Genomic DNA, 72,089 nt, shown 5'->3' on the forward strand with positions numbered 1-72,089 from the left:
TATCAATTTATCACCTATCAATCTGTCAACCATCTCTCACCTATTATCTATCTCTATTGCTCTCTTTTGCCTATCTTTATTAATCTAAATCTATCACCTATCTATCTCTATCAGTCTCTTTCAATCTATTAATCTATATCACCCATCTCTATCAGTCTCTATCAATCTTTTGTCCATCTCTCATCTATCACTCTCTCTCTCTCAATCTCTTTTATCTTTATTAATCTTTGTGACCTGTTATTAATCTACATATGTCCTCTCTCTATCACCTATTAGCTATCCATTTCTATGAGCCTATTTCAATCTATCACCTATCAGTCTATCATCTATTACTTATCTATCTCTAAAAGTCTCTATCAATCTATCACCTACCAATCTCTTTATCATCTCTCACCTATTAACTATTTTCTTCAAGTTTTATCAAAATCTATCACTATCAATCTATTATTTTTCACCTATCACTATCTCTATAGATCACTATTACTTATCTTTATTGATCTATATCACCAGTTACTTATCTATATTTATTGCCTATCTATCAACCTCTCACTCATCTTTCCCCTGTCTCTACTAATCTTGTAATCATTTCTCTATCACCTTTCTCTCCATCTGTCCCCAATGCTTAGCAAATCATCTTGCATAGTAGAGGTGCTTAATAAGTGCTCAATGAATTAAGCTGACTTTTACTGATCAACATCACAAATTATTCCATAATTAGGACATGCACTTGGGATATTTTTTTTTTAAACAAGTTGGATATCACTTGTGTCAGTATTGAACACTCAGGTGTGCTTTTTGCTTTCTTCAGGCAATCTAAATTCTAGTCCCACTAGCTATCTTATTGTAGCCCAATCATGAAATCCCAGCTCCCATCTCTCTGGATTTGCACAAACTGTCCCTGATGGTTGGCAAATATACCCATCTCAGCTCTGCCACCTGGAATCTCTGACTTCCTTCAAAGCCTCCATCAATTTTCACTCCCTCCAACAAGGAGCTTAACCTGATTCTCCCAGTTGCTATTTCCCCCTCCTCCTGAATAACTTTGTATACATTTTGTGTCTGATTTTCTACATACATGTTGTTTTTCAGTAATATAATGTAAACTCCTTGAGGACAGGGGCATTTTCTTTTTGTCTTTGTGTCTATATCCAGTGACTTGTACACAGGAGGAGTTTAATAAATGCTTGATCCATTGATTGCTACTCCTGTTATCTAGAAGATCTGGACTTTGGTGATGTGCATATGACCTCTGTTTATATAGTTCAGGCTTCTTAAACTTTGTCCCTGTTGATACCCCTTCCCCCAGAGAAATTTTGACCTCCAGTATATAGACATATAAAATAGGTATACAAAATCAAACATTTACTGATAATAAATCATAATTTCAAGATCCCCACATTCAGTTATGAGACTCCATATGGGATCATGAATCACAGTTTAAGTTGGCTCAATCACATGCCTCTGCACTCCTATGACCAAAGCTCCTAGGAAGCCATAGGCAATCTCTTCTAGCCATCCTTTCAATCCTCTCATTTGTTCATCACATCAACCCTGTAAATTAAAGTGTTATAATTAGGTGATATGACCCTGGGTATTTAAGTTTCTATTTTCTTCAGTTTCCTTATTTATAAAATGGGTATAATTATAACATCTTAACTTATAAGGTTGATGTGATGAACAAATGAAATAACATATTTACCTGTATACAATGTTTTATAAACCTTAAAGCATATTTTACAAATGCAAATCATTGTAATATCCTATTAATAGATATTCCTACCATTACATAGATACCAAATTTAAATTTCTAAAATATAGTTTTATTCACCTCCCCTCCCCTCCATTGCTTGAGAGACTTCTGTGACTACCTATCGCCACTGGGATAAAAATCTAACTTTATCTGTTTGACATTTTAAATCCAACAAGACACCAACTGTATCTTTCTAGACTGATTTCATATTATTCCTCATCAAATACTCTATGCCTCCATGAAGCTCCTTGGGTCTCTCCATGTAGTGGTTCAACTGTCCCCCCATAACTGGAATGTTTTTCTTATTTACTTCTGGAATCTTCATTTTCCCTTGTGACTTAGCTCAAATTCTACTTGCCTATAGAAAGCCTTTGATGAATTTTGCCCTCTATCTCCCACCTCACTAACTCATCTGTTGTTTTCCCATAACAGAATGGGCAGAAGTTTGTTTTTGTCTTTGAATTGCCACTATCCTTAGCTTTAATCATTGATTGGGCTGTTGGCTCAAACTTAAAAAGGTGAAAGTTTCTTATTGCAACCAGGACCATCTCCAGTCATACTGATCTATATCTTGTCATGAGCCCCAAATGGTTCTGGAGGGGCAGGTGATCTTGCCCAGCCCTCCCTCATTTAAATCCAATTCTTTTACAAGTCATGGCGTCACCTTCCTGATATCATGGTCCTCTTCAAGAACGAAGGACAAAGCTCTAACACCAGCTACAGTGCCGGGCTCAGTATGTAATAAATGTAGGTGTTTAGTAAATGCTTATTGAATTAAATGAATTTTCCAATAGCTCTAAACCAGATTTTTTAGCCATATATTCAATGGATAATCTTTTTATGCCGAATACAAGTCGAGTAATTCATCATAAAGAGTTCTGAGCCTGGAGTTAGGAAGTCTTGATCAAATTTGAATCTGGATATTTGCTAGCTGGGTGACCCTGGACAAGCCAATTATCTCTCTTTGCCTCAGTTTCCTCCACTGCAATATAGGGATAAACTGACTTCCCAGTTATTGTGAGAATCAAATATTGGAATATTAAAATAAGCACATGGTACATAGCAGGTGCTTAATAAAGAGGTGTTTCCTTCCTTTAAATAAATTTACTGTGTGACTTATTTACTGATCTAATATCATGTCTAAAACATCATAAGTTCTTAATAAATGCTTGTTGTCTTGTCTAGAATGCTCAAATATAGACGTGTTTTATTAGACACATAGGCTGCATAATACACATCATTGTTTCAGGAGGGGAGGGAGATTAAATTCAGTTAAACTGTTTTTATTTGGAAAACAACCACTTCATTATTGTTTTCACCATAACTGAATGGCTGAATGCATTTGACAGTTTCTGCTTTCTCCCAGATGGGCAGGCACATGCATAGACTGTTTCAATTTTCATTACTGCCTTCCTCATTCTCTTTTTAAACCGTGGTCACATTAATCTTTATCAATACCAATAATAGAGCCCCATGACTGAACGTAAAACTGACACCGGCTCATAAAATTAGACTTTTACTCAAGACATGACAAGCATGGTGGACTTTTTGTTTGTTTCAAAGCAAGAGATGGATGATTTCAGAGTGACTTGTCAGAAAGATAAATCATGCAAAGTCTAAATCATCATAGCTTTTCATTTTTATTTACTCTTTGCTATTCTTTTCACCTTAATGATTCATCTGCAATCAATCCATGAATGCTGAGGAAATGTACTGTTTTCCTCCTGTAAGAAACGAACAGTCTGCATGTAGGTGTAGTGTATCTCCTAAAATAGAGATGTTTTCCCACTCTTTATATCAATATTGATGTTGATGCCTTGCTATTTAAAAAAATAAATTTTCCAATGATACCATACATTACAAGGGATGTTTTAATGCTGTGAAATTAAAAAAAAATCCTTCCATTTGCTGCAATCATGACATAGAGTTGGATTGATTGCCACCCTGTCCAACCCTAGAAGGTATAACTGGAGTTTTACTGTGACCAGAATCCAAATGATAATTTTTTGGGTTGGATTTTATGTCACTGAATTGCCCCTATTGGCACAAGTCATTCAAAAATAATTATAGTTTAATTGGCCTATGGTTTCTTTTTTAAATTTCCAAAAATGATTTGTAATCATCTGTGTACCCAAACCAAAAACAACTTGTTTTAGGGGAAGTATTCCAAATATCATTCCCTCAAATGAATCCAAGGACATCGCTAGTTCAATGAACATTTTTTCTCTTAGTCTAATTTTTTTAAATTTAGGTTGATTCTTCTGTATATTAGAAATACAGCTCTCTAGTCAACCTGTGGGATTTCGTTGTTTAGGAATACATTTTAAAAAATATATCATGCATTTCACAGATGTCAATAGTGAATAGTTACTATTTATAGTGACTAATAATAGTCACAAGTACCCAATCATTGACTTCACTGAGGTCTGATTAGGTCTGAAATGCAGTATTCCTGATAATTTTGTAGTTGCAAAAGATCTCAAATGTTTAAAAGTGGATACTACACAAAAATAATGATTTCATTTCAAAATTGAGGGAAGAGGGAAGGGGAAGGGAATAAACATCCATATTCATATAGGGTCACCAGGTACTGTGCTAAGGACTCTCCAAAGAGTATCCCATTTTACCCTCAGTGGAGAAAACTGAGGTAGAAAGTAGTTAAATTACTTGCCCAGCGTTACACAAGTAGTAAGTTTCAGAGTCTGGATTTGAACTTAGACCCAAGGCTCTATTATTCACTGAACCTTTCCACTTAGGTGTCTCTAGGGAATGGAAAAGAAACTTGGAGTGATAGAAAGATAATTGTCTATGGAGCAAGAGGACCTGAGGCTGTCCAGATCTGTGATTCCATTGTTGTTGGGCATCTTGACCCATCAGTAGCTAAGCCAGTCAAAGTCTCCCTTGGAGAGTTTTCTGTGAGAGAGCTCAGACCCTCAGAGTTGGGAAAATCTGAGTTCAAGTCATCTTCCTCAGACATACTGAATCAAGTTCTTTGGCTCTGAACAAGGCAATCCCCTTCCCAGTGCTGTGGACAAGCAGTGGTCCTTGACTTGCACTGTTAGCAGTGTCTAAAGAGGAAAAAAAAGGTCTAAATATTGCACATTTTAATGTGCTTAAGACAGTTTTCTGAAATGACAACATTTGTTATTTTTAAAGGACTGTTACCCCCTCTTAATGTATGACACAGGCACACTTAAACACTTATATCTAAGAGAAGCAATTCAGGGCAGTGGTTAGAGCACTGAGTTAGGAAGATGCAGCTTTGAGTCTGGTCGCATTCATTTACTACTTTTTTAACCTTGGACAAACCTCCTAATCTCTCTGGGACCACAGCCAGATGTCTTCATCTGTAAAAGGAGTATAGGTGAATAGAGCCCCAGGCCAGAAAGTCCTGAATTAAAATCTGGCCTCAGATACATATTAATTATGACTCTGGGAGCAAGTCACTTAGCCTTATTTTCCTTGGTTTTCTTATCTGTAAAATGGGAATAATTTTATTTATAATAATTGTGATATTATATATCTACCTCTTATAATTGTTGTGAGGATTAAATAAGATAATCATGATAAAAAGCATTTAATGCAGTATTTGCCACATAATAAGTGTCATATAAATGTTAGCTATTATTAAGTGAAAGAATACTTGTAAAGCACTTAACATGGTGCCTTTGACATATAGTAATAGGCATAAAATTATTAGCTGTTATTATTATCATTATTAAAATGAAGGGATTGGGCTTTGTGATCTCTAAGTAAATCTTCTAAATCTATGAGCTTATGACATTTAAATTTCAGATCATGGCTCTTTTATCTTCAAAAGGAACTTTTTATTCAAGATAAAAATGGATTAGTTGGAAGATGACTATTAAAAAAAACCCTCAATATGTACAATAACTTTACTTTCTATTGCAAGGGCATAGCCTGCTTATAGTTGGGATTTAAAAAAATATGATTATGAAAACTAGGGCCCATTTTTACATTGATATATTGTTTGTGAAGTTGTGAATGGGTACAACCATTTGGGAAATTGTATACAAATAGTTATCAATCATTGCACGCCATTTGACCCAGGATGATCAAAGAAAGAAGAAAAGGTCCTTTATGTGCAAAACTATTTATAGTAGTTTTTTCTATGGTAGCAAAAAGCTTGAAATTATGGGGATACCCATTACCTGAAGAACAGCTAAACAAAGTGTGGCATATGAATGTAATGGAATCCTATTGTACTGTAAGAAATGAGGAAAAAATATTTTCAAGGAGCCATGGAAAGACTCATAAAAACTCGTGCTAGGTAGGACAACTTTGACTACTAAGATTAAAATTTAAAAATGAACAAGTTTGAAGACATAAACTAATGAAAAGAGACGAATAGAATACCAAGAGAACAATTTATACACTAATAACAACATTGAAAACACAAGAACTTAAGAACTCTTATCAACACTAATGACCATCCATGAGTATAGAGGATCAGTGATGATGCTCTATGTCCTTCAATTTCAAAGAGGATCAATGATGTTGACAGTGAATTGGCTTTAAGGGAGACAGAGTCACATAAAGTCATCAGATTCACTCTCTCAGTAATTACAGAGTCCAGTGGAAGGAAAAGTAAAAATGACTGGTTGTGGTCTAGGATGCAGTAGATGACCGCGGCTTCTTCCATGTCTGACCAAACTCTAAGCACTCCATAGTGCCCACATTCATGGCAATTGGAGCAAATTGTTCTCATCCGCCCCTTGCACCAGCAGAAGTCTCCTGCTTGGGAGACTCATTGATTTGAGGCTTATAAGTTACCTGGCTTAGCCTGTTGAGATGCTTTAATAGAGTGTGTACATCTTGCATATTATAGTTCTTGAAGTCACAGGTAAGAGTTGGGTGAGTCAGATGTACCCCAAAGGAGGATGCTTTCCCAGAGTGTGTTTACCCTTCATATTATAGCTTTTTGGAGTCAGAGCTAAGAATTGGATGAATCACCAATGGTGGATGAACAGCCCCAAAAGTGTTGTGGCAAGCCCTCATACCAGAGGTGCCAGATCTTCTGAAAACCCCCTATACGCCAAGAGACATACTATCCTTTAACATGATGTTTCCCTTGTCTGATATAGTAAAGACCTTGCCTATTGCTCCTGGTGGTGAAGAGACTGGTCCTTGACTAAATATAAAATCTAGATTCCTTAAAAGAAAAATGAACATTTATGGACTCCATGACCTCAAAAGTCACTGCTAGCTCTCAGTCTATGTTCCTATGATAGAATATTAGGGAATCAGGTCACCTGGGAGTGAATTCTGGCTCTGTCACTTCTTTGATCTTAAATAAGTCTTTTCTCCTCTATGTACCTCAGTTTCCTGTAAAATGAGAGCATTGGACTCCATAGGTATCTAATTGCCAACTTTCAGTCTTTAACCTTAAGACCTTAAGAGATTCCAGCATTACCATACTTGGGAAAGCTGGGAGACAGGCTTCTGAAACCTTATTTTCAAATGTACTTCCTCAAAGTCAGAGGAACTTAATTAAGTTGCCAGGGTTAATTGTTTCTGAAGCGTTAACGTGTCATTTGCCTGTTCCAACTCCCAAGCAAGTGGAAGGTGGGAACGTAATAACCTGTTTATGTGACTAGAAATTTGGGGTGGGGGCGGGTGTGGGAGGAAAAAGGAAGATATCTCATAGGCTTCCACCCAGTGTTCAATGGGGAAGATCAGAACTCTGCCTTTCTTGGAAACAATAGGTGACTCTGAGACCCAGACTTCTTAGGGGGGCAACTCCTTTTCTTTGGGAATCTCAATTGGGATGAGGAGGAAGTTTCAGAACAAAACCCGAGCATTTTTTTAAATACTTTGTTCATTTCATATTTATCAGGAGCTTGTTTGCTAATTTTCATTTGCAAGAGGCAATTCTTCCAGCTAACTGGGTGCCTCAATGGGCCACTGATTTCTTTGAAGTGACAGTCTGTAAATATGCATAAAAAAGGGATGCAATTAGCGTGTGTGTGGTTCAGTGCCGTCTGATTTCATTGGCAAGTTTACCCACAGTGTTGATAAGCTACATTATCTAGAAAATTGGCCGCTGAAAAACAGCACCTCTGATTGCCAGCAAAGGTTCCAGATAACAGGGTGTTGAAGAGAAATATAATTGAGGTTGAATATGTTAACCAAGGTGTCACATGCTCCTTAGAAGCCCTAATTTATCAGCATGTTGGAATTTTTATTAACATTGGGAATGCATTTCTACCAGGCTAATGAAGTGGAATTGGCAGTTCAAGTTTTCTGTTATTGTCATTTCTGAGAAGTTAAATGTAATTTCTCGTTAGACACAGTTATGTAAATATATTTGTTCAGGGGGCTAGGGAAAAAAAAAAGTATACTTTTTTCCCTCTTGCAAAATACAAATATGTTGTTAGGAAGCAATGTGACAAATTTGGCTTGACTGAAGTCAGCCAAGGTTTTCTGTGGTCTCTCCTACCTTTCAAGCTATCCGTGGAGGCAAGGGGAGAGGGGGGACAGATAAATGAAGGAAGCTTAATTTCATTAATACTCCCAGGGACTCCCTTTTGGGGAAAATGAGCCTCTGTTTGTAAATGGAAGAATTTTACAATTAAGTTACTTTGAATGGTAGCTTAAGGTGAATTAAATGATTTTTGAAAGATTTAACACATACATACATATACACACACACACATATATATATGTTTATACAAAACACATGCATGTACATGTGTATACATGTGTTTATATGTATGTATGTATAATATTTATTTATTTCTCAAATCACCTTTGGAAGAAAAAAACTGTGGGTCAAATGATTTAATAAATCCATGGATTAGAAGTCTTTCTAATAGTAGTCATTATTCCTCTATTAATCAGAAATAAATATTAAATCAGAAATTATTAAAATAATTCTCAGTTTTCCAGTTTTAATTCTTATCTCTCTCCACATGGAAGTTTCTTGAGGACAGGGGCCATTTCCTTTTGTCCCAGTAATATCCAGCCCCCTTCTTACACAGTGCTGCAGAGTCCATAGATGGCCTTTAGTAAATGCTTATTGAATTGGCTTGGGAGACAAATTATTGTCAAAATATTTTGTATAACACTTCACATCCGTAAAGTGCCTCATGATTATGGCTGTTAGTTGCACATGCTTCTCAAATCGGGGAATGATGCCTTTCTTTTTTATGCATCACTTAAAATGATCAAGGATAAAGCAGTGGCAAGGAATAGCATCCAGTTGATGATAATGCCATGGGCCCCTGGGATGACAACCTGGAGAGTTCAAAGGGACCTGCTGAAGCCATTCAATTCAGCCTTTCCACTTTACTGTTGAGAAAACTGAGGTCAGTGGTGGTTAAGGGAAATGCCCAAAGTCAAACAACCAGTGAACAATAAAGATGAGATTTAAATCCATGTCCTCTAAAGGATATTAAGGATTTTAAATTATGATGGTTTTTTGTTTTTTAACATCAACTTTTCATGTTACAAGTCCTTTTAGTAGACGTTAAATAACTAATACTTTTTAAGTGCCTACTAATCAATTGATCATCAATAAATCAACCAACATGGCTAGACACTAAGGCAAAACCAGACAATCCCTAATCTTGAAAAACTTATAATCAAATGAGGGAAGACATTTAAGTAGGGTAAGTTAGAATGTTTTAAGGGAAAATGAGAAATTGAGCAAAATATTATCAGGAATTTGAAGAGGGAGAGATCAGAAGGCTTCAGGGAAAGCTTCCTGTAAGAGATGGCTTTTGATTATGTGTTCTAAGGGATGGGATTCTGATAGGTAAAAAAGTGGAGATGATGTATCACAGCTATAAAGTATAAAACATAGAAAAGAAAAAAATATTTATTTTTAAATTAACATAAAAATATTTGAAGAACATAAAAAAGCTTAAGACAATTATATATCACAACATCATAATTCATATATGGCAACAAATACCCTTCAAAACCCACCCTTTTCTTATTGCAACACTAAAGAAATTGAGGCTGTTTAAAATTAATTATTTGTAAAATGTGATTGTTTCTTTTTCACCACAATGTCAAACTTTTGCAATTTTTATGATATCTTGTTTATTTGAAAAATAAGAGAAAATGCTGTGGGAACTATTTTTAAATAACTTGCATTTTTTTGGTAAGTATATACACAAGACCATTTAATGTTTTGTGATTAAATAATAACAAATGTTATATGTATACATACATGTATAATACACACTTCATCAAAATAAAACAGCATTGTGCCCCAAATTCCTAAGTGGTCATTTTATTCATAAAATGCTACATTTTAAAAACAACTCATAATAGTTGTGCTGGCACATAATAATAGGGTACTGAAATGTCATACTGGCATAAGAATCAGAAAAATCAAGAAATGTCTGATTTGTAAGCCATTATTCAGAATTGTACATGTACTGAAGGGAATATGTATAGATATATACATATGTGAGGTTAATAATTAAAATTCAATTAATTTTATAGCATGTAATTAGTAATATCTCCCTTAATTAGAGAAGTCTCTAATTTTTTTGTCATTCTTTTCAGTCCTGTCTGACTCTTCTTGACTGCTTTCAGGGTTTTGTTGACAAGGATACTGGAGTGGTTTTCCATTTCCTTCACCAGTTCATTTTACAGATTAAGAAACTGAGGCATGGAAATATGTTTAGAAGAATTATACATGTTTAACTTGAATCAGATTGCTTGCTGTCTTGGGGAGGAAGAGGGGAAAGGAGAGGGAGAAAAATTTGGAATACGAGGTTTTATAAAAGTAAATGCTGAAAACTATCTTTGCATGTAGTTGGAAAAATAAAATACTATTAAAATCTTAAAAAAAAGAAATGGACAAATACAGTAAAATGACTTGAATAGGCCCTGACAGCTAGTGTTTGAAGTCAGATTTGAACTCAGGAAGACATCTGACTTCTTGCATAGTGCTCCATGCTGTCTCATTTTCTATATTGACCAGAATTTGTACATATTATTTCTTTGATTATTCTCCATTTGACAATGGTCAGAAAAAGCAATCAACTAGTAATCATAGTATAGAGAAAGACAAAATATAAAAGGAGAAAAGCATTTATCAAAACACTACTATGTGTCAGGTATTTTGCTATGCCTTTAAAAAAATATCTAAATCCTCACAATCAATCCTGAGAGACGAGTGCTATTTATTTGCCTCATTTTACAGTGAAGGAAACTGAGGCAAACTGACTTGCTCAGAGTCAGATAGTCAATAAATATTTGCGTCAATAAGTATTTGAATCAATGAATATTCTTGCTTCCAGCCCAGCATTCCTTTGTAGTGTATCACCTAGCTACCCCAGTTACTTCACATGGCTCTTTTCTGGACTTCCATACACCAATGATTTGTACTGACTCTCACTTCTCATCTTCTCTGGCTTTATCTTGGAGGTAAAGGGAAACTAATAAAAGTGTTTGAACAAGGAAGCACCACGAGCAGATTTGAGAATTGTTAAGAAGATTAATTTGGAGGCTATAGGAAAAAAATGTTCAGGGAAAGAAAAGTGACAGGAAGACAAGGTAGAAAACTTATAATCCTTGCAAAAAGTAAAACTTGCATATGGGCATTCACAGAATGGTAGTATGGCATTTCACTAGATGGAAAGTTTCTGGCTGTTTCTCATTGAGGCCAATAGATTGGCTTGAACCATTGTTAAGTCTTTCCCACTCCCCTCAAGGGAGTTGGCTGTCAGCTGTGCCATAGAACATTGGCCTATGTACATTTTTCTGGGTATCAGTAAAGCAAAAATTTGAGCATATGTTACTAATACAAGTAGTATATATAAAAATGTACCACTGGGTATCTCATTCTACACCACTCAAAATGAGAAAAATGGTGGAAAACAGAATTCTTACTCATTGATCACCATTCTGGCTTGTGGAACCACAAGGGCAAAGGGAGAGAATGGAAATTTTCCCAGGTTTAGGTAAGGCTATAAATGCCCTGAGGAGTCACTGGGGGAGGGAGACAGGGAGGAGAATGGTAGTGTATATGGGAGAGAGGAATAATGAAAAAGTATTAGGGATCATGGGACAAGTGTAGGTGTGGTTGTTTTGAGTGTGACCAGGAAGGGCAGGATTTGATTTATGTTCTGGTTGCTTGTTCACTCTTCACAATCCCTTTGGAATCCTTCCTTAGACTTTGCTTTGGAGACCACTCTTTTGGGGTATGGGTTGCTGAGATTAAAAGCTACAAATGGCTCAATGAAAATAAAGACTAACTTCCTAGAGTTGCAACGTCCGAATTCCTTTTCTTATTTGACATCCTGCAAAGGCATTTCCTGGTTTCTTAAGTTTTCTCCCTAAAATCTTCCCCTTGACCCATCGATTTGTTTTAGGCGTCAAAATGATTTATTAAAACTCTACCCTCACTATTGTAAGGATGAGAAAGTCTTTTTTTTTTTTTTTTTTTTTTTTTTTAAGCAGCCTGGAAAAGGGGATAAGATAAAGACCAAGATGCCAGGACCGAGAAAAAAAAATACTGGTTCTGGTGTTAGGAGGTTCTAAGTTCTAACTATCTCTGATACTTCCTGAATGATCTTGAGAAAGTTACCTAAATTTGCCCATCTCACAATATCATAGAATGCAAGATCTAGAGCTAGGAGGATCTCAAGTACAAACTAATCAACTCCCCTTAATTTAAAAGAAGGGAATTGAGGGGTTAGATTAGATCAGGGGTTCTTAAATTGGGAGTTTATGATTTTGTAAAAAAATTTTTTTAGTATTTTGATAATTGAATTCCAACATAATTTGTTTTCTTTGTAAACTTATGCATATTTTATACATTTATAAACTTTTTGTAGGAGCCCTTAGACCTTCACCAGACTGACTGCCAGAGAGGACCAGTGCACATAACAAAATATGGAGAAAGCTCTGAAGCCCTTTGTGGTTTTAAATCTTTGGTTCTACTAGCAAAGAAAAGATTGGCCACCTTTGTGATTTGAGGTGGATGAGATGCTAATGCCATATAATAACATGGCTGAACTGAACTTTTTTCCAACTCTGAGCTTCTGAGAAGCTGGTGCCCCCATTGCTGCAGCAGATATACGCTTGTTTTCAAGGATAAGAACACATTTTTGGTGGGAGAAACCGTCTGCAAAACATTTGGGAGCTTTTTGTTGCTTTCTTGGATTGAGTTCATGAAGGAATCTAAAAAGTATTTGCTTAATTCTGATGCACCTTCAGATAAAACAATTTTATCTAGGAACTCTCTCACAAAGGAATTTAGAGATTAACTATTTCTAACCCTTCTAAAATTTAGAGCAGGAATTCACATCAAGAAAAATGGTTGAAACATAATGGAGTATGAAAAATGTAGGCTTTTTTTTTTTTTTTTGTTTCATAAATTTAATTCTGGAAGGGACTCTCAAAGATCATTTAGTTCAACCTTTTACATAGAAATTGGGACCTGAAGAAGGGTTTTGACCAAGGTTATATAACCTTTACTTGTGAGCTGTAGATTCAAACCCAGGTTTTCTGATTCTAGGTTCTACAATACATTATAATTTTTGCCTGAGTATATGGGTAGCTTGGGGGAAAACAGTTTTGTGGTCAATTAAAATAAAGCAACTCTTAAAGAAACACAAAAATAATATATCTCTTATTCATTGAGTATTTTCTTTACCACGTCATCACGAAGTAGGGTACAAATATTTCTATTGGTATTTTAAAAGGAGAAAGCTGAGGTCACTTAGCTTAGGAAGGTGTGAGGTAAGATTAGAACTCAAGCATTTCTGACTCCAAATCTCAGGGAACTGTAGTGGAAACAAGATAGAACAATGTGAGCCATTGTACTTTGGAACAGCCTAAGGTTTATTGGATGTAATAGAGTAAGGAAAAAAATAGCAAAGAAATCAGGCCTTTCAGGACAGTCTAACATCCATCTAATGTCCAGTGAACTTCTAAAACTGAATTTGAAATGACAAGTCAGAGCTGTGGTGGAAAATGTTCTTCCTCTTGGTGTAACTACTATATCGAAGGATTGCGTTCTCCTGGATGCCTTCATTAACATCCTTCTCTGATGCCTTCCTTTCTTCCTTCCTTCCTTTTTTCTTCCTGTATGAAGTAAAAGAGGTTATAGGTTATGTCAACTGATTTGTTATTTTGACTGATTTCATCAGAACCAAAATCTTTAATATCAAACCTTAATTCTATCCTATCTAGACAGTGCCAGTGTGATGTGAGTGGGAATTCCCATTGTGCCATTAATGATAGTGCCATTGTGTACATCATAATAGTGTAGTATATAATGCGAAAAATATCAAGGGGCATCTTGGATTCAAATCCTGGTTCTGCTGTTTACTTAACTGTTTGATCTTGATCAACTCATTTTAGATCTAGTAAATCTTAGATTTCCTCATCTATGAAATGAGATTGTTAGATTAAAAAATTCTCTAATCCCTTATTTTTAAATCTCATAACTGATATAGCCTCATTGTTTTAATCAACAAGTATTCATTAAGCACTTTGTGTGTCAGGAATTGTGGGAGAAAATACAGAGACACAACCCTGCCCTTAAATTTATATTCTTATCCTATTTATAGATTGGTCTTGGTTGGTATTATAGTGTCTGTCAGTGCCTCAAAAGGGAAAAAGATGCTTTGTCTTTCATTTTTTCTTAGAAACCAAAGTGCCATTATATATTCCATTATTTAGAACACTATGTACTACTGAGATGAATTTTGAAAATGTTTTAAAATCAGCTCCAATACTTGAGCCACAAATCAATACTTAAGTCTCACTATAAAGAGATAATTATTTGTGTTATTTTATTTATATATTATATATCATTTGGATATATTATAGATTATTTGGATATGTCATTTGGATATATTATATATTATTTGGATATATTTTATTATATTTGGATTATTATATTCTTCAAAAGGAAACATGGAAAAGTGAGTTCAGAGATGTGCTCTATCACCTATTCAGTATTGTGCTGGTAAATGTTTCATAACTGGTTCTCCGAGGAAAAAAGAGAATGTACTTAAGGCACATTTTTTGGGTTTAATACATATTAGCAATTTTTCTAACTTTTTTTTTTAGTATAGACAAACAAAAAATCAACCCCTGATTTATAGTGTTGGCTGATTCTTGAGATATAAATGGTCACACTGAAAATTTCACAATTGCTTCTAATTGGCTTGAGCTAGCTCCAATGCCCTTCAGCACATAACACTTATGTGACCCTATGAACATGTCACTTAAACATGCTATAGCTGGCTTTGCGGTTAAGAGGCACTGGATTTAAATCTCATTGTTTCTGTCCACTTCCCTATTGTATATGGAGGGAGCTTCCACACTGGGACCTCCCCAAATGGATCCAGAACAAAAAATGAAAGGTGAAGAAATGTAATAAGTCTATATGAATGGTCTCCTCCTGTCCCAGGAGGGGAGGGAAGGTTGGTCTAGATTCTCTAAAATGATGTCTAGGTAACTAAAACTCAGGTCTAAGGAAATTAGAAAGACTCCAGGAATGAGTATAATTGAATGGACTGTATGTCTATCTTTTTAAGGAGTGTCAAAGTGCTTCATTAAAAATACCCTCACTATTGTAAGGATAATTAAAGTTGTTTTTTTTTTTAAAGCAACCCAAAAAGGGGACAAGAAAAAGACCAAGATGCCAGTATAGAAGAAAAAACTGGTTCTGATACTGAGGTTCTAGGTTCTAACTATCTCTGATACTTACTACCTGAATGATCTTGAGAAAGTTACCTAAATTTTCCCATCTCACAATATCATAGAATGCAAGATCCAGAGCTAGAAGGATCTCAGGGACAAACTAATCAAACCCCCTCAATTTATAGATAAGGAAGTTGAAGGGTTGAATTGGATCAGAGGTTGTTAAATTGATCTTGTAAAAAATATTTTTAGTATTTTGATAATTAAATTCTAACATTATTTGTTTTCCTTGTAAAGAAGATACAAGGAGGATGCTCTCACAGATTTGTGGTTGAGGGAGAATACTTTGTATCCCAAGATGGTAAAGGGAGAACTCACCTCTGCAAAATCTGAGATCCTCCAATTCCTACCAGTTAATAAACATTTATTAAGTGCCTCACCGTGATATCCCGAAGAAAGTCACAGCCCTTGCTCTCAAGAAGCTCGCAGTCAAGTGAGGGAGACACAGACTAACAATTCTGTACTAAGAGCTATAGGCAAGAGGAATTGGAAATGTAAAAGTAGTTCTGTTTTCAACTTGGGGGAAGAAAAAGGTATTCTAAATTAATTGAAAAAGAATTTTGATAGGGAAAAAATCCCCAAAGTAAAAGCTGTACTAATACTCTACTGGTGCCAAGTGAAAGTATGTTGGAACCTAGGGACTTTGCCATAGGTGAGAATATGGCAACAAAGACTTGGGAGTATTTCCAGTAAGAGAAGCCCTTGGAGGTGATCCAGGAGAAATGTACCTTATGTTGAAATCTATGCTTTCAATAGCGAGCCAGACCCTGTCTAGATAGTCTAGGGAGGCTTGCCAGCTATGTGAAGCTGAGCCAGCAGGTGGTACTGTCATGCTACTTACCGGTTATTGGGGAGGAAAGACCGTGGATTGATTGCAAGCTCCGAGTCCAGTCTTGAGGGCCGTAGTTTGAATTCACCAGAGCGACGATGGGGTATGGCTTAAGACAATCAGATCACAGTAACAACAAACAAAAGGTAGAGGTGGTAGGTAGATTAGTGGAGATTGGGGAATATCAATTTGGGAAGGCCTGGAGAAGACTTTTTAGGGGGTTTCTATAGTTGACATTTGCTTAATTAGAGATTTCTGAGAGCCGAAAGATTTTTGGAACTCCTTGGAATACTTGGGTTGATGTGGCTTTGAATGAGTCTCTTTATGTCGGGGTTGAGTTTTGACCCTTCCTTTGCTTGGAGAATGTCCTCTATGTAAAGGTATCTGCGGTCTGGATCCATTCTGTGGAACTGACTTTGAGGGTTTGGGGGCCCCTCTGTCATCCTTGAGCTGTTTTTGATGTTTGGATTTAGGAGAAGTAGTATGTCCCTTACTGTGTACAGAACGATGACCTGGCAATTTGGTTTTTTTCTCTAAGACGTATTTATGGGTGCCCTCCATCTCTGTAGCATGCTGCACCATATGAAGGGGAGGTAAGGGGAAATCCTCTTTTCATATGAAAATTCATAATCGGCATTGTTATATCATATGACATCATACTTGGCATAGTGATAACCTATGACATCAACCAGCTCAGCTTGAGAGGATTTTCAAACTAGGACGAGGAGACAGACTGGTTGCATTGCTGTGGGCACATATATATATATTTACATATATCTATAGATATAGATAAAAAGGGAGATTAGAACCAAGAGAACATTTTACAGCTATCGACAAAATTGTGTAAATTGACTCATCTTTTCTGAATAGACTTAAGTCAACTGCAAAGGACTTAGAAAGGAAGATGCTATCCACCTCCAGAGGAAGAACTGCATAGTATGGTTTATATATGTATCATATATTTTATAATATAATATTTATATATTATATATATACTTACATATAAATACATATATGTATATACATGCATACATACATATATCTATATCTCTATATATTTCTGTATCAAGTGATGGCTTTCTCAGTGCCAAGTGGAAAGGGAGGCAGTTTGGAACTTAAATTGTATCAAAAAATAAATAAAACAGGTTATATTTGACAATGAAAGTTAATATGTCCTCTGCTAATTATATTAGAGAATTTCCAAATGATCCATCCATATGTCAGAGGTAAAGTCTGAATCCAAGTTTTCCTGATCAGAAGCCACTTCTTTATTTACTTTTAATGATTAAAATGTTTGCTTGTTTTACAAGAATGGAAGCTAGTCCCAGAGGATTTGTATAAGGAGAAAGAAAGTAGTACAGTATCGAGGGAAAAGAGCCCAAAGGGGAATCTTTGACTGCTTATGATCATTTTCAAAATGGTGGCAAACAGGATATTGGAAAAAGACAAGAGCAGATCATATCTTATATATTGGGCTTGTTTGCTGATTGCTGTGTGTGGGAGACTGGAAGGAGCAGTATGTAAAGGAATAGGTTATAAGTGTGCTGGTGCTTACCTGAGATTCTTCCAATTATTCTTCTTTATTTATGAATGTGATTAAGAAACCAAGATCTCAAGTAGTGTGAATATCCCTAAGATTTCCTAGATGATCATGTTCTTCCACAGGGTTCCAATAGAGATCATTTTGCTGAGGGAAATGACTGAGGAAGGTCTATTTTCTAGATTCAGCCTGAAGCTATATATCTAATTGCATTCGTTACATACACTACCCTGATCAGAATGGGGTGTTCTACTGGAACATAAGACAGAGAGTTTGTTTACACATTCTAGATTACAGTTAATGTGAAAGCCTGGGCTAGAACCTCTATCTCCTGATTTCTCATCCCTCACACCATATTCTTTGTCAGCATGTACCAGCCTAATGAGGATATCAGATTTGACTGATTTGCCCCATGAGATTAGTGATGAATCTATCAGTCTGTCTAACTATCTGAAGTATGTGCGGATAGGATAGACTGTATGCACATTTGCTCTGAAGGCTGAGTCAGAGGGCTAGAATTTGTCTATCCTTGTATGCTTCTTAGAAGCCAAGAGGAAAGTCTGCTTTCTGAGCACATGACCTCACTCTACTTGTTCAATGTTTTGTATTCATGAACGACTCTCAAAATAAATATCTTTAACTAAAATACACACACATACAACTTCTCTACTTAATACTGAAGTCATGTTTAGTAAATACTTTATGTGACCTTAATTTGTTCTTTGAAGACATTTGCAATTCCAATTTTTACTTCATAAACTCTTTTTGATGTCATTGGAAAGTTATTCCAGTGTGTTCACACAGCATTTTATACCTTAGCATGGTCTTCACCTTCTACTTCCTGGTCACCTACCATTCAACCGAATAAGCTAAGTAAGAACTATTATTTGCAAGTTAGAAATTAGATGATGAAAGGCTTTAAATGGTTGCATTTTATTCTCAAGGCAAAAGGAAGCTCCTGAGAATCCTTGAGCACAGAAGTCACAGTATCCTATCTGTGTTTTAGGAATGTCAATTTGACAGTTGAATAGAGGATAGATTAAAAAAAGGAGGCTGGGATAAAGCAAAAGAAAGAAATATACATTTATTAAGTACCTACTATGTGTCATGTAATTATTTCATTCAATTCTTCAAAGATTATTATTCCTAGTTTATGGTTGAGGAAATTGAGGCAAGTAGAGATTAAATCATTTTTATGATACCTGTAAGATCTAATTTCCTAAACATAAACCTCCCTGTCTTTCTTACAATATTCCTCCAGGGACAATTTCTTATTGGAACTTTTATTTGACTGTTGATCCCTTTTTAACTCCTCCACACCCCTATATTTATCACTGGCTAGCTGACAGTGTCTTTTCAATCTTGAGAACTCTCACTTGGAGGTGGGTCCCTAATGGGGCAGGTTCCAACCCAAGGGGGGAAAAACCCAAAAAGGAAAAAAAAACAATTTTCTCTTACTAAGGAACAAAAGCATCTCTTCCCTTCAGGGATAAAAGAGTTGACTTGTAAGGATTTTGAGCTTTTCCATTTGTTTTTCATTTGGAGACCACATGTGGTCTAAGACATAAATAGCTGTGAAAGGATCTCATTACTCTGGGGCGTAACGTTTATATGTTAGCTCCCTGTCTTTGCAGTGACTTCTGCCTGTCCCTCCTTGAGTTTTCTAGCTTCAGTTCAGTCCAGTTCTTCATTAAAGTGGTCAGTTCCTTCTTTCATTGAAGTCCATTAATTGGAATAACATAGATCCATGTCCCTCCTCCCCGTACCTTCTTTAGCTCAGATTTTTTAATATTCCTCTATCTTTCCTACATTTATTGAAATATATTTTTCCTTTCTCTTTAAAAAGATTTGTCAGTCTTCATACGTATTCGAATGAACAAAGGGGAAAAGGGATGCATGATATTTTTGGGAGGGAGGGCTGTAAACAAACAGCAGAGATCTGTCCCTCTATATGGCCCTTTGAGTGTGAAGGTCCAGAAGCTTTGAGTAGCCCATCCAGTATTTTGGTAATAAATGATATTTGTATAGCCCTTTAAAATTTGCCAAACATCTTATATTTCTGTCATTGAGTTCTTTTATAATCATGTCTAACTCTTTGTAATCTGGTTTAGGATTTTCTTGGCAAAGTAGCTTGCTACTTCCTTCTCCAGCTCATTTTACAGATGAGGCAATTTAGGCAAACAGGATTGAGTGAGGTGTACCCAGTGTCACAAGCCAATAGATGGCTAAAGGTTGATTTGAACTCACGAAGATGAATCTTCCTGAAACCAGCCCCGGTGCTCTGGGCACTATGGCGCCACTTAGCTCCCCTGTAATGTAATGTAATACATACATTATCTTATTTAAGCTTTAGATCAGCTTTGTGCAGGTAGATGTTATAATCTTATTTTAGGGGCCAGAAACTGAATCTTTGATGAGTTAAATGGCTTACTATGGAGCACACAGCTAGCAAGTATTTAAGGAAGAGCTTCCTACAGTTGATGATGTTGTGAACAAGTAAGTAAGCTGACTCCAGTACCATTGACTGAGTTTTCTACTATATCTTCACTAATTATTTTAAATCAAAAGACAAATATTTCCCAGTTCTTAGGATAAGAAGAACCATAAGTAAAGGGACAATTAGGATGTAAGCTTCTTGAAGGCAGGAAATGTTTTAGAAGTTATTTGTCTTTGTGTCTCCAGGGCTTAATATGGTGCTTGTTAGAAAATAGGAAATTCTTGATCGACTGATGGAAGTTTATTGTACCTAAAGGTTTGAAACTCCTTTTTTAAAGAAAAAAAGTTATAAAGTTAACAATTGTCAACAAAGAACAAAATATTCAAAGAAGAAAAAAAAGGTGGCCTCTGAAACTATAAACTTCTGTTTTATAGATTTTTTTCAAAAGTTTTTTATTAAATTTGACATGGTTCTAACAATTTGTCTTATGGCCATTTTATTAGAGCTACTTTTCATTGCCTCCACCTCAGCCAATCATCCTTTTCCTCCAATGGGGACCACTAAGCACACAAATGTCCTTGTTTTTTGCTCCTCGATTTTGTCCTTGTCAACCTTAATGAAGTCATCAGAAACGCGTCCAAATAATCTAGGTTAGGGATTATTTATTAGTGTTTGCCTCTTTGGTGAAGAGCTCACTAGAATCCTGTGTGGGAAGAGTGAAGTAACAAATTGGAATTAATTTGAAACAGAAATCACCATTGCAATTGACACTAATTAACAGAGCTGAGAAAATCTTTCATTAAGAGTCTTTAAATCATGCAAGCTGGTTTTACTTAGAAGGGGAAAAAATGGCCTATGAACCTTCTGATGAAATATCAAGTGATTGTTTTCTTTGCTCTTCTCTTGGTGGAAACACTTGAATACAGAGAGGAAGAATTGATGTAGGCTCTAACCTTTACTGACCAACAGGACAAGGAGATCTTGGCGTGGCCACTAGTGGACTCAAGGGTCCATGGGTCAGAGAAAAGCTCAGGTGAAGAAGGTTCATTGGTGCGATCTCAGAGGTGGAGTTTTTCAAGAGGTGGCCAATGTCAGACAAATAGTCATTTTGCTGATAATTCCCGTAGCATGCCTCCTGCTCTTCATGTAGATCTCCTTGACTGGAGATCTTTTGCTCCAGCTTTTGGATTCTAATTCCTATCTCCATTTTTTTGGCTTGGTTTTGGGGAACTCTTCCTTCTGAGTTGGCCTGGTGTTTGCTTTATACTGACTGGAACTTTGGATGCTGACTTTCTTTCCCCAGAAGGTGATTTCCCTCCAGCCAGGAGTTATTGCCATGGTCATCATCATGGGTCAGCCCCCCACGGGAGAGATGACATTTTAATGGGTCTTTTTTTGTGCTTAAGTAATTAGAAAAGGGGTTCAAAACATAGAGTTGAATGGATGAATGCCGTAGACCGCTTTTTTCCAAACTAATTTGGCTGTGGAATACTCTGCAGTTTGAAATGCATTGATGGAAATTGTTAAATGCTAGTCTGTGGTGGCAGTAAGGGATGGTAGTGGTCCTAAAAGCATAAATGTTTTCAGGATAAATGGAGGCTGGAGAAATTTTGGGAGAAATAGAGGAAACAAATGTTATTTTCATATAAAAAATTTTACAAAGTTTCTGGAACATTAATTATTTCACATTTAATATTTTAGCAGGAAAAATATCCCCAGTATTGAAATTTTCTCATGGTCCCTGGGAGGCAGCCTCTTATTAGAGAGAGGGGTCAGAGGATCAATTCTTAGCTCTTCCACTTACCACCTGCATGTGCCTGAGCTAGTGACTTGAACTCTCTGAGCCTCAGTTTTTTCATCTATAAAATGAATGGTTGGATTGAATGATTCCTACTGTCTCTTCTAGTTTTAAATTGATGAGATTTATTCATATTGCGCAGAAATACACCTACCTTAGAACTTAGTCTGAGAACTGTTGTTTTAGACTAAAGAATAATATCATAATCAGCCTTGGGAAAAATACCAAAAATGTAAAAAAATTATCTCTGGCACAACTCCCACTTTTACATACTTCTTCCTGATATTCCCAGGTGCCAAATGCCTTCAGGTTTTTCCCTTGCTTAAAATCATGAGTTCATAGATTATAACTGAAAGGAACTTTAAAATTATTTATTCTAATGCCTTTCTTTTAGAGATAAAAAGGTTGAGTTCCTTAGAAAGTAACATGCAGGGTCACTTAGGTAGTGTGCACCAAAGTGCAGATTCAGACCAAGATCCTTTGTCACCAAATCCCACATCCTTTCTACAGTGACACGCTCCTCCAGGGCTTCACTATAGTATCCTAGTTAAGCAACAATTCAGGTGTTAATGGCGTCCCTTTGCTCCCCATCAAAATATATTTTCCTTTTTCCTGACATATCTTCTAGGCTTTCCTGATCCTTCCTTAATGCAAATACCTTCACTTCTGTTGATTGCATCTCTTTCTTATATGTATGTAGCTTTTGTGTATATTTGGTCTCTTACAACAGACTGTGAGATCCTTGAGAACAGAGACATCTTTTTTTAATCTTTATTTCTACTTTTAGTACTTAGCACAGTTCCTGGAACATAGTAGGTGCTCAATAAATATTTAACAAGCATTTATTAACAGACAGGCCTTTTGTTTTGATGGATGAAAATAAGACTTACTGCTAAACCCCAAGAAAATGTTTTTACCTTAACCAATGTCAGTTGAAGTCATGAATACCTTCCATTCAAGCTCAGTTTCCATGACTCTTCTCAAACAAGTAGGATGTGAATAAAGTGGCTGGAAACAATTGAAGTTTGTGTTGGAGTTTGGGTAGCACTGACACCAGAATGTTTCTGACTTTCTTGTTGTGTTGCTAATATTTATCTGGAACTAATCTCCTCAAGTGACATTGTGCCTACAAAACAGTGAACCACTTTGGGAGGGGCAGCTCTGAAACTGAGGGTCTTGTATTGGTAGCCTAAGAGCTTAAGGAAGAGCAGTATGGTACAATGGATAGAGTTCTAAACTTCTCATCCAGAAGTTCTGAGTTCAAATCATGATTCTGATACTATGATACTACATAAGAGATTTGCTTAACCTCTCTAAAACTCAGATTTCTTTTCTATGAAAAAGGAAAAGTAATGTGCTACTTGACTCACAAAGAGGCAGCATGATGTAGGGGATGGAGAGCTGACCTTGAAGACAGGAAGATTTGATGCAAATCTCACTTCGGATGTTTCCTTTCTGTAGGATCGTGGTCAGGTAATTTTACCTGTCATGCTCTAGTAGTTCTTAATGAAATCTTGTGTAGCTTTTGCCTATGAACTTGGATGGGAAAAATAAAACAATACGATTTTATTTTCACTAAGATCTCACTGGAATTTAGTTTTCCCTTCACTTCTGAATGCAGGTAATAAACTACAGCAAAAGAGTTCCATTTTTTACTTTGTCCCCAATAGGAATCATAGACATTTCCAATTTTCATATTCAATTACCAATGCAGAGCTCTTAAAATAATATTTATTATCATTACTACTTTGAAATCACTATAGTTGCTAGACCTTCTACTATATATATTATTATGCTACAAATTTGTTTTTTTAATATTTGGGGACTTATATTTTAACATAACTGGTTTCTGTTGTAATCCTATGTATTTTATTTTGTGCATTTAGAGACACCATTCTAAAAAGGGCTCCTTAAGCTTCACTAGAGAGCCACAGGGGTTCATGACACAAAACAGCTTAAGAATTCCTGCTCTCTCACTGTATATCTATAGAATATATTTGGGTACCCATTCTGCATGTCTGGGAATTGCACAATCCAGTGAAATGAGAGATGTAGTCCCTGTGTTTACTTTCCTGTCTAGTCATACATTCTAAACCATGCTACCTCTGCTCTGCTAGAACCTAGGATCCTGACCCGGGAATTGTACATTCTATGTTTTATGGAACCAGACCTCTATATTACTTCTAGGTTTTTTTCCAAATCATGTTGCAATCCACTTAGATTCTCACTTCCATTGTTTCTGCCTCTCTTTATAATTTAATAAATCTATCTATCCATCCATTCCACTTCTCCCTCTTGTCTCTCTCTCATCATCTATTATATAATCTATCTAACCATCTTTCTATTATCTATCTATCTTTTTTTCTTTCTTTCTATCTCAGTATCCTCCTCAGTCTGCTTGTAGCTCAAATGAGAACATATATGTAAGTTGCTTTGCAAACTTAAAAGCACTATACAAAGGTCAATTATCATTAATCATGTGTTGTCCATCCTAAATAATATATTTGCATTTTAATCAGTTCCTTCTGAGGATAATGAGAAGTCCATAGGAATGAGACATTGATTCACACACAGGCATGCATAGAACAGCTATCTGGACATTGGTAACCCATTTAGCATTCAATTCCATATCCAGATAACCATCCTATTTCACTGATGATGGTCTATGCTGTATTCAAGAAAATGATCATGTTTTTCACTGACCTTCCTAATTTCATTTTCAGAGGCAAATCCTAGCCCATAGACCCGAGATGTCTATTATACCTTGATAAATAATAAATATTTGCTCTCCAATGAGCAACCTATGACTCATTTTTAGTTTTGTCACTCTTCTATGTAACTGATCTGATATTTAAACATATTTATTTATTGCCGCTAATGATACCAAAAAGTGTGAGAAAGATAAGGTTTGTAAATTTTCAGAGGAGCTTAATTTTCTTAGAGAATCTGGTGAGGAGTTTAATTGGCTTCCAAATTAGTCTTTAGTAGCTTATTGTCAGAGCTTTTCTGTTAAATCTGAATTCTAGAATCTAAAAATTGGAAAGGATTTCAAAAGTCATTTAAGCCAACCTCTATCTAAATGAAAATGACTGATAAAATCCCCACTAAGAGATTATACTCAATAAATTTCAATGGTTCTATATCTAGAATTGAATGTCAACTCTAATGTTTGGCATTTAAAATTCTTCACATATGTGGTCTAACCTACTTTTCTTGTTTTATTATAATTCCTCCCCTTCCATTCCTCTATCCATCCATCTAATTATCTTTCAATCTATCTCTCTATCTACCTATTATTATGAGTATGTATCTGTGATACATGCTCATAGAATATGTATATATATTTACATATATACACACATATATGCATATGTTATATATATGTATATATGTATATATATGTATATACACATGCATATGTAAATATCTCATCTTTAATCCTGAGAAATGAGTTATCTCTATTAGAGAAAAAATGGAGATTTCTCTCTCCCCTCTCCCCTCTATTTCACTCTTTCTTTCTTTCTTCATATGCATATATACATGTATAGACAAAGATATACATATATGCATACACATATAAACATTTTCATATGCATGTCTCATTTTTGATCTCTAGACACAATGACCACTTTTAGGAAAAAATGAAGGATAGACATTTATGTATACACACAGATATCTTATTAATGAGAGACATGGAATTAAGAGAACAAGTATTTTATCTCCAAATAAATATCTAAAATAAAAAAAATGCCTTTAAAAATCTGATGATCAAGAGAAAAGTCATATAAATATATATATCATATAATCACAAACTAGCAAGAATTCTCCTTTTCCAATTAGGAAAAGGCCAATCTGGAAATCTCTAGCATTTATTATTACAGCTGGATTTTCAGAGGTTTTATGCCTTTTCCCCCAGTTAAATAATAAAAAGAACTTATAAGAATTTATGTAGTATAGTTTTCCATCAAATTATACAAGACTTTTCTCCCATCCACAGAAGAATGTTCTCAGGCTTAAGTCTCTGTAGGGCCATTGTTATTCATCCTTTATTTTCGAAGTGGACCAATGACATCACAATGTGACATCTAGATTTGCTTGTAAATGAGATTTAAGTGAAGCAGAGGAACAAAAAGTTGGCAGTCTCACTCTTCAGAGACATATAAATTCAATGGCAAGACAAGTCAACATGACAGAGGATGGCCTGGGATGCAGTAGATGACCTTGGGGTCTTTATTGTCTGACCAAGCTCTAAGAGCTCTAGAGCACCTGCTTCAATCATGGTTATGCTATTGGAACAAATTGTTCTCATCTGGACATTGCACTGGGGGATGTCTCCACACCCTCGGGGTAGACATACCCCTAACTTAAAGATGAGTTTGAGACCTATTTGTTAGCTTCTCCTGGTTTAGCCTGTCTGCCATGATGATTTTACTGAGGTCTGGTTTCTGGGGAGGCTGTTACAGCTTCTTGCAGCTGCAGGTGAAAGTTGGGTGACAGTTGGACTCCAAAAATGCATCAACTGCCTTGAAAAGCTTGGCAAGTGCTAGTCCTCCTGTATTACAACTAATATAATACCTTGCACAAGAGTTATACCTGTTTGTCAAGATGAGAGTTTTCAATAGAACTTTGAAAATGTATGGGTACTTCCTAAGGTGAGGAAATTCAATATTGTCCGTTAGGAGTTTGTAAATAGTCTCATTGTTTTATAATCTTATCTGCAAAGAGAAGGTGAACAGGAAATAAAAAATCACTCAGGAGAATGCTTCCTATTGATAGAAAATTAAGGGAAGTGTTATACATTTTTCCATCTTTACTTCAACATTTTATTTAGTAACTTGAAGTTTTGTATTATATCAATCAACTTAAAAATGAATGTTTTTACAGATATTTATCACTTGGAAAAACAACAATAAAATCTGCCCACTCTGCCTTTGATAATGTTTTAAAATGCTACCTATTAGTTATTTTAAATATTACTTATTTATGTAATTTCTCACTTATTCTTTTAATTTTAAATATCACTTATTTTAAATATCAAGAAATGCCTTGTGAGCTTTCGAAATCTTTGAAGAGAATGGAAAGACAACCATAAATTGAAGAAACCGAAAAGATGACATAGTGTCTAATGTTAAAGCTAATAAAGGGAATTATCTGGAGATCAGAGGTCAGGTGAAATGAAATGGGAAGATCTCATTGCAGCATATAATGGACTTTGGTCCTGTTTCCTTGTGACCTGTAACCTTGTGTCTTTTGCACCTGTGTATTTATTTGTCTGTTTTCTTTTGTTAAATAAATTTAATTTTGAAACAGAGAACTCTAACCATCTAGGAAAATGAAGATATAATTAGAGAACAGAATCAATTAGTAATCATTTATTAAGAGCTTACTATATGCTAGGCACTATCCTAAATTCAGTTGACATAAAGAAAAGCAAAAAAAAAAATAGTCCCTTCATCCTTCAAACAACTTACATTCTAATTGTTGAAAGAGGTAATTTGGTTTCCCACTTGGTAAAGAGGCCTTTTGCCATAGCTATTAGCTACATGAAGCAGCCGAGAGAACTAATGCAAAGAAGACAGAAGATTGTGGATCATACTTCAAGGAAGGAACATGGACAAGCAGAAGGGGAACCGTTTCTGTTTTTGCTAGTACCAAGTAGCACAAGTGTTTGGACAAATATAAAAGTGCCTTCATCCTTGAGGATATATGAAAGCCCTAGAAAAAGACCCATTTTCCAGGTTATTAGAAATGATGAAATGTATTTTTTTGTTTTCTATGTAAATAGCATTTTATTTTTCCCAATTTCATGTAAAGATATTTTCAACATTTGTTATTTTATAAGATTTTAAGTTCCAAATTTTCTCCCTCTCTTCTCCCTTCCCCTCCCAAGACAGCAAGCAATCTGATGTAGGTTATACATATGCAATTATGTAAAACATATTTTTACATTAGTCGTGTTGTGAAAGAAGAAACAAAATGAAAAGAAAAAAAACATGAAAAAAAAAACCCTAAGAAAGTGAAAATGGTATGCTTCAATCTGCATTCAGATTCTATCAATTCTTTCCCTGGATGGTTATTGCATTTTCCATCATGAGTCTTTGGAAATTGTCTTGAATCATTGGATTGCACAGGAGAACTATTATTGTAGTTGATCACTGTACAATGTTATTACTGTGTAAAAAGTTCTCCCAGTTCTGCTCATTTCACTCAGCATCAGTTCATGTAAGTCTTTCCAGGTTTTTCTGAAGTTTACCTGCTCGTCCTTAATGAAATAGAACAAATCAAGACTTAAAAGCATTTGAAGCAGCAGATCAGAGACATTCAAAGAGATTAAAAGGGATTTGAAAAAGGAAACAACCAGAATAAAAGAAGAAATAAGGATCTGAGAGAATAGAAAGAGGCAGAAAGGGATTCTCACTTATTGTAGGTGTTTGGGAAGGGTGGGAGTCTGTGACATGGAAAAGGAAAGGCAGGAGAGGACCATGAAATATTTGTAATTAATGCATCAGAAATAGTGTTCTTATAAACAGAGAGAGTTGGATCTAGTCCATAGGAGCCAGTTTCTTGTACTCTAAGGATGAGATAGATATACAAAGTAACCCTCTAGATCAAGTTGCCTCAGTATCCCATTGGCAGGGAATCAACATAACTACTCTTTTTTCCTCTTCCTCCTCTGAATCCTTTCTAAAAGAAAGAAAGAAAGAGAGGGAAGGTAGGAAGGAAGGAAAGAGGGAAGGAGAGAAAGACAGAGCGAAATAGACAAAGAGACAGAGAGAGGTTGCTGCCTTCTTGGATGTGTGATGAGCTTCCCAATGACTGATAGAACTGATAACTTCTATGGACTTTTGGTGATTCTCCTAAATTTAAATAATCCCACCAGAAGCAACCTACAAATCTTTCCTAAGATTTACAAAGTCTAGCTCAAACAATGGAAGAATTTAGGGGGAATGGTGGTGTTTTGTTACAACAGATTGAAAGTGGGAATAGAGAAGAGGCAGGTTAATTAGAATGGTGAAGAGCTGGTCATAAAGATGGTATCTGAGAATGGGATTTGGTTTCTGGGCAATGGCTTAAATTAAAAGAACGATTGTGTATGTCTAAAATGGAGCCTGAAACCATAGTTTCTTAGTCATGAAGGCATTAAATTGGAAGGATCTAAAGAGTCTAGACCAGAGAATAATCAATACAGCACCAGAAGAAATATAACAAAAGATGGAACAATTCTAATATTAGAGAGCAGAGATGATTGTCTTTCTTTGTATCTTTAAGTCTTACATAGTCTGGCATATAGAGCTTAATAAATGTTTATTTACTGACTCACTAATTCATGGGAAATAATAAGAACCAACTATAAATAAAAACCATGGTCTCAGATATCTTTCTACAAGTGCATAGTCTTGCTTCAAATAAATACTAGGTATATGACCCTGGCCAAGTCACTTACCCTTTCTGCCTCAGTTTCCTATGTATAAATGATATAATATCCACTTCTCTCAGGTATTTTTAAATTTAAAGCATTATATAGATATTAATAATTTTTGTAATTATTGATTAAAAAGAAAAAGTGGTAGAGTTGTTTCATTGTTATGTCCGACTCTTCACTGACCTAATTTGAAGTTTTCTTGTCAAGGATAGTGGAGTGGTTTGCAATTTCTTTCTCGAGCTCATTTTATGGATGAGAAACTGAGGCAGAGAGAGCTAAATGACTTGCCCAGAATCACACAATTAGTAAGTGTCTGAGGCTGGAGCTGAACTCAGGAAGATGAGGCTTCTAGATTCCAAATCCAGTTTTCTTTTTACTTTGTTAGCTAGCTGACTCTGGTGGTCAGCTAGAGTAGCATAAATCTAAAAGGTCAGAGGAGTGGGGAACATGATGGAAAGTATTCTGAGGACCACTATTCTGAGGACTATGATATGTGAAATGTAGTACAGACCACAAAGATTGGATGAGGAAGTTTTGAACCTGAGAGAAATCTGGCATAGAAGATGGTCACTAAGAGCTAAACACAAGAATGAATTGAAGAAAGCTTGAATGTAGAGATATACATACATACATATATACATGTATGTGTGTGTGTGTATATATATATATATATATATATATATATGGCTCTCCTGCTGCATCTCATTTTCTCTCTCTTTCTGTCTCTTTGTCTCTTTATTTCACTCTCCCTTTCTCTCCTTCCCTCCTTCCTTCCCCCTCCCTCTTTTCCTCCCTCCCTTCCCCTCTCTCTCTCTCTTTCTTTCTTTTTCTTCCTTCCTTCCTTCCTTCCTTCCTTTTCTTTCTTTCTTTTTCTTTCTTTCTTCTTTCTTTCTTTCTTTCTTTCTTTCTTTCTTTCTTTTTCTTTCTTTCTTTCTTTCTTTCTTTTTCTTCCTTCCTTCCTTCCTTCCTTCCTTCCTTCCTTCCTTCTTCCTTCCTTCCTTCCTTCCTTCCTTCCTTCCTTCCTTCCTTCCTCCTTCCTTCCTCCCTTCCTCCCTTCCTTCCTTCTTCCCTCCCTCCCTCCCTCCTTCCTTCTTCCTTCCTTCCTTCCTTCCTCCTTCCTTCCTTCCTTCCTTCCTCCTTCCTTCCTTCCTTCCTGTCTCTGTCTCTGTCTCTCTGTCTCTGTCTCTCTCTGTCTCTGTCTCTCTCTGTCTCTGTCTCTCTCCCCCTCCTCTCTCCGTGTCTATGTCTGTCTCTCTTTGTCTCTGATTCTGTCCCTGACTTTGTCTCTGTCTCTCTGTCTGTCTCTCTCCCCCCTCTCTCCATGTCTATGTTTGTCTCTCTCTGTCTCTGATTTTGTCCCTGTCTCTGTCTCTCTTTGTCTGTCTCTCTGTCTCTGTCTCTCTCTGTCTTTCTGTTTCTGTCTCTGTCTCTCTCTCTCTCTCTCTCTCTCTCTCTCTCTCTCTCTCTCTCTCTCTCTCTCTCTCACACACACACACACACACACACACACACACACACACACACGCAGGGCAGCTGATATATTTGTATATATTTAGAGGTTGAGCAGGTGAGAAGAGGCCATACTATTTTAAACCTAACCATCCCACAGAACAAAATTGCTCGTGCAAATAGAAATATGAATCTTGGTGACTAGGTACCACCTCTACCACAAACAAGAGTTTGTGCTACAGAAGAAGAGGGAATTTGGGCACAGTCTGGCATGACCCTGAATTTTAAGAAAGCAGATTTCAAAAGGTTCACAGAAAAGATACTATATTTTGCCAAAGACAGATGGAGAGTTCTCAAAAATGAAATTCTGAAGACACAAACAAAAATAACTTTGATGATGTTGAGGAAGAAGTGTTTGTGTAGATGTAGGAGCTGCTTCAAGATACTAATGTGGCTCCATCAACTAAGATTAAGAAAAGAAGAAACGTGGAAGTAATCTCAATTAACTTAAGATGACTACAAAGGAATGATATGGTCTTATAAAAAAAGTGGCAGGAATGCTGCACACAAATGAATTGAGGAAGGCATTGAAGGTCAAGAATAATAAGCCTTTTCATGTATATATGTCCTGAGAGAGTATTCTCATCTTTTGAGTTTCATTTTTGTTTCTCAGTTTTTTCCAGTAGGGTCCAATTTTTTCTGACCACATCTGGGCTTTTCTTGGCAAATAAACTAGAATGTTTTGCCATTATTTCTTCAGCTCGCTTGACAGATGAGGAAACTGAGGCAAACACGTTTGTTACTTACCTAAGGTCACAGAGCTAGTGAGTATCTGATTTGAACTCACCAAGATGAATCTTCTTGACTTAAGGCCTGGCACCCTATGCACTGTGCTACTTAACTTCCCCTACTGAATCTTAATAGGAATAGTTTATGAGAAATTAGAAAGGGAAGCAATAATCTATAAAAAGCAAGATGGCTTTATCAAGAATAGGGCATTTCAGTTTAATTATATTTCGTATTTTTTGTCTAGACCGGTAGATCAGATAAACACTTTAGATATAGCCTACTTAGATTTTATAAAAGCATTTGTTATACCACCCTTATGGAAAAGATGGAGAGACATATATTAGAGGTGATATACCTTTATATTGCAAGATCCCTGTTAAAAGCAATTTACTTGTTTTTAGCAAAGGACCTGGCACTTAATAAATGTTTATTGACTGACTAATTGACTAAGTGGGTTTAGAACAGACTCAATGACAGGACCCAAAATTAGTCATCAGTGGGTCAATGTCAACTTAGAGGGAGGGGCAATGAGGAGGTATTCTTTCTCCTCCAGAGCTTCTTATCCTAGTTGTCTATATTGTCAAATATTCTCCAGGGTATGTAAGGGAATCACATACTCTTTGGGAGAATATTTCCTGGAGAAAAAAAAAGATGATAAAAATATTCAAAGAGGCAAAGGGGGAATCTTCAAGGAGGAAATAAAACTTGAAAAGGTTTATATAAATAAGAGAACAAACAACATTTAAAGGAAAAGGAGGAAAGATACTGATGGAATACTCGTCATAAATGTAAAGCTGGAAGATATAGGTATCATTAAATAGCAGAGTCAGAATCTTTAAAAGTTAGAAAATTATACTGAATCTAATAAGGTGAAATTTGACAAAAATGAATGAATGATAAATGCAATATTTCCTATGGATATAGTACTGTTCCTAGGACTGGGATGCAAGGAGAGAAGCAAGATAGTCCTTGTTCTCAAAAAACTCACATTCTAACAAGGAGCAAAATTGTGTAGAGACTCCAGTTGCAAATTTCAAAGGGCCAGTGATCCTTCAGGGTTTCTTTCCTGGGTGTTTTCTAATAGTAAAAACAAAATCCATTCTTTATGGTAAACTATTTTACAGTGCCAAAGACTTTAGTGCAGGAATTGTGTGTCTGTGTGTTTAATATATCTGGCTTCTGACAAGGGAAGGGCCATAGTGGCTGAACAGGCAATGAAGAAGAGGCATTTTCATAAATTGGGTTAAATCTCAACTATAGAATCAACTTTGTTTTTTTAAAATTAACTTCACGAGTACAAGATAGAGAAGAACATATCTAATTTTGTTTAGAAATAATGAGGTGGTTTTATAGGATTGCGAGTTAATAAACAGTGTGACAGCATCAAGGAAAAATCATTTTATCTATGACTACTTGGATTTTATTAAAGCATTTGCTGTATCATCCTTATGGAACAGATGGAGAGATATATGCTAGAGGTGTGACATAGCATCAGATAAAAGTCATTATGTCTACGACCTCTTTAAAAAGTCTAGGACTGTAGGATTAGGAAGACAATAGTCCCGTTATAGCAGACTGTTGCTCTTCAAAGGACACATCTGAATGTTGTGATGCATTCTGGATGCCCCAGTTTAGGAAACAAAGCAAAATGAGGGACATCAGTAGAGGGCAATCAGGATGGTGAGAAGAATGGGTGCCATTTAAAAAGATCATCAATCGAGGAATTGACGGTGATTAGTTTGGAGAAAAGAAATGATTGTGGTGGGTTAGTAGAGGAGAAAGATGAAATTTAACAACAGTCTTCAGTTCTTTGAAACGATATATTATGGAGGAAGGATTAAATTTATTTTGCTTGCCACCAAGTAGAACTATGGACAAAGGGAGGGAGTTTCAAGGGGTAAAGTTGAGGTAAGAAGAAACTTCCTTATACTAGGGCTAACCAGAAGAGTCTGGGTTGGGATAATGTATTCTTGAGACTTACAGGAAATAGCCACATGACCACCCCCCTCCCACTCTGGGGATGTTGATGAATATGTGATTGACACCACAAAGCCTCTGAGTTTCTTTCCATCTTTGGGATACTGCTGTGTACCCACCAAGAGAGGCTTTTCTCCTTTCGCCGGAGCCCAAGTATATTTGTCCATTTTAACACAAGAGGATTTTTTTAGGTCTTGAGAAGAGAAGTAGGTCACTTCTCTCCCCAGTCTGGCATCAACCATGTTTGTAACTGTGTTGGAGGCTTGGATGAGCTCTTCTTTTGATGGATTAAACTTTCCTTTTAAGCAGAGGTCTGAGTGAATGCCCCCTACTTTGTCAATCCAACCATACCTACTTTTCATGAGTGATTTCCTATTATAGGAAGGGAGCTAAGTCATAATAATGAAGAATTGACAGTAGTTATTGATTAAATCCTCTCCCTTTCCCTCTCATTTCCCCCATTCATTAACTATGTATACCCCAGAGATAAAGGTAAGTGGGTGAAGGGGGGGTGAGCTGATAGCAAACTACAAACTCACCATTTTGGAGGGTGTGTGTGTGTGTGTGTGTGTGTGTCTGTGTGTGTGTGTGTGTGTGTTTTGTTTTGTTGGAGGAATGATCAGGGAGAAGAAAAAGACTTCCCACACCCCAAACAGCCTGATTTCTATCAATTAGTGCCTCTTTTTAGGGACACATAAAAATGGAGCATGGCAAACACCATCTGAGAAATGTTCTTTTTTCCTTTTTCCTAGCACAGCGACTCTAGAAGACGAGTTCATTGGTTCAGAGCGATGCTCCTTTTGTTAATGGCATTTAGCTGTTGAAATTGAACAACTGCATCTCAAGACAAAATGTTCATAAAATCGATATTCTGGTTGCTAAGTGTGTGTGTTTTAAGATATAGTTTGAATTAATTTGTTCTGAGCCAGCTGGTGTCATTCCTAATATGACCTCTAGGAGGAAACCTCAACCTTTGTTGTGTCTAGAATACTGGGTTTCCCATTTTATCTATTCAACTTTTATATTGTATCTAAGTTGGTACTTTTGATATTTCTAAGTTTTTTTTTAAACATTTATGTAGAACACCACATAATTGCAGAAAAGATAATAGTCACATACCCTAGGGCCTGGTGTACACTTATGTTAAAAGTACAGCTTTTATTGGCAACTAAAGTAATAACCTTTCCATGTCAAATTGCTTTAAATTAAACTTAAAAAAAAAACCCACTGGCTGATACCCACACTTAGTAATTGTCAAACATTAGCATAATGTGGAATACTAAAACTGCCTAAATCTTAGGTTTAAAAATAATTATTTACTTAAATTCTGTATGCAGAAGCATATTAGAAACCTTTTTTTTCTAGAAATACAGTATCAATGTATATGTTAATATTATGCTTAGACATGACATGTAAGTGGTACTATATCTTATGTTAGCCTCTAAGAAAAGGGGTCTTATTTAATCTCTGCTCATCCATCCATCATGGACCACATACAAATGGGGTAAATTGACACTTTTGATGGCTCCGCGTATCCCGCCGTTGTGTTCGATGACCTAACACGTGACCTCCAGGAGGGGAAAATGTGCAAGTCTATTTTTGATTAGGCTGCAACCCAGCACAGTCTGCATAATTTTCAAACATTTCAAGGCACTTGGGAGATGAGGATCCTAAATGATTGTATGTGTGAAGCCCTCAGGCACAGGTCAGCACAGCCTCTCACACTTAATGCATTTATATTTCCCTTTTTCCTCCCAGATTAGTCAAGTAGCTTTCAATTAAAACAAGCCCACAACGAGTTTACGGCAGTCAAATGATCTGCAATGACAGGGTCTGCCCATTGCATGGGGGCTGCACGGACACCCACCTGACAACTACCCCGTGTCCCACCGAATCTGGAAGAAGAAACTCTCTTCTGTCATTTTTTAAAAAAGGCAAACAGCTCCCTGGAATTGTGATGACACGCCACTGAGAACGGCCTACCCCCGGCTCACTTATTTCATCCAACCTATGATACAGTCACCTTGAGCAGCTAACTTCCAAATTTGTTGATAAAGCATCTTGAAAGCCTCTACTTCAAATATTGGAAATAGATTACAGCCCTGGCATATGTACAGACTAATAAGCAAGGATGCATAATGAGGCTGTCATTCAGGGGGAAGGTTCTGGCAACATCATAAACTGGGAGCAAAGCTCAAATATTTGGCTATGTCACCCGCACCCAGAGATAGACCGAGTTTGTTATAGATAGACAAGTTTGTTGCACGTTGTAAATGCCAGCTTTCCCCTTATCTTAATAAACTACCCCCGCCACCTTTATCAATGCTGGAAGGGCTAATCTCAAGGCTGGCTCACTTTGAAGCACAACCACAATTAGCAGCAAGAATGATATTATCAGTGAAAGGGGAAATCTAAAATTGGTACAAGAGCTTGGATTATCCAAAATGCGAGGATACCTGGTGATGCTTCCTGTAATTTTCTAAGAGATTATGGAAGAAAATGCAAGAGGAGGAGGGATTTATAACTTCTTCCTCCTCTGGATTTCATCATTTAAAGGTGATTCCATAATCAGGTGAGATCACAGCAGTGAGCAGAAACAGGACAGAGCTAAGGATGAGGAAATTCAAAGTCTTGCCTGACACCCCCATTTTACTGTGGGGAATTCTCACAATTACTTTACCTCTCTGACTTCTTCATTCTTATTTCTGAGGCTGGGAAGTACTGCTTGCCTGAAGATAAATAAGAGACAAGAGATATTATGGGACTATGTCATTGATCTATATATTTCTTTCTCTCATCTCTCTTCATCTTAACTCTCCTCTATCCTTCATTTCTTTATCTCTCTTTCTCTCAGCTATATATTTATCTAATCTATCATCTTATCATTTCTCCTTTTCTCTCATCAGTTTATTTCTCATCTGTGTCTGACTCCATCTCTGTCCCTCTGTGTCTTTCTGTTTCTCTGTCTCTGTCAATCTGTCTCTAGCTGACTGTCAATATCTCTGTCTCTTTTTCTGTGTGTGTATCTCTCTCTGTCTATCTCTGTCTTTCTCTGTCTCTCTTTTGTTGTCTCTGTTTCTGTCTCTGTTTTTTTCTCTCTGTGTCTCTGTCTGTCTCTTTCTGTCACTCTTTGTCTCTCTCTCTCTCTGTCTCTTTCTGTCGCTCTTTGTCTCTCTCTCTCTCTGTCTCTCTCTCTCTCTCTCATCTTTTTGACAATGTAGATTAGAATTTCTTTGCAACTCAGTCTTAGAGATTCATCTGGGTACATGAGATTGTTAAAAGAACGAAAGCCAGTGTGTCTCAAATGTGGAATTTGACCCTAGCTTTTTCTGAATACTCCCAGCTCCCTTTCCACTAGAACAAGTACTTAGGAAATTAAACAAAGAAAAACAAAACAAAACAAAACAAAAACCTCCCTGATAATCTTGACACAAGTATTACCAAGGAAATAACATAAGTTTTGTTAAAAAAAAAACAGTGTCCTCACAACAAAATCTAAAATCATTTCAGTTGACCCATAACTGTGACATGTTTGGCATTTCATCCAGATTTATGCATATGTTGTTCCAATTTTCTGGAATATCCTCCCTCCTTTAATCATCTTTTCTTACCATCCTCGTCTTTTAAGGTTCTTCGTGAACACCCCCTTTTTTTTCAAGTCTTTCCTACCTACTCTTCACTTTCAGTGATCTTCCCCCAGATTTCCAAGCTCTTATAGCCCTTGGTCAATATTGCCTATTTCAGCCCTGAATCATGGACCGCTGTGCATTCTTCCCTGTAGTCAACTTGACTATAAGCAACTTGAGGGCAGGAATCCCATATGAAATTTATTTTCAAGTCAGGAAATATTTCATGAATGATGTTTACTTTTCAAAGCATATTGTCATGTATGTTATAATAACTTGTGTATAATAATCCACATGAACATGATTGTTCATTTGAACACAATGGGACTTTCTTTCTCTTTGGTAGGAAGCCAGTGAACATTTATTTATGTGTGAGAGATTATTCTTTTCTGAAGATCATGACCTCATAGCTTAAAGGGACCTGAATCTAGTCTACCCCTTCTTCATTTGAAAAATGAGGAAGCTGAATTTCAGAGATGATAAATGACTGCTATAAAGTCACTCAGCCAGTATGTCTAGCTACTGAAAGGATCCCTGTGCCAAATTTGTGTGCCTACAAAACTCAATGGGGTTTTGGAAGGCACACAAACTTAACATAGAAGCTAGAAACACCTAATAAGTACATAGGGATTTGTCATCTCACTAGCAAGATAATTGATTAAACTAGGAAGCTATTGGATCAGATATATCTATCTTTCAGATAATATCGTAACTACTTCCCCCTCCTGATTACTTTCTTGATTGTTTAAATTCATATCTGTGATCTAAGCAATGTGAAAATTCCCTCCATTCGACTGATGGACAAATCTTGAGGTTGTACCCGGGGCATTGATTGGTCAAAAAATTTGTCATGATCATCCCACCTAACATGCCAGAAGCAAGATGTGCACTTGAGTCCTCCTGTTTCTAAGATTGGTCCTCGGACCTCTTTGATGATGTTTCTTTTCATTTCATTTACTTCTTTTATTACTTTCAGTCAACCAATCATAAAACATTTATTAAGCATTATTATATGCCAGATAATGTACTAAGAACTTGAGGATACAAAAAAAGACAAAACCAGGTATTGTCCCTGGGGCCATTCTAATGGGAGAAATAATATTGTAAATAATTAGTGATATGGAAGAAACTTGTAGAATAATGGAAGTTAGTCTGAAAGCAGGAGATTAGTCTTAGCTCATCATGAATTAGAAAGCTACCTTGTTGGTAGTTTCAATCTGCTCATCCCCATGTGCCTTTTGGTTGGATTAACTCAAATGATTATTTAGTACATTAATCAGAGAAATTTCCAAGGAGGTACTTACTCTTGGGAACCTTTTCTATTCCCTTTATTTCCAATTGTTGAGCATGTGGGTTCTACCCACTAAACTTCACAGGATTGCAGGGATTATGTCTCCTTTTGCATCTTTTTCTCTTTTGTATCACTAAAGCAGCTGAACTCTATAAGGGAAGTTGGTTGAACTCAGTGTTTGGAAAGGACTTGATAATGATGATCTGTTCTCTGTCAGACATCTTCAGTATCATCGTCTGCATGAAGAGAATTTCCTATAATTGATTTCTTATTTACATAGTCAGGAATCAAGAGTTCTTGCCAATACAATGAAGGTATGGGATTTTAAGTCCTTGGAGGACTAGTTAACTGCAAGAGAAAGTCCAGGCATCTGTGCTAGGTGGGATGGACAGATGTACCTAAGTTGTAAATTGGGGTCAAGAACCATTTCTAAGAGAGAATATTCTAAATGAAGCCTGAAGCAAAATTATATGGGCCAATTCATTTTAAAAATCTGATTTCTAAAACCCAGGCAATTTGATCTTTTGATGTGTGTTTGAAGTCTTAGATTATAGCCTTTGGGCACCTTTAGGGTTTTATCTCAACCTTGTAACTGAATGTTTTGAGATCATAATTGTTGAGCTATAAGAAGTTGGCTGATCACAGGGCTGATATTAGAACACTGGCCTTCTTAGAAAATAGTCTTATTCAGTCAGGAAACCTTTTATTCACCAAACCATAAATACAGTTACTGCCTAAGAAGTCGGTGGATTATTTGGGTCATAGAGTCCATAGTAGAAAATAATTCTCGAAGAGAAGAGTCATAGAATCCATAGTACAAAATACTTTAGAAGACATTGAATTCAACTTCCTCATTTTACAGGGAAGGAAACTGAAGTCCAGAGAGATTTTGATCTGTCTGAGGTCACAAACTAATTTTTTTTTTTTTTTTGCCAAGGCAGTTGGGGTTAAATGACCTATCTAGTATCACACAGTTGGAAGTGTTAAGTGAATGAACCTAGATTTGAATTCAGATCCATCAACAAGGTTGATGCTCTATCTACTGCACCATCTAGCTGCCCCATAAGTTAAATATCTTAGTATTTGAAACCAGGTTCCCTGGCTCTAAATCCAGTGCTAGAGCCTCCATAGGACATTTTAAATATTCTTAAATAGCTTTTAATGGTATTCCTGAAACAATGAAATGGGAGTGGCGAGAGAAGGCAAGATTGCATAGCAACTGATAATTTTGTGGAGTTTTAGGTGGGCTGAAGATTGCAACCTGATCTGGGGGGCAGATTAGGGAGCTTTCCTTCTAGGATTTAGCCAGCTTCTTAGCAAATAGATACCATTATTCAGATGGAAGACTATTCAAGGAAGCAATCCATTTCAGTTCATATGCACACCCCCGACCAAATCTCAAAGCACTATCAAAGAAAGATGGCGTTAGCACAATAACTCTAATGGGGTTACTGGGATTTTGCTCTAGGCTCCCTATATTTTGAGGTCTGGATTTCCTTGTGGGGCAGGAGATTCTTTTCATACTTTCATCCATATAACTATGAGTTGTGGGCTCTCAGTTTTGTTTGGTCCTTGGCTCCCAACATCAGAGTCTCCTTTCTAGGACTTTCCTCTCCAAGAGGCCCCAGATTCCCATGGGATCACAGACTGAGTTGCTTGGGAGATGGATCATTTCCTTTCCTGCCTGCCTCCATCCTGACTCCAACTCTCCCCTTTGTCTCTACACTCTTCTCACCCCACTCCTTTTGTTCCAAGTAAGTGGATTCCTTGTTATGGCTTTGGGTGGCAGGCATTTTCCCATGCAATTAGGACACATATGTGACCACCTCCCGTTCACCTATATCTTTTAAATTTGTATAATTATTTTGGGGTGCTCACATTTCCCTTAACAAGGGTGCCTGGGTAAGAATCAACAAAGAATTTGGACTCTAAAGCTAAATTATTGGGAGGCCCTTAGGATAACTATGGCAAATTGAAACTCCAAAATACAGTTTGTATTATTAACCTCTTCAGGATTAGATGTATGACTCCCTCCTATGTGACATCTATCTGGTCAAATATTCATTGTGAATCAGTGATTGAAATGTCTAATCCACGAAGGGCACTCATCATAGCTTAAAGGACTCCATATTAATCTCCTCCACGAGAATTGGGAGATAAAATAAGGTTTAAGGAATGGCTAATGGGACATTTGAATAAACAAAACATTTCCTATTTTTTTTTTAAATAGCACTTGTGTTGCATGTGTTTTATCTGCAAAGCTTAAGAAATGAATTGAATAATCCTCGCAGACTTAGTATTATTACTGTCACTTAGCAAATCGGGAGCAGGGGGTAGGAAGGTTAAATTGGCTTTTTCTGAGAGCTTCTGTGTTCAAACTTAGATTGGAATTGAGCTGTCTTTGTGTTCCAACTCAGGGCCTATGCTGCTCTCACTAATTTTACACACTTGTTGCTTTGGGATAAAAGGTGAATCTCACTATCAAATTCAAAATTATAGCCCAAATGAATTATCAGTCACATGCCCAGTCCTTCTTGGAGGACTTAGGGTTGCAAGTGATTTCAGCTAATAAGGCAAGGTTCACTATGAAGGCTTCCAAAGCTTTTGGAAGCCATCTAGATGAGGAGGTGAGACTATAGCTTTTAATGTCTTTTCTAACTTTAAAACTAGGATTTTAAATCTTAGAATAGTGACCACGCCACTTAATGATCATTTGCCTCAGTTTCCTCATTTGCAAGATGAAAAATTTGGACTAAAGGACCTTAAGATTCCTTACAGTTTTAGATCAATATTCTTAGGCTTGGTCAATAAAGTCAGGTAAACTTGCAAATATTGTTATCCTTCTTACCTAAACACAGTCCTATTGTGTCCGAGACTCATCTGTGTTTTCCTCAGAGAGTTTAAATGTGAGAAGAGATTGCTCCCCAGGTCATTTATGATATGTTCACAAAAGTAAAGAGATGCTACAAGAGCATTTTTATCCTTTTCTGGCAGTTATTTTTTTAAAAATCTAGTCAAAGAGCTTGTGAGTTCCTGGCCAAAGTAAGAGGGATTTGAATATCCATATCAACCTAAGCTGCTCTCTCGTAGGGGTAAGAAGAGTCGGTATAAGCCATTGATTATTCAGAATTTAGAATTTGACCCTCATTTTTGGGGAGAAGGAGGAGGAGAGAAACAACACATCAAATGGTGTATTATTTACACATTTCAATATTTAATTTCCTGTCTCCATTACCCATATTTTCATATGTAGATTATTTGCCCAACATAATTTATCAGCTGCTTGTTAGATAATATTCTCCTCAGGGTACATATTGTTCATATTTAGAAATTCCTATTAATCTCAAGAATCGCATTGTTTAGCCAACAAAATTATTACAGCTTTGATGAAGCTTTTAAAGTGTAACATGTAAATCACTATTTTCTCACTTTCAAAAGCAGCTGAATTTTTGATCTGGATTATTATGGTTTAGAAGTTCTTCAGTTTTAGATAGAAACAAATACATAAGATGGAGTAATGTGCAAATGAGCTTATTTAATTAGAATGGATATTAATGACACATTACCATCTCCCCCCCAAAAAACCAACAGAAATTTGCTTTCTTAAAAATAGATGCACGATAATTGCTATGCAGTGTGATACATAAGAGAGGGGAATATCTAAAGCTTTAAATGTTAAAATAACAAATGTGAATATAGATGAGGAAGATAAATATTTTGGCCAATATATTTACACTGATGGATCGTTCTGAATGATAATAGTGGCTTGTGGGCCAGTCTTGAAGACACAAGTTCAAGACTGGCCTCTGACTAACTACTGTGGACTGTGGGTAAATAAATTAACTTCTCAAATTGTCTCATGCAACCCTCCAAGACTCCAAATTAGAGAGAATGCACTAGTGGAGATAATTTCCACACCAGGAAAGATCAGCTCTACTATCAGAATTGCAAGCATATCAACTCTCTCCCTTTTGCCCCTTCCAAAAATTTTTTTTAGAGCATTATTACGAACAATTGTATATTTACCTTAATATATAGAGAAACTTTCATTTTGGAGTTCCAAATTTGACTTAGGCTACTAAAGTCTATTAACTATTGAAATCAACTAATAAACAAGCTTTTATTAAACACCTATCGTGTTTGGAATTAGGGATTTAAATACAAAAAAAAGATGTAATCTTTTAACTAAGGGAGGGCTTACATTCTAAGTACAGTAAGGAGAGAAAGAAGAAAAAAGCATTGCTATAAAGCTAAGTACTTTTTCCAAATATTATCTCAATTTCTTCACAACAACCCTGAGAAGTAGGTGTTATTATTAATTAATCCTATTTTACAACTGAGGAACTGAGGTTGTCAGTTTGCCCAGGTTTACACTAAGTGTCTAATACTGGATTTGAACTCAAAAATTCTTGCCTCTAGGTCTTGAACTATATCCTCAATTCCACCTAGTGGCCAAGTACAGCATATAATAATGAGAATTTTTTTTGTTTGTTTTTTTGCCGAGACAATTGGGGTTAAGAGACTTGCCCAGGGTCACACAGCTAGGAAGTGTTAAGTGTCTGAGGCAGATTTGAACTCAGGTCCTCCTGACTTCTAGACCAGACTAGAATAGCACTGGTGTTCTATCTACTGCATCACCTAACTGCCCCTAAAAATGGACAATTAAATAAAATTTGCTTTGTTTTTGGAAGTTTGAAAAGCACATTATCTACATCATCTTATTTGAGTGTCACTTCATTTCTCTAAAAGTATCTGCTATCTATTACCTTCCCCATTTTCCAGATGAAGAAAATGAACCTCAGTGAATGAAATATATTGCCTACAATCACATAGATTAAATGTCAGAGATAGGATTTGAGTCTCCATCTCTCTACCTTTTAATTTTGGTAGCCTAAATTGAAAAAATAAGAAAAGAATAGGATCCTTTTTAGAGTGAAAAAGGCAACAATGTTAGAGGAGAAAAAATGTTCTGAAAATATTATCTGCTACAGGTGTGTAGGTATATTGCAGACTCTCTGAACAAGGCTAGGCAATGCATTTATTTATAAATGTTGTAACTTTGATGCCAATTAAACACTTACTTTCCTTTGGTCTCTGGTAGTTTTTGTAAAAAAAATATTGTCATTCCTATGTACCTATGGTATGCTTTAATGTAAGCTGAAACCTGGAGAATTAGTATGATGAAATGTTCCTAGTGGATAATGCACTGGGATCAGAGATTCTGAGTTCAAATCCTACTTTGGATACTTATTACGTGATTAAGATCATAAATGGATGGATTATCGTAAGGTGTGGAGATGGCTGGCAGGCCAAAATGTGCAGCTTGCTAATAATACATTCTGTCATTTTAAAAAATGTATTTTATTTAATTAATTAAATATTTCCCAATTACATGGGATTTTTAAAAACTTTTATCCTTAAAAAAAATTTGAATTACAAGAGATTCCTATCTCTTTTGTACTCCGTGAGGAGAGTGATAAAATATTGATTATGCATATAAAGTCATGAAAAACCTATTTCCCCATTAACCATTTTGGTTAAAACAAAAAACCAAGAAAAAAATAGAGTTAAAAAAACTTATTTAATCTGTATTCAGTGTTCATCAGTTCTCTTTTAGGAGGATAACTGTTTCATTGTGGGTCCTTTGGCACTCTTTTGGATCACTTTCCTGATCAGAGTAGCGAAACCTTTCACAGGTGATCATTGTTACAGTATTATTGTTTCTGTGTACTGTGGTCTCCTGGTTCTGCTTACTTGAATCTGCATTGTGTCCTGTAGAACCTCCCAGGTTTTTCTGAAGGCATCCTGCTCATTATTTCTTATGGCACAATAGAATTAGATCATGATCATATACCATAGCTTGTTCAGTCAGTCCCCAATTAGTTGGCATCCCCTCAATATCCAATTCTTTGTCAAAACAGAGTTTCTATAAATATTTTTGTACAAATAGCCACCTCCCTTTTTTATCTTTTTGGGACACAGAACTAGCATTGCTGGGTCAAAGGATATATACAGTATGTCATTTTGTAATATTAAAAAGATAGCATATATTCATATGCACATATCCAAATACATATATAAAATAATTGGACAAGTCATACCAATTACATTTAATCATATTCCTTTAATTTTTTTGGATTTTTCCAGCAAGATACCCCCAAAAATCAAACATCAGAGGATTGCACTTTTTGTTTTAATCTTTGCCTAATGGCTAGACCATTGATTGATCTTCCTGCATTCTTTATTTCTAGATCAAAGCTTCTTAAATTGTGGTCTCAACTCCATAGAGATCATGAAATAATGATTTATTATCAATAAATGTTTAATTTATACACTTATTTTATATTTCTTTATACATAGGAGCCATATAAAAATTTCTTGGTCAAAAGGAATTGTAAGGGGAAAAAGTTTAAGAAACCCTGATCTAGATCAGCCATTGACCCCTTTGGGGAGAAGGCTCTTTTTGTTGGGGGTCTATTTGTTGTCCATCAAAATGTGCTCAAACGGCCCAATGAAACTGAAAAGCTTTTCTATAATTTACTTGACAAATTGCCATTCAATTTTTTTGAATATTTTTTGAAAGAGGAACTTGAATGGGAACTCACTATTTCTTGTGGTAGTTAATTCTACTTTTGGAGATGTTTTTAAAATAAAATTCCCATCTTCCTCCTTATATCAAGCTTAAATTTCTGTCTTTGTGAAGTCTACTTATTGCATAATATTTTTCCTAATAAGAAAATTGTCATGGTCCTCTGCCCAGATCAAAATTTTTTCTTCTCCATTTGAAATGTTCCTGGTTCTTTGAGTTGATTCCCATATAGGATAGTATCAAGGGACTTCTCTGTTCTGCTTTCCCTGCTCTGTTCTGATTATCTAGCTAAAATTCTTCCACGAATATGGCATCCAAAACTGAATGAGTGGCTTCAGATGAGGTCTAATCAAAACAGACAAGACTCATATTTACCTTGAGAATAAAGGACAAACACTAACACACAACGATCAGAAGAAAACAAAGGAAACTCAGCTTCTCTTAATGCAGAGTACAACATTAGCTTATTACGTCTAAAGGCATTAGCTTTTCTGATCTTCCATAATACAATATTAATTTTTATTAAGTTTATAGTACTTTAAAATTTCTAGATTTTTTCTATAAAAGCTACAACCTATATTTGCTATCCCCATCTTTTACAAGGAAACTAGTTTCCCCCCCCTTAAGTTTAAGATTTTATTTTGTCCTTATTAAATTGAATTTCATTTGATTCAGCTCAATTTTCTAGCTTGTCAAGAGCTTTTTAGATCTAGCAAAACAAATTCCACATTGTCCTTGACTGTCATAGTGTATTCACTATCCTTCCAAGATTAGTGTTATTGATAAAAATGTTACTTTTATTTTTAAAGTATAGGGACGAGCATAAATGGGAACATTTCCCTAGAGATTGCTTTCCAAGTTGACATTGAGCTATTCATGACCATTCTTTGGGTTAGGCAATGCAATCATTGCAAATCCACCTAACTATTCTCTTATCTATCTCATGTCTCCATCTTTTCTACAAGAATAGACTGAGAAACTTTGTGAAATGCTTTGCTTAATTCAAGCAAAATTGTATCTACAGCATTCTCCTTATCTACTAGTCTAGTAACCCTGTCAAAATGGAAATAAGATTAGTCTGGCATGAAGGATCCTTGATGAAGCCATGCTGACTCTTTGTGATCAGTATTTCTTTTTCTAATTTCATGAATCATCCTTTTTACAAATTGTTCTAGAATTTTACAAGGAATCAAAGTCATCTACTGGCCTATATTATCCAGAAATCCATTCACTTTTTTTTAAATCAGCACATCTGACTTTTTTCAATCCTGTGGCTCTTCTCCTATCTGTGGTTCTCTCAATTCACTAAGGTTCAGAAATCACATCTGCCAGTTCTTTCAGTATCCTACTATCTAGTTCATCTGTGGAACTTTGACATTTTCAATAGAAGTATTCTTATTATTTTCCTGTATATATCATGTTATGCTATTTTTATTCTCATTCCAATCAATATATCAGTTTCCTTGGTAGAAAAATAAGCAAAGTACTGAACACCAACATTCTGCATTCAATTAAAACCATTCTACTTCTTTATTCCCTCTTTCTTCCAGAACAGTCAAACAACCCCTCTTCCCAGATGTACACACCTCTTTTGCTTGTTCTTAGCTTTCTTCCCCAGATATAACTTATTTATATGCATGAGCATTTCTGATTGTTTTTAAGATTGTTGTTTTTTTTTGTATTTATTTTATTTTTATTGCCCACTCTTCATCTTTCTTACACATTAAAAAAACTTTCATGTATTGGTTCATTACTTTTGCATTCATGCTGGTCACTTTAGATAGCCCCTCTTTCCTTTACTCATCAAATAAATTGTTTCTCTTTGGGTCTTCAGAATGTCATGTTTGAGGACATATCATCCCTGATGGGATTACTTTTATAGACTTTTTAAGGCCATATAATTCAATCTATGTTTCTCTAAACCACTGAAATCTGGTTTCTTAAAAGTTGAGGTAAATGATAGACTATTCTTAGCTGTATTCCTCTTTTACATCATAAATTCAAAGATCATATCCTGGAATAATTTCCATGATTCCCAACTCAGCAAAAAGAGGAGAAAAGAAATAAGCATTTCAAAATATTATCTCATAGCATCAAAACAGAGAATTAGATCCAGAATGGAATCATCCTTCATTGGTTTCTCTAGATTAAAAAGAATGAAATTTCCCTTAGGTTCAGTTTGGAACTCATTTAATAGCTCTTTTGCTTGAGAGAGAGCAAGGGAGTGAGAAAGAGAAAATGAAAACATTTCTTCAGCAGCATTTATCAATATTATAGCTTGTTTCCATACTAAATAAGTTATCAGCTTCATAATGACTTTATAAATTTCCTTCATCAATCCAGGTGTTCTGTTGGATACTCATAATAATACCAGGACTTTGTGTATTATCTTGTATATTCATTATGGACATCCGGGACTTTGAGTTTTATTGCTGATTCCTTTCTTATAATGCTTTTCTCCTGTAAGTTTCTGGGTATTTCTTCTGTTATTCTTTTGTCTTCAGCTATTCTTGATTAAATATTTATTTATACATCCATGTATATATATATATATATATATATATGTGTATGTGTGTGTGTGTGTGTGTGTGTGTGTGTGTGTGTGTGTGTGTGTGTATAGTCATTTCCTTCTCTAGCTCCTTAAGCAAAGAGAGTTAAAATGATTTGTCCAAAGTCACACAGCTAGTAAGTATCTGAGAACAGATTTGAACTCAGAAAGATGAATCTTCCTGACTCCAGGACTGACCCACTTTCCATTGTACCACACATTTCAATTTCCTTTTACCATTCTCTTTTTTTACTTCAAAACTATTTTGATTAGATTTGTAAGGATACAAATTCTTTTTGTGTGTATATGTAGATAAGTATCTAAATACACAATATTCTTGCATAAATAAGTATACATAATATAATATGTATTTATTTATAAATAAATACATATATATGCATATAGATAAAGTTTGATTGTTGCATTTTGCTTTTCATAATAATAATTTCTCATTTTTCCTTATAGCACCTTCGCTTATAACAAAAAATATAAATTAAGCAAAACTATTTGATACCCAGACCTCATCCATCAGTGTATTTATCATTTGTCATCTGTAGTTCATTTTTTCCTCCTTCTAAGAAGAGGGAGATTTGTTTCATCGTTTCTTTTTTGAATCAATATTGAAATTCTCATATACTCTTATTAGCTGTGTATGAGATGAACACTCCATCCCTGAGCAGGAACCTATCATTTCTATATTTTAAGCTCTGATCCAGAAATCCGAATCCTTTTCTCAGACAACTTTCATCTTTATAATCAGCTTCCTGTATAGCCTTTTGCTTTGGAAACCCTTGCCTTGAATATATAGCAATAGTGCCTTAAATTTTTTTAATTACATGTCTAAGATTCCAAAATTTCTGGTAATCTTTTTGAGATTTCTTCTCCCAGCATCATCTCTGACTATGTGTGAATTCTGGTTTTCCTGGCTTTCTTCACAACAGCTCAAATGCTGCTTTCTATAGGAGTCTTCTCTCAGTGTCTCCTGTATTCCCCACTGACTAGTGCCTTCCCTCTAAGATTATTTTTTCATTTATGCTGTATATCTTTTGTTTATGTATAAGTTTTTGTATTTATCTTTCTCCTTAGAATATAAATTTCTTAAGGGCAGAGACCCTGTTTTGTTCTTTCTCTGTGTCTTTATCATTTGATCCAGCGTCTGCCTCCTAAAAAACGCTTAATTAATAAATTCTTGTTTAACAACTGACGAAGTGGGTAGTAGCTCTCAGATTGGGCCTTGCTATAAGTTAAAGATTTCAAAATGTAGAGAAGTGTAAAGAATATCTTGCAGATAAATGAGAACTGAGCTAATGAGAAGGGTTGGTGAATGATGCAATATAATTTTGTTTGAACTTAGTTTGGATAAAGAAAAGTAATTTCAAATAAATGTTAAAAAGTAGTTTCCAGTCATATTATAGTGAACTATTCTCTACTGACTGTCCAGAAAGAGACACTCTTACATGACAAATATAATTTTAATGAAATACTTAAAAATCAAGGGTCAGGGGGTGAATATTGGATAGTATAGAGTTTTCCAGGTGACACTTACTTGAGGGGTCAGTTTCAGTGGACAATCTCCCTTTAAGTTTAGCTATTAGGGGCTGTGATATAATTTGGCTAAAGAACTTAGATATATTCTTCCTAGAGTTTGTTGCAGACTGCTAAAAATATCGCTGTAATTTTAAATTTTGATACTCTTTGAATAAGAAAACAAATGAAAAGGAAAATTATTCTTGAGTCAGAAGTTTGCTGTAATTTTCTTTTCTTATGAGAAAAAGACACATAATGTTATTGATATACTTTCAAGATCTAAACCTGTGATTTTTCAGAGTAGAAATTGCTTTCACCAATTGTCTGGGGGCACTGAGAAGTTAAATGGCTCACCTACGGCCATATAACTGTACGTGGCAAAGGCGAAATGTGAATATAGGTCTTCTTTACTTCTTCTATCCAATATACCTGCCAATTGCCTTCGAAATCCTAGAGAAGTCATTTTTTTTCTCTGAAAATGTCCTCATTGATATAAGTGATCAGGCTTGACCTGATAACTTCTAAGGTCCTTTACACTTTAGACATTTTAAGAATTAATAGGCCTATTATGTGCCAGGCACCATGAAAATAAAGACACTTGGCTGCTTCACATTTCACTAGTCCATTTAGATCATATTTTGTACAATAGAATCATTACTTATCATAGCTAGAAGGAATCTCAGAGATCACTGAGTGCTTGTTTTAAGATCAAGGCAAAAATCAATGGACAGATTTTAAGATATTATTTTCAGAGTTCCTAAAAGGCCCAAATGAGAGCAAGTTTATGTTTTTTTTTTCCCCAGCATTTTATAGATGAATGGGTTCTTGATGAATATTAAATAACACATATCTCTAAGATATAAAAAAACAAGCAAAAACTTGAGTAAGAAAATTAAGATATAGTGCATACATGTGCTTACATGCCCAGAAATGTTGGCTCTCAAATATTTGTAAAGGCTCTGCCGAGAGACTTCAAGTCTCATTCAGAGTGGCTTTTTATTCAACAGATTCAAGGGAGAAATAATCCCAATTAGAAAAATAAGGTGGAATTATAAGAAGCCAGTCCTCCCCTCCACTAATTCACTTTCCTTTCACATTGTTAAAGTAAAAAGTTGTTAGTCTTATGCGCTGCTAAAAAGCAAAAGGGACATAAAATAGCAATTATTTTTCCCTGTTAGCATCCTTTCCTTTGTGTCAGGGACACATTAAAGCAGTGACCATCTGTGAATCAGAAATAATGAGCAGAGGGAAACTGTCCATGTCGTTTCTACATCAATACTCCTTCAGTAAGTCCAGAGGACCATTTTCTTTGGGAAGTGGATCTTTGTTTCTCACCCGCCCTCCGCCTCCCCCCTCCCCAACCCCAGCAAGTGCATACAACACCATTGCTGGAATGCTCCCTCCATTTCAGTAATCCATCTGAGCGGCGTGTCAAGATTCTTTCAGCCCTCAGTGCATAATGCATTGTGCGGGCTGACTCCCATGTGAAAGAGAACACAAAACTTCCTTATGCATGAGGCATTTTTAGCAAATTGGACCCCATTTCAATCTTGATGAAACTTGATGACATTTCCAACTTGCGAGTGCACAAAAATGAAATAGCAAATTTTTAGCTATTTATGTGTCAGAACATCAAAAGCTCAAACGGCATAATTAAGGGTGTCAGTGTGGATGGGAGGCCATATTGCTTCTCTTCTCAGGGGTCTTCTGGGCCTTTTCCATAGAGGTTAGAGAGAAACTCCTCTTTCTCTCAAAGGCTCAAATCAGACAATTTTGATTTTTATGAACCCAACCTGAAAAACTATGGCTTAACTCAGACCCTGCAATGCTGATGCTTGGCAAATTCTGGCCATTTAATGAGAAGACTTTTCAGGGACTGATGAAGAAGGTACGCCTATTTAGTTAGTATTTTCCCCTCTTATCAGTTTTCCACTGCTAGAATCTTGGTGGCTAAAGTGAAAATAGAAGGGAGGGTGCTTGCTATTTGTTAAATGTTATTTGTTTTCTATTCTGTTATCATTTTCACCAATCTTGAAAGATGGTAAATTTAACTGGGGCTTGGGGTATGCTTCCTTATGTTTCTGAAGTTATTTTGCAAACTAGGGTCAACATTAGCTGTGTATAAAGTGCCCAGGCAATTTTGAAGTAAGTTTGTATATATATACACACACACAAACACATACAGTTTTGGGTGCAGTAAAATATTGAATATAACATTAAATGTAACAATAAAACTGAGATAAATCCCTGGTATTTCTGTTACAACCTCCAGTATTTTATAATTATAATTTTTATAATTGACATATAGAAAACTATTTTACTTCAAGTTTAACAGGAGCTTTCAAGAAGGTTATTTCTATTTCTCTTTTAAAACCCTTCACTCTCTTTATCTCTCCATTTTCCAAATTCAATCAAACTCTACCTTCTACATGAAATGTATCCTGATTCCTCCCTCTCAAAGAATTTTGTATTTCACTACTTTGTATTTATACTTCATATTTTTTTCTGTATATAGTTATATATGTTCTTTAAAAAATAATTAGGATGTAAGTTTTTTTTTTTTCTGGGTGTCTAGTGATTATTTCATTCTTTGTATCTGTATCCCAAATGCATACCATAGTCTATGGCACATATTAAGTACTGAATAAATTATTATTGGTTTATTGAGTTCATGTAATTACAGCTGGAAAAAATCACAGTAAGTAACAGTAAAAAAAAACAATTTTTTCATTATACAAATGAGGAAAATGTCAAGAGACCACGACTTGTCCAAGATCACACAGAAAGCAACAGGCAAAACTTAGATTAGAAATGTGGTTTTTAGACTTCAAACCCTATGCCTTTTCTATTTTGCCATATTATTTCTCCTTTCTCTGATTTATGAAATCAATTTTCAGTTGATACCATTTAGAGATGTCCATAAGAAATGGAAAGAAAGCAAATGACTTGTTCTCATGGTCATATAGTAAGCTACCACACAATTGGGATTTTAGTTTAACACTCATGATTTTCAGCTCTGGATTGCCTCACAAATAGCATTTTACCTCTTGTAAAGGATAAAAGTCACAATGGTTGATGTGATATGAATTTCTCTGGCATTAATAAAAGAAGCAAAAATTCCAATCAGAGATAAGTACTTTGAAACCCCTTCCTCATATAAATTTGATGTTGAAAGTCTGGTGGATTTTGGCAGTTTGACCTTGGGAATGAACTTTAACCATAGAAATAATAATATCAATGATGGTTATGTTCCCAGACAAGCTCTCAAAAGGCTATTCATTCCATAGTGTTCCTGAAATAACATTCTGGCACTCTTTAACTTTTCTTAAACATCACTGATTACACTATTTTTGTGACAAAATTAATTCTAGTTTCCAAGATGGGATAATAGCAATACATTCCTCCCAACAGAGAAGGGGGATGACAGAGCTCTCTTGTCTTTAATGGTGGCAGCAGTAGCAACTCTATTCTTGGGGACAGGAAAGGCAAAATTTTTTGTCACAACTCTGAAACAGCAATACAGGAACATTTACTCTCAGAATTGGAAGGGGCCTCAGAGAACTCCTCCAAACAGTGCCTCACTAAGATCTCCTCTGAGCTGATGCAGAATTTTCATCTAGATTTTGTTTGAAGAATTCCAGTCCAGGAAAAGTACTCCCTCCCCCTGCCCAGCAGTCCATGCCCCTTTTGAATAACTCAGATCCCTAGGAAATGATTCCTTACATCAAACCTAAATCTGTCTTTCTACATGCTCCACCCATTGTTGCTGGTTCTGCCCTCTTGGGCCAAGCAGAAAAAAGTAAAATTCCTTTTCTATAAGACTGTATTTTAAAAAAAGGGCCCTCCTTCTCCAATTCAAATCTACCGTAAGCTAAGCATTCCCAACCTGTCATGCTCTCAAGGACCTTCATCATCTCAGTCACTTTCCTCTGGGTATCCTCTAAATTTCCAAAAGAAATATTATGGCAAGGATGAATAAAGGTACCATGAAAAAGAAAAAGATAGTATGATCCCATCATGCCAGAAGAATGATTTGCCTTGACCACATGTGTTCCCAAGTGTGTGCCCATCTTAGTATAATCTAAATGTGTAGTCATTATTTCCAATTACTTTATGTAGCTATTGAAGAATGCTCCCAGGATTCACGAAGGGAATGTTTGTTAGTCTCTCCTGGGGACAACTAAATACATGTCTTTTCTTTGAGCTAATTGAGCTAATTCTTTGGATGCCAATTAAAGGTAAATATATAGGTATGAGTTCATGAGTTATGGTTTTAGAAGCAGACCAATAGAGTACCTTGTGGTAGTTACTCCTTGGGAACTCAAACTGTGAGTGTGAATGTGAGTTGGAGTCAGGGGAGATAATCCAGAGAGAGTGCAGTGTAGGTATGTATAGAGACATATGTCTATACCAGGGATCCTCAAACTTTTTAAATAGGGGGCCAGTTCAATGTCCCTCAGACTGTTGGAGGACTGTTGGACTATAGTAAAAACAAAACCTTTGTTTTGTGGGCCTTTAAATAAAGAAACTTCATAGCCCTGGGTGAGGGGGATAATCATCCTCAGCTGCCGCATCTGGCCCTCAAGCCGTAGTTTGAGGATCCCTGTTACCATCTATCTATCTATCTATCTATCTATCTATCTATCTATCTATCTATCTATCTATCTATCTATCTACACACACACACCAGAATAAATACAAGGCAATTAAGTAAATGCTGATTATAGAAAGATGACTCTAGTTGAGGGAGAAGATCCCTGAAAACTTTATGTAGCAGGTTAATAATGTCATTCTTAAGGTGAAAAACAGACTCGAACACAATACCATAGATTTGGTCTGCTCAGGTCAAAGGACAATGACCTTTAGACATTAATAGTTTTCTCAAAGTAGCTTAAGGAACTATTCATTTCTTTTCTATCCATGTCACAGTTTACTCATATTCAAATTCAAATTCAATTGACTCCTTACCTAGATATTTTTCAGGAAAAATGCTATTTAACTTTCCTTCATCTTGTACCTGGAAAGTTGATTTTTTAAATCTAAGTGTAGGCATTGGTCTTTATCCTTATTAAATTTCATTAAAATATTTTTGATGCCCTTTATCTTGTCTTAGATATTATTAGTACATTTTAGAATGCATTCCTTCCCACTTTTTCTTGTATGCTAGTCTTTCAAAATTAATTTTTTAATTAAGAACGTGTTAAATTGATGTCTTGTTTTATAATTTGTCTTATATATGCATGCATCTAATTGGGATTTTTTTTGTTTTTTATCTGGCCTCAAAATTCTGGGTTTAGATTGAGTTAAAGTGAATCATTTTATTAAAGCCTTTAGATAAAATTGGGGTTAAAGTGAGCATTGATTGGTATTTGAATAGACCTGTAAATTCCTCCATTGATGTAGAAATACAGGTTAAGTGACTTATGGGATGAAGAACTCACCTGTGTTCTCTGAGTGTACCTCTATAATAGAATTATCTGTGTATCTTCATCTTGTGTGGTTCTAATCCACGTTTTCTTTTAAAAAATTAATCTTTAATATATGATATAATGAATGTATAGGAAATCTTACTATTATCTCATCTTGGAATATCATTTTTGAGTGCTTCATATGTCTGTTTTCTCTCATCCTTAACATCAGATTAACTGATTTATTTTTTGTAGTCATCTATGCTCTTGATAATAACTTTCATACCATTTCCCTATGAAAATCATTGTTCAAAATGGAAGATAGTCTTACGTTGCCCTTTGCTTTATGTTTTTTTCTGTTTGATAACACTTAAGAATTAGTGAGAAATTCATCAAGCTGTACCTATATGTCTAGTTTTTAGTCTCATGCTTTCTAGATATCTTTAAAAAATCAATACTCTTCAATGGTTGTATTCAACTATTTAAATAAATATTTCTAGTTGGATCAAAACATGAAAAAAGTGAAAAAAAGAACTACCAATAATTCTTTTTTATTTGACAATGTTTATGAAAATCTTCAAGTTGTGCATGTGTGTGTGTTGGGGGGGGTGTTGTATGCCTATAAAATTTGGTTTGGAAATAGATATTAGTGGTCACAACCAGAGTAGGCAAGAAGAGATTTACTTCCACCTTGCTGCTGTTCCTTCTTTTTATGTGCACAATCCCCCATAATGAAGTCTTTAAGGCATTTGTCTTTTCAAATATTTATCTATGTTTTCTGGCTGCCTTTCTTCTGAGACAATGCTCTAGGCAGTAGGAAAGAAGTCAACAGTACCTTAGACTTCCATTCAAGGCACTCTTTGGTAGAGTGCTGGTGAGTGGAAAATTTAACCAGAGGTCTCTGAGTACCTTGGAGAGCTCCACAGATGAAAAAAAAAAACCCAAGAAATATTCTTTCCTCAGAATTTAAGGTTTTGCCTCACTGTTATAGGGGCTTCATCTTTATAGGTTGGATTTGAGGAATAAGAAATTTATTCTCATTCCATACCTCACCTCTTCCTTATCCATGGTACCATGAAAAGAAAGAGTTTCCTGTCTCTACAACACTTGGGAAGGACACCAATTTCTTACTTGCTTTGAGATTCGTGTTTCCTCAGTATCTGGCAGTCAATTTGGAGATTTCATTTTCAACTCATTAGATGATCCATCTTGTTAAGGTGGTGGGGAATAGGGCTAGCTCTCTAGGAACAGAATCTTTGCCCAGTGTTTGGACCTGGATGTTGATGTTTTAGGCTAAGGATTAAAACTTGAGAACTCTTCCTTCCAGCTACAAAATTTTGGGCTGATTGAGTCACCAGAAAGGCATTAAACTCTAGATTACCCATTGACAAATTGCTCTGCATGAACAGCCACAGAGTGGGCACACAGTAACTTTACATAACTATAGCATGGAACTGGTTTCTCTTTTCATGCTATTTATAGAGCAAAGACACTCCTAATAAGAGAACTCAAACTTTTCCTCATAATAGACACCAAATATATCTGCACATTGGAACACTGAGTGCTCTCCACAAATGAAAAAAAATAATAGCAATTGTAAACGGCTGGCTCTAGGATTCCGACTCTTAACGCCTTATAACATGGAAACGGAGAACTGCTGATCCATGTTGGCCACAAGATTAGTTTTCACAGATGGCTGAGAACGTAGCATATGAAAGGACATATATATCCTCTTTAGAACAAAGCGGACACACAGAACAGCATATGGTGGTGTTATTTTAATCATAGAGTCTTTACCAAAGAATAATTAATGATAAAATAGACATTTAAAACACATAAAACATCCACTTACTGGTCTTATTTATGGCATGTACCTCATCCCCTTGACTCCATTTTTTCCATGTTATTAGGTTGTCAATATTGTGATTAGAGCTCACAGTTCTTAAAGGCCAGATTCTAAAACAGAAGATTTTGTACTTATATTAATGTATAAAATCCAAACTTGCTAGCATCAACCATGTTATTTAAAAAACAATTATGTTAAATAAACAGCAACTAAAAGAAAATTAGTTTGCATTTGGAAATTTGGATGATTAAATCTCATTACTTTCTCTAGTGCACTTATCATAAAATGTGGTATATTTGAGCTGACTGTGTTGAGCTCATATTCCTTCCTCTCCCTTTTCCTCCAATAATTGTAAGCTCCTTAAGGGCAAGACCCTTTTACAATCTGTGCCAGCACAGTGTTTTACAGTATCTATGTGGCTCATAACACTCCCAAGTGCAGCCTGAACCTGGTAAAATATAATTAGGAAATATTTAACAAAATTAATAAAAATACAGTAAAACTTAGAAAACATTAACATTTTAAAATGAAGTGAACATTCAGCCCCCAAGATCCTTATGTATAGATTAGTATCTTGTTTCTATTTGAGTTTGACTCCATTGTTCTGCAGATTGTAGGAAATTAATGTTTATTACATATTGATATGATTTCCTAAATATATACCATTATATTTTAGTTTATATGACTATCAGTTAAACACAAAAATGAATCTGGAAGTACTCAGTCACCAAGCCAGGCAAGTTCATTTTATTATCTCAATAGAGTTTTCTAAAGTTATTTGGGCTCATGGAGGCAGATCCAAGCTTTCTTTATAGGAGAACAACCTGATGAAGTGATGGGATCCTAGTTTGAGAGTTGAAAGGGGCATGGTAGTGAAGTGAACATCATACTACATTTATAAACAGGGAGACCAAGCTTCAAGTCTCATCTTTGACATTTCCTTATCTAAAAATGAAGATTATAGATATAAAACAGGAAGATACTTTAGTTCATCATTTTTACCCCTCTCTGTCTACTCTGATTCCTTGACACTGACTTTCTTTCCATTCCTCACACCCAACATTACATCTCTCTATTCTACATCTTTTCCCTGGCTGCCCCCATATAAGAATACTCTTCCCTCTTCATCTCCATCCTGGCTTCCCTGGCTTTTTTTGCCACATTCTTCCCTTTCCCTTTCCCACTTCCTGTTACTGTTAATGCCTTTCCTCTGAGATTAGCTCCCATTTATACTTTATATATCTTTATATAAGCATATATAGCTTAATTGTTCAATGTCTCTTCAGTTAGAGTATAAATTCCTTGAAGGTAGAGACTATTTCCCGCTTTTCTTTGTACCCCAAGTGCCTAGCATGTGGTGTTTTAGTGACTGCTTCCTGAGGGATTGATTTAATTTCTTTTTTCCCCTCACATTAGATGCCATCATGAGAAGCTCTATTCTTTACATTTCTTTACTTTATTTTTAATTTGTGGAATAAAACAAGCACTTTCTTTTACAAAAAGAGAAGATGAGACCCAGGGTTGTTAAATGCCTTTTCCAAAGTCACATAGTTTGAAAGTGGGAAGATGAGATTTGAACTCAGGTCCTTTGACTTTAGAGCCAATGCACAGGTCTAGTAGCCCCCACATAATTAAAGCCATAGTAACTACTTCATAGGCCTATATAAAGATAAAATGAGATAAAGTGCAACAGAAACTTGATAAATGTTAGAAGAGACCTTGAAGATCATCTAAGTCTAATATCCTCATTTCACAATGAGAAAATTCAGGGGAAGGGAGAGATGATGAATTATATACAAGGTTCTGTAGGAAATAAGGAGCAAAGGCAGGAGTTGAATCCAAATCCCCTCCCTCCAAATTTAGAGCCTTTCCTATTGCTTCTTCCCTAAGGACTCCCCATCCAGCCTTATCAGTCTGTCCTTCCTTTAGGACCCTGTCCAGTAGGGTCAAGCCAAGCTCCCTGCTAAGCGCTGGCCTACTTGCCATTGTTACAATATTTTCTAACTCCAAAGTTTGAAGCCCTGGTTTCCCTCTCACATTTTGCGAAGCATTCCAATGAGCACATTACCCTGTGTGCCTTCTTTAATGGGCTCTCAGGAGGAATGGAAAAGTCATGTAGATCCTGGATTCTTAGAGAGAGATCCCTTTCGGTGTCTCACAGTGAATGTTTGGTAATTCTATTTCTCTGGCTAAGCTTCTTTATCATTAAAGTAGAATATAAAGCAGAATTGAAAGGAAAGTAGAAACCCACAAGTTCCTTATGCAAAGAGGCCTCCAAAGAGGGAGAAGATGCTAACAGATGGTAATAAAAATGTATAAACATGTGGTGCACCCAGAGTATTGTAAAGATTCTTTTGACTTCCCAGCATTTCAGGTGAGACTTTTATTTATGATCTATGGGATGGTGCTTTGTTAACTAACAAGGAAGCCCCTAATTTATCTCTTTGTGTGACCCCTATTCACTACTACTAATTCTGCTCTTATGACTCCTGTCCTGGACAGTCTAGGAAGGGTAAAACCCAAAAGACATGTGGTTCGTATTTGTGTAAAAAAAGATGGAGAGTTGGGAATGAAAAGGCTCGGGGAAACATGTGACCAAGATGGAGATTTATAAAGGATCCTTGTTGGGGAACACCTGTGGTTTAGTCAAAACACAAGGTACAGGGAGGAAAATAGAAAGTATGCTTTGGAGAGATCTACTTTTTAAGTAGAGCCCTTTACTGACTTTACTCAGTTATTGGGTAGAGTAGAGTAGTGACTATAGCTTTGGATATGAAATTAGAAGACTGGGCTTTGGTCTTGGTTTTGCCACTTTTAGCTGAATAATTATAGGTACACCCTAAATCTTAGTAAGCCCCAAATTCCTCATCTGCAAAATGGTGATAAGTTTACAATTTGCTAATGAGGACATCATATTGCTCACAAGAACAAGAAATTGCTCACAGATGGTTGATCAAGCAGTAACACTATAACAAAGGTGGAAGTAGGAATTCTTACTCTTGCCCCATGACAGAAAGTCAGCTTAGGACTATGGCTACAAAGTCGGAGATGTGAATTCAGATGCAGCATTGTGACATGGACAAGCCATTCAAGCTGCTTTCTAAGACCATAAATTGTAGAGAAAGCGTCAACCCATAATGAGAGAGGGACTCTCCCTATTCTGGGAGTTCTCTATATATGGAAAAAAAACATAGGAGTAGCTCTTATTTCTGTCCTTGACATTGGTGAGGATAGGGATTTGGAGTGAGTAATTTTGTATAACATAATTTGGGAGAGATGAGGGGGGTGCAAATAGCAATGTGCTAATAAATATTTAACTAACTCTGAAGAAAATATATTTGCAAAGACACACATTTGAGATAAATTTACATTATTAGCACTCTCTTCTTAAGTCTAGAAAATCAAATTTGTCTATTTCCAAGTTGGACATGCTCACAATGAAAATTTAACAATCAACTCTTGTGAGTTGATAAGAGCTGGCTACAGGACATCCTTGGATTTAGAAGACAATTTGACTGCTAGTGTCATTTCACTGGGAGAGATGGAAGCAAGGGGATGGTAGGGCATGGGAGTGTAGAGAACTACAAGATCAAGTAGGATTGTGGAATAGAGGAAGTGGTCTTCCAATTTGGCAATATGACATTGATTACTGTTTTCTCCATGCTAGTTACAACTCTGAAATTTGACAAATTTTACAACCCTTTATTTGTAACAGCAAACCCATCATACTCTCCCAGAACTAAGAATGAAAGCCACATAAATGTCTGTAGATTGGGAAAATAGCATAATAATTTATACTGTATCAAAATCATGTACTATTAAGAAAAACATACAATGAATACAAATAATTTTGAAAAGTCATATGAATTTATGTAGGATAAATTAATTAGGATTGGAAAACTTCTCTATATATTATGTCTCTGTTAAGAGTATATAAATGATAGTAGTCAGAGGATAGGGTATACAGAAAAAAATAAATTTAAAGAGAATACAAGCAAACAAGACATCATTAATTTTATTCATTAATTGATCTTGGTCTGGATCCATGATGACATCTCTGTAGAGTTCTCTTGGTGTGAGTAACTCCTTCTCCCAAGTCAGATCAGCACATGTTCTTGGAATGCTGTCTGGCAGCATTGGAAGAGTCACCAAATTAGAATTAAAAGGGGCTCCATTTTCTGTATAGTTCAAGACACATACCCAAAATGCCCCTCCTACAACATAACCCACAAGTGATACAGTCTCTGCTTGATGACTTCTAAGGAGAAGGATCCCATAGCTTTGTTTGTTTGTTTTTGTTGTATTTGTTGTGAGTACTCAGGATGAAGTGATTTGCCCAGGTTCACAGAACTAATTAAGTGTCAAATATCTGAACTCAGGTCCTCCTGAGTTCAGAACTGACGCTCTCTTATAGTATTATCAATCTACTCTGAGCCTATTTGTCTTTGAGGTAACTTATTTCATTCATCTTTTAGTATGGCTCTAATTGTTGAGAAGATTTTTCTTTCAATCCATTTTTATTTGTCATGGATTGAAGGTCCTTCCCCATTCTGCTTGCCCCATTCTGAATATTCTCCAATTTATCAATGAATCTCTTACACCTTGGCACCCTGAACTAATCATAATTTTCTAGGTGAGATTTGATGATAACTGAGTATAGTAAAAATGTTATCTTTCTCTTCTTGGATGGTCCTGCAGCCCATTGGTTTCAAAAGTGACACTTGAACCCAGGGCTGTCAGACTGATTCCAAGCCCAGTTCTTTACACAAAAATGCTAATACAGAGTTTGTTCCTTCTTCCCCCATTAAAAATATTTTATAGCTTTATGGATGATTTTTGTTTTTTTATATCATTGGTTATTGTTTATATTAATTGAAATCATTAAAACAATGATCACTGACATTCATATATAGTACTTTATCGTTCTTTATGACATGTGCATTAATGCATGAATGAATAATGGAGCATCTTTAAGAAGCCAGTTATGTGCCAGACCTATGTTAGACACTAGGGATTCAAAGACATAGTGAAAATAGCTTTTGATGTCAAGGATCTAATGGGGTGAGACAAAACATATATTGACATGGTGACTGGGGAAGGATGTTTTGGTCTAGGAAATCATGGGGATGGGGAGTTTAGCCCTAGAGAAGCCCTTTCAAGGTGAAATGGTTACATGGTAGAATTGATACACTTATGATTCAGAGAGCAAGAGGTAGGAAATTAGGAGTGGAAAGGCTATGGAAGGGCAGATGGCAGCATGCTTGAAGTGGATGACTGAATGGGAAGTCAAGTATGGTCTGGGATTGGATAACTATTGGATTAAGTGATTTGCACTCACTGACTCACCAGTCATGAAGGTTTCGTGCCAGGGAAGAGTTCCAAAACTGAGTGGATAGATGAGGCAAAATGATGAGATGGAAAATAGAGCAATGGGGAGATGGTCTCTGGAGGCCCAAGTCAGAGGATGCTCTTCTAGGTGGGGAGGAGGGCAACACAGAACACATAGCAAGACCTCTTCCTGAGTAATGGTCATGGGGAATGTCCCTTTTGTTTGGATCTGAGATGATGAGATGATTTCTCCAGTTCCATGAGAACTGAATTGTTATCATTGCTTTAAAAGATGGATGAAGAATCTCTTTTTGTTTCTCTGGATGTTTTGGCATATTTGGTTCAAAAACAAATGATGCTGTACACACCTTAAACAGAATGTGGATAATAAGAAATTAGCTTCATTAAGAGTCTCAGGAACTTTTTCAAGAAAAAATGTCATTTAATTTCTATATTCCTCAGTTTCTTCCTCTGGTGGGCAGGAGGAGAGAGAGAGAGAGAGAGAGAGAGAGAGAGAGAGAGAGAGAGAGAGAGAGAGAGAGAGAGAGAGAGAGAGACAGATAGACAGACATAAACAGAGAGGCAGAGAGAGGCAGAGAGAGACAGAGAGAGAGAGAGAGAGAGAGAGAGAGAGAGAGAGAGAGAGAGAGAGAGAGAGAAAGAGAGAGAGAGAGAGAGACTTCAAACTTAAAATCTGATCCTCTAGACTACAGACAGCTAGCTGGTACAGTGGGTAGAGTACTAGGTCTGGAGTCAAGAAAATCTGCGTCCAAATGCCATTTCAGATCAATTATGTGACTGGGCAAGTCATTTAACCTCGGTTTTCTAAAATGCAAAATGAAGATAAGAATAATACCTACTTCATAGGGTAGTTGGGAGGATAAAATAAAATAAAATCTGTAAAGTGCTTAGCACAGTTCCTGGAACATAGAAGGTGCTATATAAATGCTACTTAGAGCATTTTGAAACTTGCATAGTAATTCAATTAAAATTCAGGAAAATTTAGCATCTTGGACTCTGCAGTGGGCAAATCAATGATGTCAGCCAACAGCAAAAAAAAAATAGTGAAAAGAAATAAATGTAGAGACTTTATATCTTGCTTTGTCTTTAAATTCTGCCCTTTAACCTCCCCAACACAGACACTTCATTATCAAGCCAAAACACTTATTTAAATGGAGCTCCCTAAATGACCACATATGGTGAAAAGAATCCCAGAACCTCCAAATGTAGGATCTTATTTTTATGCTCTAGATTATTTTTTTTTATTTAGATTTTCTTAACCTTTCTACAATCTAGGTTCCCTTGAAAATAACATGTGAGTGATGTTCTTTTGGGGGAAGCTAGGTGGTGGTGCATTGCATACAGCACCTGCCCTGGAGTCAGGAAGACTATGGGCAAGTCACTTAACCCTATTTGCCTCAGTTCTTCAGCTGTAAAATGAGTTGGAGAAGGAAATGGCAAACAACTTCAGCGTTTTTGCCAAGAAAACGCTAAGTAGGGTAACAAAGAGCTGAACATGGTTTAAAAAAAAAACAACTCTGAACAACAACAATGATCTTTGGATTTTCCATTATTTGGGTTGGATGAGAACAACCCCACTGTAACACTCAACAAGAATTCCTGAAATTTATCTGAGCTTTTTAATGTTTTATGACATTATTTTAGTTCTGTGGGAACTTGGGTTAGGTAAATTAGAAAATGAATTCTTTTTGTTTTCTTTCTCAGATTTTCTTTTCCTTCCTTCTTGATTTGATTTTTCCTGTGCAGCAAGATAACTATAAATATATAAACATATATTGGATTCAACATGTATTTCAGCATATGTAACATGTATTGGACTACCTGCCAGTTGGGGAGAGAGGTGGGGGAAGGTGGGGAAAATTTGGAACAAAAGGTTTTGCAAGGTCAATGTTGGATGCATATGCTTTGCAAATAAATAAATAATTTAAAAAAAAAAAAGAAAATGAATTCTGATTCACAGGTGTCCTAAAAAGAAAGAAAGTTACCAGTATAAATAATGAAAAAGTTTGGACTGTGTCCCAGCATTCCTTGCCAGGAATTTCCCGGACCCAGGCTTCATGGTAAAAGTTTTACACCCAGCTAATCACCAAGTCAAACTTGTAATGGTATATTCAATTTATGACAGTAAGAGTTTAACAAAGATGGTTGAATTCATGGTAGCAGAAAGTTGGACAGAAAGCTGAATTATGAAAGATCCAGCTTTTATCTAAGCGCAAGTATTAGAAATTATTGCCAAAGGAATATAGAAAATGACTAGGTTAATTGCTTTTTTTCAAGTTTGATGGGTAACGCAATACTACCCTTTTTTAAAGAACATATTCCATATTACACTTTTCATTTGAGCACATTTTAATGCGGGTTTGAAATATTTTGTTGTAGTCCCTATCCCCCTCTTTGAAACATTCCATAAACGATCTATTTATTTACACGAAAGAAAAGAAACCTTCATGTAATGGAAACATGCATGACTTTTTTTTCCCCTACCAACTTTCTCCTGAAAGCAAATGACAGGTTTCTTATTTAGCTCCAAGTTTCATTTGCTTAAAATGAAAAATGTATTCTTAAAACTAAATAAAAAAATATCATATTATCAGTATTTCTGGCAGCAAGTGAATGAATACTTACTCTGAATAGATCCATCTGAATGGCCACTCCATAACTACAGTGTTTTGTTAGAAAAGTATATTAAAAAGTAGAAACAGCATCCTGAAAGAAGAAAAGGATAGAAACAAAGTATAAAATATGTAATCGAAAAAAGGAGCCTTATCGGGGATAATCTTGGTGAAACTTTAAATGGGAAAGTCACACAAACCCCCAGATTTCTATATCCTTTTCAGTGAATAATTTACTTTCTAGATGAGATTCACTAACATTATTGCAGGATAACTATAATTGAAAATTATTAAAGCTGTATCTTTATTGCATTTTAAAGCTTCTACATTTGCTGTTTGACCAGGTCTGCTACATCATTAAGTGTTTTCGGGGAAAGTTGATTCTCGCTTTCCTATGGAATAAAGAGCAAGGCCCCTAATTGCTTTCTTGTTTCCCACAAAGAAGCTAATATGATGGACTAAATGTCAGGAATAATAAGACAAAATGATGGTGTACACCCTGCTAAGAGAAAATAAAACATCTTTTTTATGTAAACTGTCACCAGAACCTAAAGGAAACTCTTTGCTCTTTTCCTGCCCTGATTTTGAACTGGTTCATTAAAAGCATTTTTTTTCATATGGATAACACCCACATTATTCTATAAAAAAATGTTAAGAGAAATCTTCAATTAAGCGGGTATTGTTGTATGAAGGTTTTTTCCCCAGTTGCCTGGTAGTTAACAATGTGATCTTCCCAAATTTGAATGGTTAAAAAAAATGGTATGACAGTTTAAAGTGGATGAGAACTAGCTTTAAAAAATAAAAGCTCAAATTTGGTATTATTTATCCCGAGCTTCTCAATATGCAGTCTTGTGGAAAGTCTGGGATGTTTCCAAGAGAAATTAAATGGTAACATCAATCTTTTTGACCTCAAGCTGATTGCAACTCGAAGGCCCTAAAAACTTTATCAAGGTGCATATGACCTCCCTGTCAGGGGTAGTATTGGGGGTCTTTTTGTAGTTAAAATTGAGTAAGTCCTGTCCCTTTTCCTGATTTTTCTTTTGACCTGTTTGATGAGAAAGGACTAAGAAGCACTTTTTCCATGGACACAATCGGGAAAGGGGTATTGCACCATTCTTATTGGCCAATAAAATCCCATCAAGGGTCAGAATGTGTTGTGGGGGGAGGTGATTCTTATATTACATTTGGTCATATTCCAGAGCTGGGGCTGGGGCTCTTGCTTGGTCCAATAGGATAAAGCCCTATATGCTTTTATGACACATAAACCATAGAACATTGAACATGGAATATGTCTAAACATCTCCCAGTTTAGAAAAAGAAGAATCTCAAATGCTTCATAGTTAATGACTCTTGGAAAATTAGCTGCTAGAAAATATGTTCTCTAGGGAACTTCTCTATAAGCAGTTAGACCAAGTAAGCTGTTGAAACCAAGGAAATCACCCTGCGAGTGAGGGGGAAAGTGGTCTGAATGAAGCCCACTGGCTGTCTGTATTGATTGAGTTTGCCAGACAATTCCTCAGCTCTCCCCCTTTACTTTGCCTGTGTAGAAACAAGTGTAGCCTGAGGATTTGCTCCATTGCTCAGGGATGCCTGCTAACCTCAGAAGGAAGGCACATATTGTAATATCCTTCCAACAAGATGCCTCGGGGACTACATGTCCTTTTGACTGCCACTGTTCTGCTTGAACAGGGATTTATGAAAATAGCATGTGGGACCCGGGAGACACACAGGTGCATTATATCTGCTAGCTGGCGGAGGCAAAATGACTCCCTTAGATACTCAGGCGTGGTGGGACTCCCTGGGAGGCACTCGGGAGGATTGGGGGTACGGATGCTCCAGCCTCCCTGTGTGAAGGCTTCTTTGTTAACAATCCCAATAAACGTGTTTTGTTTTGTTTTTTAAATAGAGATTATTTGTGCTACTTCTTAGGAAACTTGCGGGGATTTGTGTACCTCCTGAAAAATAAGAACAACTTCTGCTACTGTGATTTCATAAATAACTTACTCATCCTACAATAAGAGTATTTTCTGCATCTAAAAAGACTCCTGAACTCTGTGCAGCATCTGTCAGAACCTATCCCAGGAGCATATAGTATAATTTTATAATCAATATGTTTCTACAATGGACTGCAAAGGATTTGTTGTTGTTGTTGTTGTTGTTTCTAGAAAAGGGAGAAACATAATCATTGAAGATGATATAATGGGTGAAAAGTTCTGAGTTGGAAAAATCCCTGGGTTCAAATCTCTGATCTGCCAGTAGGGTATGAACCTGGGCAAGTCTAGCATCTGGCAATTTTTCTAGCGCAATTTTAGACAGAATTCTGATTCTTTGGGGTAGAAATTCACTCTACCAATGTATTTAGTACTGATTGCTACTCAAAGTCTGAATTTTGAGCAGGACATTGAGAGATCAAAATGTGTCAAGAAAAAATTTGAACCCACATTTCCTTGCTGAGAGGCCAGTTCTCAAACTAATATTCCATGTAATCTTTCACCATAGAAGATATTGAATGAATTAATAAATATTCATTGTACAATTGCCCTAAATTCTCTGGACTCAGTTTTCTAATCTTCAAAATGGGGGAATTAGACCAGATGCCCCCAGAGGTTTATTCCAGCTTTCAAGCTAAGAAATGATTAAAAAAAAAAAACAATATTTCTTAACCAAAATAGAATTCCCAACCCATTTCCCCAAAGGTTTCTTACTGAAACCCAATTAAAAAAATATCCACAAGGTTGAATTTTTATATATAGTGTTTTCATCAGCATTACCCAGGGACACATGGAACACTGAGATTATAAAGTGAATTTGGTTCATGGGGAATTTTTTTTCCCCATTCACATGTATGAATGGGGAGAGGTTTCCATCCATCCATCCTCAGTCACACATGTACATAGCTGGATCTGCATATGCAAATATGATTCTTAAAAAAATCTTATATTTTTGTGTTCTTTTGTCAGAATTGTCTTAAAAAAATCCACATACATTCTTTAGAGTTATTTTAAATCCAGCTTCAAGTTCCATTCATAAATGTCCGGTGCTTGGATTTGTATTATTATTATTATTTTTTAATTTCCTGCATCAGATCCAGGTCTTTGATAAACACTCCAGACAAACTGAACGCTCTAGGATGGGACCTGACAGTTCTTCAATAAGGGCCGTGTGGTTTCTCCGTCAGTGTCTTCCTCTCCGTGACAGCTGCTTTGTTCTTTGGCAGTCAGATTTTCTAGTTAACACATCAAAAGTGTATCTGTGTACACCGAGTACTGAGAAAACAGTTCAAAGAGGTAAGAGATTCACTTTTAACTCTTGGCTACATTTTCCCCACACTTGTCACAAAAGACGGCTCTTCTCCCGGCGTTCGCGCGGGCTGAGGAGCGGATGGCAGAGCGCGGGGAAGCAGATTAGCTTCCCGGGCACCGAATGGTCAGCGACCCCACCCAGGGCTCCACATTAGCTCCGCCGCCTCGTTGGGAGACGAGGGGGTGCTGGGAAACGGTCGGCCTTAAGTGATGGTTATTAGAGAACAGTGCTTGAGAACTGGGATAAAACAAAAAAAGGGCACATCGTCTCTCCGGCCGATCCCGAGCCATTTCTGCGTCTCTCGGGCAGGGGGGAGCATAGGCTCCCTTGTAATGGGAACCTTCGTAAAGTGGTTCCACGAGCTTTGGAAAGAACCTACTGGGTTCCAGGTATTGTAGTGGGACAACAGAGACCCATGAAGCGATTTCTATCCTCGAGAAACTTATATTCTCATTAAAGGATAGTTGTGTGGCCCTTAAGTCATAACAAAGAACAGAGAAAAGGACAGTAGGTTTACCGTCGGAGGACCTGGATATACCCCCTACTTCGGCTCCTATTTATGGAAATGTGTGGGGGTTTTATCCGGTTGTTTCAGTCATATCTGACTCTCCTGACCCCATATGGGATTTTCTTAGCAGATAAACTGGAGCAGTTTTCCGTTTCTTCCTCTGTCTCATTTTACAGATGAGTAAATTGAGGTAGACAGTTAAATGACTTGCCTGGAGTCACAGTTACTAAGTGTCTGAGGATGGATTTGAACTCAAGAAGATGAGTCAGGCTGACTTCAGGTCTGGCATTCTGTGCACTATGGCGCCCCCTAGCCGTCCTGAGGCTGGATTGGAACTCGTGGCAACTGAGATACCTTCAACTCACCCTTTCTGTTACTGACTTATGGAGCAGAGTAATTCAGTTCTCAGATCCTTACTTGATCTTTTGATCATATATAGACTCTAAGCTCCCTGAGGGCGGCAAATTGTTTTCCTTCCTTCCTTCCTTCCTTCCTTCCTTCCTTCCTTCCTTCCTTCCTTCCTTCCTTCCTTCCTTCCTTCTTCCTTCCTTCCTTCCTTCCTTCCTTCCTTCCTTCCTTCCTTCCTTCCTTCCTTCCTTCCTTCCGTCCTTCCTTCCTTCCGTCCTTCCTTCCTTCCTTCCCTCTCTCTCTTCCTTCCTTCCTTCCCTCCCTCCCTCCTTCCTTCCTTCTTCCTTCTTTCCTTCTTTCCTTCCTTCTTTCCTTCCTTCCTTCTTTCCTTCCTTCCTTCCTTCCTTCCTTCCTTCCTTCCTTCCTTCCTTTTTTCCTTCCTTCCTTCCTTCCTTCCTTCCTTCCTTCCTTCCTTCCTTCCTTCTTTCCTTCCTTCCATCCCTAGTTCCTTCCTTCTTTCCTTCTTTCCCTCCTTCCTTCTTTCCTTCTTTCCCTCCTTCCTTCTTTCTTTCCTTCTTCCCTTCTTCCCTTCATCCTTCCTTTCTTCCCTTCATCCTTCCTTCCCTCCTTCCTTCTTTCTTCCTTCCCTCCTTCCTTCTTTCTTCCTTCTTTCTTCCTTCCTTCTTCCTTCTCTCCCTTCCTTCTTCCTTCCCTCTCTCTCTTCCTTCCTTCCTTCCCTCCCTCCCTCCTTCCTTCCTTCTTCCTTCTTCCTTCTTCCTTCCTTCTTTCCTTCTTTCCTTCTTTCCTTCCTTCCTTCCTTCCTTCCTTCCTTCCTTCCTTCCTTCCTTCCTTCCTTCCTTCCTTCCTTCCTTCCTTCCTTCCTTCCTTCCTTCCTTCCTTCCTTCTTTCCTTCCTTCCATCCCTAGTTCCTTCCTTCTTTCCTTCTTTCCCTCCTTCCTTCTTTCCTTCTTTCCCTCCTTCCTTCTTTCTTTCCTTCTTCCCTTCTTCCCTTCATCCTTCCTTTCTTCCCTTCATCCTTCCTTCCCTCCTTCCTTCTTTCTTCCTTCCCTCCTTCCTTCTTTCTTCCTTCTTCCTTCTTCCTTTCTTCCTTCTCTCCCTTCCTTTCTTCCTTCCCTCTCTCTCTTCCTTCCTTCCTTCCCTCCCTCCCTCCTTCCTTCCTTCTTCCTTCTTCCTTCTTCCTTCCTTCTTTCCTTCTTTCCTTCTTTCCTTCCTTCCTTCCTTCCTTCCTTCCTTCCTTCCTTCCTTCCTTCCTTCCTTCCTTCCTTCCTTCCTTCCTTCCTTCCTTCCTTCCTTCCTTCCTTCCTTCTTTCCTTCCTTCCATCCCTAGTTCCTTCCTTCTTTCCTTCTTTCCCTCCTTCCTTCTTTCCTTCTTTCCCTCCTTCCTTCTTTCTTTCCTTCTTCCCTTCTTCCCTTCATCCTTCCTTTCTTCCCTTCATCCTTCCTTCCCTCCTTCCTTCTTTCTTCCTTCCCTCCCTCCCTCCATCCTTCCTTCCTTCCTTCCTTCCTTCCTTTTCTTTCTTATTTTCTTCCTTCCTTCCTTCCTCCTTCCTTCCTTCTTTCTTCCTTCCCTCCCTCCCTCCTTCCTTCCTTCTTTCCTTCCTTTTTTCCTTCCTTCCTTTTTTCCTTCCTTCCTTCCTCCTTCCTTCCTTCCTTCCTTCCTTCCTTCTTCCTTCTCTCCCTTCCTTCTTTCTTTCTTCCTTCCTTTCTCTTTCTTTCTTCCTTTTCTTTCTTATTTTCTTCCTTCCTCCCTCTGTCCCTCATTCCTTTCTTTCTTTTTATTCTTTCTCTCTCTCTCTGTTTCTGTCTGTCTGTCTCCCTCTCTCCTTCCCTCCCTGTCACTCCTTCCCTCCCTGTCACTTTCTCCCTCCCTCTCCCTTCTTTCCTTCCTTCCTTCCTTTCTCTTTTCTTCCATCCTTTCTTTTCTTTTTTGTTTTCTTCCTCCTTCCCTCCCTCTTTCTTTTCTTTTCTCTTTCTTTTTCTTCCTTTTCTTTTTGTTTTCTTCCTCCTTCCTTCCTTCTTTCTTCTTTCTCTCTTTCTTTCTTCCTTCCTCCCTCCCTTTTTTTCTTCCTCCTTCTGTCCCCTTTTTCTTTCTTTTTCCCCTTTCTTTTCTTTTTTATTTTCCTCCTTCCTACCTCTCCCTTCCTCCCTCTCTCCCCCTCTTTCTCTCTTTCTTTCTTCCTTCCTTCCTTTTTATCTCTTTCTTTTCTCTTCCTTTCTTCCTTTTCTTTTTGTTTTCTTCCTCTCTCCCTTCCTTCTTTCCTTCTTTCATTCCTTCTTTCCTTCCTTTTTTCTAAAATTTTTGCTATTAGAGTACTGTTTCTTTTACATCACAGATGCTTAATTAATAGTTATAGAATAGAATAGAATTTAGTCATTGAATTTCAGTCAAATAAAGCTGAGTTTCATAGAATTCTCAGGGATGAGAAGGATGTGGCTGGAGAGGAAATGTAAGGGTATTATTCTCCATTTTCAGTGTCACATTAGTTTCAGTCTTCTTCTCTTTATTCCTAGGTGATTCTTATAAATAATCATCTCTCTGAAGTTCCTTCTCCCTGTTCCCTTAGCTCTGATCAATCCTGCATACCACTGCCAGATGAATCTTTCCAAAACAATATAATTGTCTTTGTTGCACAGCCCGTTTCTGTGAAATAGATTGACTGGGCTGAATTTTCCTCCTTCACCTAATGAGGGAGCTTTACAGAAATGTTCTAGTGAAGTTTCAAAAACTCCATAAGGAGTTTTAGTGTTTTAGGCACTCCTCTTTTAAATTAATTCATAACTTTTCTCCATTCATTGGTCAACAAACATGTTCAATGCTACAGGGGACATAAAAATAAGATGACTTTGTTTCTTCCGTCTAGGAGCTTCCATTTAGGAGACAGAACAGGTTCACAAACAGTTATTCTAAAACACAATGCATAAATTCACTTGGGAATGGGAAAGTTGATGGTTATTCAAAGGGCAATGGAAAGATATACACTGAATATGTTATAACATAATACCAAGTTAGAATTGTACAAGGGAAATGATATACATGATAACACCAGACAGCTGCAAGACTTGCCAAGAAGGTGACTAAGACATTTGTTGAGAATAAGGAATAACCAATGGGCAGGGCCAATATTCCATTTTTTATCTTATTAATGACAAAAGAACTCCCTTGGGGATCTGGGAGGGTTTTGTATGTAGAGAATTAATGGGAAGACAAGGACATGAGTTTTCTGGGACAGCAAGCCAACAGTGGTCTGTAACTACCATCACTGATACATTGATGAGATAAGATTCACTGAAGTAGCAAAACTTAGTCATATAGACAATAGGGCAACAACAATGACAGCATTTTATAAAGCACCGTACAAATATTATCTAAATTGATCCTTATAATAACTCTGAAAGGTAAGTGCCATCATTACTCCCATTTTA

General features: G+C 36.4%; 1 long non-coding RNA gene across 1 annotated transcript; it reads right to left on the reverse strand.

Annotated features, from left to right (window-relative positions):
- Positions 1 to 13,552: 13,552 nt before the first annotated feature.
- On the reverse strand, positions 13,553 to 16,870 carry LOC127547915 (uncharacterized). The gene is made up of 2 exons (XR_007950293.1): positions 16,290 to 16,870; positions 13,553 to 13,819 (listed from the first exon to the last, which is right to left on the reverse strand). It is a non-coding gene; the product is annotated as an uncharacterized LOC127547915 (long non-coding RNA).
- Positions 16,871 to 72,089: the final 55,219 nt, after the last annotated feature.

The sequence above is a fragment of the Antechinus flavipes genome, chromosome 1 (assembly GCF_016432865.1).
Source record: "Antechinus flavipes isolate AdamAnt ecotype Samford, QLD, Australia chromosome 1, AdamAnt_v2, whole genome shotgun sequence".
Taxonomy (NCBI): Eukaryota; Metazoa; Chordata; class Mammalia; order Dasyuromorphia; family Dasyuridae; genus Antechinus; species Antechinus flavipes.